This window comes from Acipenser ruthenus, chromosome 21, assembly GCF_902713425.1.
Source record: "Acipenser ruthenus chromosome 21, fAciRut3.2 maternal haplotype, whole genome shotgun sequence".
NCBI lineage: Eukaryota > Metazoa > Chordata > Actinopteri > Acipenseriformes > Acipenseridae > Acipenser > Acipenser ruthenus.
In genome coordinates this window covers 3,383,963-3,456,051 of record NC_081209.1, presented here as the reverse complement: position 1 = coordinate 3,456,051, position 72,089 = coordinate 3,383,963, and the positions used below count along the sequence as shown (strand labels likewise).

The 72,089-nt window shown below is 38.7% G+C and overlaps 1 protein-coding gene across 1 annotated transcript; it reads right to left on the bottom strand.

Moving 5' to 3' along the window:
* Positions 1 to 41,215: 41,215 nt before the first annotated feature.
* LOC117427936 (reticulon-4 receptor-like) lies at positions 41,216 to 66,114 on the bottom strand. The gene is made up of 2 exons (XM_034046333.3): positions 65,394 to 66,114; positions 41,216 to 43,302 (listed from the first exon to the last, which is right to left on the bottom strand). Exons 1-2 carry the CDS (start codon positions 65,413 to 65,415, stop codon positions 41,894 to 41,896), a joined length of 1,431 nt encoding a protein of 476 aa, XP_033902224.3. The 5' UTR covers positions 65,416 to 66,114; the 3' UTR covers positions 41,216 to 41,893.
* Positions 66,115 to 72,089: the final 5,975 nt, after the last annotated feature.

Below are 72,089 nucleotides of genomic sequence, written 5' to 3'. Positions count from 1 at the left end.
TGCTGCTGTGCCGTATCATACCAAAGGGTTATAAACCATGCTTAGTTGGCAGACTAATTACTCAGCCATGTTCATTTGTTTGTTTGTTTTTATGCAGTGAAATGAGCTTATTTTATAATTTACTGTAATTATTGTGGGATGCTGCAAGGCAGGATACTACAAAGCGATAAATCAAGGGTGAATACAGAGTTCCCATGGGAGGCTGATTCTCCTTGCTTTGCAAATAACAAAGTTGCACAATTCATTAAATTATCTCCTTTTTTTGGAAGATTTTTCATTCTTAGCCCTCAAATAAGCAATTTGGACAGTTTTCTAAATAATTATTGCCTTAATTTTAAAACTACACACTTTTTTTACTGTTATTATGAAAAACGGAAATATATTATTTCAATAGAACTTAAATGACAAAATAACAATTTGTTTACAATTGTAGCATTCTAACAATATAAATCACAAAATAACATACTTTTTTCCCAATGGCAGTATTATATGTGTATAAATAACATTTATTTATTATTATTATTATTTTTTACAATTGCAGCATTATAACAACAGCGCAAAAAAAAGTCATATCACTTTTTAGAAATTCTTTTTTGTGCTATAGATTTCAAAGCAGACGCCCTTCAATCTCCCATCAATGCTAACGTCTTTATCTGGTACATATACACATTTTCACTCACGTCATACAGGGTGATGGATGTGGTAAACTTTCTTTCTCTCTTCCACAGTCTCGTGTACGGGTCTGTATCGCTGTTATATGCATTGTTATCTGTGAAGTGTACTTCATCAGCAGAATAAATCGGGAGGGGCAAATTTGGACTTGCTTGCGCTCCACATGGAAATCACAGAATAAGCAGCTGGGTGGTCAATTCAATTGAATGTCACCATAATAGGGAAGTAAAATAGTAAAAGGTATAGTATTTTGTGATTGAATTCACCCACATAGGCCTGGCCATCTACCATAAGTGATAGATAATAAATGAATGCATAAATAAATGAATAAATAAATAAATAACTACTTAAATCATTTGTACAACACGTAGCAGACTCCAGTATTCCAGGCATGAAGTTAATTTGTCATCAGTTATAAACAAACACTAATCAAATGGTTGAGCAGGATTGCATACAGGCATGCTAATAACGTAATCATTCCTTACCGATCTGAGAAGTTAACATGTTGGGACATTGTGTGAGGAAGATTGCGTTCCAGTGCTCTCAAACAGATTAATGAGCTGCACAACAGGGAAACCAAGATTGAATTGTTTGTAGAAAACCCTTTAATTAGTGCAGCTCACCCACAGACTTACTGTAGAGCGTGTGGGGCTTGTGTTAGTATATGAGAAAGCAATCCCTGCTCTCCTTTATAAAGCCGAATGCTGAGATGTTTTGAGACTTGTAATTATTTAAGTTGTATCGTGCTGTTTGCAGAATTGGATTACAAGATGTAAGATATACCTGGTGGAATAGAAACCCAGTAAACATATTTATAGTTTCATTCTGGTTACCCAGCTGGAATGTAAAAGACCAGCACAGGTTTGTATTGCACACTAAACATAATCCTGTAGTGAGTCATTGTTATTACTTATGTAGGGTACAATTCACCTTTGAGACTGTCTAATGAGCTCGTGACCTGGACAAAACATCCCATAATGTACACAAGCAAGATGTATCTCCTGAGGCTAATTCAATTGTTCGGTTTAGGCATATCCTAGTGTATGTAGCATATTAAAATATACACCACTCTGTTTTTATGTGCTCTTTAATATGATACTGACTCAGCTGCAGCTGATCTGTGAGCATGCAAAAGCAACCAGTGGAGTAACAAACCATCTTAATCACAGCCCAGTGGAATCCCAGCTAACCCATTATACATGGCTTTAGAATTCCGGAAACCAGTAATTGATGGGATGGCTAGGTTTTGCAGATTGTGATCCAATGTACTTGGAGCATGGCCAGTATGGAAACAAACATTCTGAAAACCACTGGATTGAGACTTGATTTATAAATGTTATTGTACAAATGTTTATTATTATTATTATTATTATTATTATTATTATTATTATTATTATTATTATTATTATTATTAAACAGTTGCTATGACCATTCATTTAAAAAGCCAGCTTGACTGAAACATGTCTCTGTGATTCGGGTGCCTGCTGCTAAGGTGTGAAATGTATCATGGGCACAATTGAGAAACAAAGCCTGTTTATAAGAGTATGCATGACACCAGTATGTAGTTTCTCTATCTGTGGCATATTTAGGTTTATCCTTTCTGAAATAGTTCTCAATCTAGCACTTTAAAAATAATACTTTTTTTTCTCACTTTGATTTGTATTAATTTTGGGTTCATATTATATCAGTTATTTACAATACGTTTTAAAAAAAAAGTTAACTTTATTGTAAGAGGTTGGGCAAGAGGTGCCGACAATAATCTGTTCTTGAGGCAAAAAGAAGGGTTCCGAGTTAATGGTATTTTATTTAAAATGTACATGGCAGACAGTTCACGGTGCAGCCGGGAGTTCAAGCTGGTGGAGATAGACTCACTTTGGGAGGTTTGACTTTTTAGGGCTCCAGCAGCAGTCATGAGTACTCAGGTGGAAGGCAGGCTTGAGGTGGGAGATTCTGGTATCAGGATCATGGACAGCAGCCAGGAGGAGTGGAGTCAGACCGCTGAATCAGCACTTCAAACAGAGACCTGCGGGATAGCCTTCCAATGTATAAAGACAGGAGCTTGATTGAGGGACTGTTGCTGGTTGGGAACATCAGGCAACAGCAACGATCACCTCAGGGAACCCACTTCAGTCTAGCTGCACAAGTCTAGGTATATCAGAATTAGTAGTTGTTACAACATTTTAACCCTTTGCGGTCCAATGTCGGACCCTGTCCGACATCATCAAAAAGACGCAAAAAACAGGTCTCTAGTCATTTTTTCTCCGGAAAAACCAGAGAAAACCATTCAATGGCCGAGTGAGACCGTTAGGAACCGAGAGAAGCGGACATAAACAAAAAAGGTAGCTGCTTCTACATCCAGCGCTCAAAGAACATCACAGACATTTGCAGAGGTTTGTTTAGATGTTATAGTAATAAGTAATAACGACTTGGATCGCATTATTGAGGAGTTTGGTGATAAAACGAGTGATCAAGAGATGATTTATCAGTATGTACTATTATTAAGAGGAACTACAGGTTGACTCAGCAGGTGGAGATGTAATGGTAGGTGGTACACAAGCATGATTCATTCACTAAATCATGCTTGTGTAAATATAGATTTCGGGCCTCCAGTTCAATACCAGAAAGCTAGTTATTACCCATGAAGAGGTCATCCTGTTGTGAAGATCTGCTGTGCCCTTTACATTATATAGAGGTATTGAGCAAGGGTCGGTGACTGGAGGGTTTGGGGTTTATCTGAGGAACCGATAGCTTTGATTTAATATTACTCAATCATAGGACATTATAAAGTTTAACATGAATATATTTTCTCTACATTAATCGTGACACAGATTAAATCTTCTTACTATGCTTTGTGATTTTGAAGGAGGTTTTCATTTTACCAAGGTGTACAGAATGCCCAAATAACCCACTCTCTTTAGCTTGGGCAGATTTCAGACCTTGCACCAATCAAAGGATTACACCTCGTAATTTATTGTCATGAACCATGTGCATATTTCATTTGTACTGAAATGCATATTTCAGGCTAAATATTGTTAATATATGTTTGCAATAAACTCTAATAACATTTCAGATTAATCATTGTGTTGCTCATACTCCAGGCTATCAATACTAACCTACACTACTTTATTGTACCCTTATTGAATCTCTGCAGACTCTGGGATTGAGGTTATGTTTTACAAAGACTACCCTCACTATTCCTTTCTATTCCAGCCCCCCCTTAAAGTATTTGTGTTATTTGTTTCCAATGCTGCGATCAAATGCATCATAGCAGGGTGTTTGGGAAACACCTGCTTTTAAAACATCAATACATTCGGATGCTTTTCCCCAAAACTGCATTTTTCTTTTCAGATGGTAAGAAAAGTGCAACCTTAAGGAAACTGTTTTCATATACAGTGTTTACAAATGTGCTGTCACTTTTGACACAGCTCAACTCTTACAGTCATGCACAGCACAATTCAGACTCTGTCTCAATGCACATGACAGCGTACCACTGTCAACAACTCCAAGCTGTCTCCGCCAACTGTAACCAGCTGGAGCTGTAGAACACAGTTTGTGGCTGACAAAGCTAATTCTCGCCAAGGCATTTCAAATTATTCTTCCCCTGCGGTGGGTTTGGCTTCTGGAAAAGTAAGCTTAAAAAGAGCCTTCCAGGAAACTTGGCCTGTTCTCAGTCAGGGAAAAGCAAAGATCTTCCCTAATCAGATTGTGTGATTGCACTGTAGCTTGATCGTTTAGGAGGAAGTACACTTGACTGATAATGGACAGTGATTTCTACATGGCGCCTTGTAAAAAAAAAACATGTCTAAGGATTTAGAAAACAACAACGACATACTCTAATTGATGTCCTAATTCAATACTGACCAATCTGAATATGGTGTACCCTGTATTCGTGGACCTCAATGTAGATAAATATGACTCCCGTCACCAAAAGGTGCCCCTTGCCTTCTGGACTCTTCAATCTTCTCTATAATGGAGCACTCACTGCCTAGAAGTTTTTTTTTTTTTCATGAGAGAAAGGTTTTACATAAAGTAAAGGAAACTCTGCAACTCACAAATCCAAAAATACTTTATTGGTTAAAAAAAAAAAAAAAAAAAAACATTTAAAAAACATTTAAGATATTATTTTAACCCAGTTCTTATGTGCTGTGAGAAAGTTTTTACTTGACAGAACTCACAAAATCACCAATGTCACTTTAAGTCACTACAAAGATTACAGACTGACTGTGGTGAGCACGCTGAGAGCTTTTTTCTGCTAAATTTAATGGCCACTCTGCCGGAATGTTATCGGGCATAAAAGCTGTTGAGTTAACAAGCAGTGACACGTTGACTTGGTTTGATCAGTCTGAGTGAGAAAACACCAAAGAGCATCACCAAAGATCAAAAACATCTTTGAAATTCATTGAAGTGAAAAGAAACGTCAGTGCTTAGGGAATGGCAGGTGTGTGTGGGGGGGGGGAGCAGGGCGATGGAATCAGAAAGATAAGGAATCATTGTCTGCATTACAGAGCCTGGGTTAGTAAGTCCATTTAGAAATAATACAAAATTACCCCATGAGTTCTTCAACATACTATATAGTAGATTTTAATTTAAATGAACTAAAATAGTTACCATGCCAGCAGAAATCCAAATGCATACCTCCAATGTTTATTTTCAAATGCATGTTCCCTTGTCAAAGGTATTCTAACCATACCCTTAGGAAGGTAGTTCTTCTGAGCGAAATCATTTCAGGTAACACTTTACATTAAGTGTCTCTAATTACTGTGTATTTTTGTAGTAGTTACATAGTAATTACATGTGTACTTGAACATAATTACAATGTTATTATGCATAGTTAATGTATAAATATTTGTGCACGATCTAACCCTAACCCCTCCTATAATTGTGTACTCATATATATCATGCAAAAAGATGTTCACATTAAGTGCATTGTAACTATGCATAAAAACATAATAGCATAACTACTATGTACATGCACAGTAATCAGAGGCACAATCTAGTGTTACTCAGTTTTCATTGTGAAAGATATATATGGAATAATCAAGTAGAAGCAGCTGGATACCGAGGGGATATTTACACAAGACCAGCGCATCAGACACAACCTGAAGTCACATGGTCCGAGGGTCATGCTCTGGCCAAGTTTAACTGCTCCAGAGGTTACCAGGGGAGGCTGCTCCATTCATCTTTCATTTATGCAACACTTTCGCTATTAACGTTTTCCGTTCCTTCTACAGAAGATTTGAGCTCAGCTGGTATAGCTGCCTACTCAGGTTAAAGATTTGATCTGGACCACGGCATCTCATTGAATTGTGATGCGGTTTCATCCAGGGCTGTAGTATACATGTTTAGCAGTATAGCTGCATGCTTGAGGAGATATTGACATGGATTATGTTGGATTTGTGTTGTTGCTGTGTAATACATGAAAGACTAGCTGTGCTCTGATTGTTTGCAGCATTGTTTGTCTTTTATAAGGTTACACGTGTACAATTCCGACCAATGTCTTCATGTGTTTTCTACTTCTGTGCTTCTGTACAGCTTGGCCAGGTCGCTCTTGTTTATCACTTAGTTTTCACCTGGTTTGAATGGAGTTCCATAGGTTCTAAAAGTAAGCTTAATTGATTGGAATGTTTTATCTTCTTTATAAAAGAACATTCTGCAGAGCACTCTCTAGAGTGTTCCAATGTGGTGGAGTCAGCACCCCTACCAGCTATCATATCTGCTGATAGCTCAGTTCTTTTGCTATTTTATTGATCGTTCTCTTTTTTTTTAAAACCAGACAAGTTAACTGGCCACCTGAAATCTTCATCACTTAATTCCAACAATCCTGAAAACGAAGTAGAGAAGTATAAAAGCAATATTTACAAGGCTGATCTGACAATAAAGCCACATAAAACATCTTTAAAATTTAAATAAAAAAATGCTTGCAATAAATAAAACATAAAGTGAACATCATTCAGATTGGCTTAACCTTTGCCATGGACACAATGGAAAATCAATTATAATTCTATAGAAAAATTCCAATTAAGGAGTTAATTAAAACATGCTCCAAACTGCATACCATACATTATTATGTTCGAAAAGGGCAGCTCACCCTCTCAGACATAAATGAAAAAGAACCATTTTGGTTGTATCTGATTCGATCCTAATGGTCTGAACTATATAGGTACCTTAATTGAAACTGAATGTCATCTAGCTTTGAAAGTACAAATCAAATAGCCGTTTCTTTTCTAGATCAAAGTAACAAAAATCCAGCAGTGTACATTGAAGAGGTAATGTAACCCACACTGTGAGGTGTTCACTTTAGTTCTTTAATAGGCTAAGGCAGGAAGGCAAGCATTACTTTTGCAGTCAGTTCCATTGCATGACTTTGTCCCAATCAGTTTCCTATTTAGTTGAACCATCTGAAGCTGTTGACTGGTTCTAATAAAGTCTTGCAATGCAATGTGCAAAACAGAGCCAGTGTTGGCTACCAATGGGGCATTCTTTGCAAAAAACAGTAGTTTTGTTTTATACAATGGTATCAGATACAATAACTTTAATATTTTATTTTACAGTGTGTGTTCTTATGTTGCTCTGTAAAAGCAGACACATCCATCCAGTAATTTGTTTTTTATTGAAAAATCAAGGCCAGGGTTTTAAAGACAGAAAGGGGAATATTACAGCAGTGTATTACAGGCATCAGATAGCTAGCTACTGTATGTTTGGAGATCCACTTGATAATTGAAACACACTAATCAGGGACTGTTTCTGCATTATCCTACAGTAGTAAAACCAAATCTATTACCAAGCCAGTGGAAAAGATAATGCCTCTGTCTGCAAGACTCAGAAGCAAGTATCATGTGACCTTTAAGCTTGAAATTGAGCTGATTTAAGTCCCAGGGATGTATTCCAAACCGTGGGAACTTTTTAACTGCAACTTGACTTTCTTTGTTATCTTCTTAAAGTGTGGTCAGAGTGTTAAACAGCTGCTTATTCATCGCACTTGGTTCCTATATGGGGATGGGTGAGGGTGTGCACGGATTTGGAACCTTAACCCAGAACCATACCCGGATTTGGGAAGTGAATGGGCCTGATATACACTTTACCATTTGTACATATGTTGTCATTAAATGTATGGGGTTTATTTTTGATGTGGCATACAGAACTTGCCATACAATCACTCTTGTGATTGGCTGAATGCCACTCAGCAATCCATAATGAAATAATTATGTGTGACATTTTAAAGTAAGTCACTGTTCACAAGGTCAGGGTTAGAGATTAATATTTACAAGCGAGGAATGTGGCATATATTGATTTTATGTCATGCAATTCCAATATGTACTCCTCAGGCACTTGATTAAATCGAAGCATAATTCAATGTGAATTATAGATACATGAGTTAAATGTGTTATCTGCTTATCAATACTCCCACACCGTCACCTTTTTAATACAGCTTTCAGGAGGCATTAATGATGAAACGATGATGTATATTTGTATAGGCTGATAATCTATCTGTAAAAAAAAATAAAACAAAAAACATTGTTTTTTTTTAGGTGCATACATTAAAATATTACATGTTTTAATTTTCGGAACATAACCTCTTGATGGAATTACGTTCTTGTAATTCACTGCGTTCCATCGCTGTATATAAACCAATCTTTGGAGCTGCTAAAGTGTTCAGTTATAGCATACAGACTTGAGGAATGCAGGTTGATTCTCAAGATCGATATTTCTCTTTTAAGCTCTGTGAAAGGATTGGTAGGTGGACATGTTAGCTGTTGACAGCCACTCTTATAGTAATGAGTTGAAGGCGCTAGCAGCAAGGGCAATGCGTTTGCTTTGGCTGGATCTAAATGGACATTCGTATTGCGAACATCTTTTCCTCCCGCTATCAGTTAATGAGGAGACAGGTGTGATTTTCACGCTCTACTTCTTCATGCCATTTAACATTGAGGACATGCCCGTATTCATGCCCGAGTTTTATAACGCTCTTAGTGAAATAAAACTTCACAAAAAAAAAAGATTACATTTTATTTACATCAGGGATAGCCATAGGTGGCCCTTCCAGTCCTGGTCTTTGTTTCAACCCTGTTCTAAATTGTTTAATCAGAACAATTAAACCTCCATCCAGACCTTCAAGTAGCTATTTCTCTATTTTTACCTGTTAAACCAGGACTGGAATGGCTCTCCAGGACTGTGATTGGACATCCCTGGTTAAAATGAATTACTTTCAGTCATTAAAAAGTGAAATGCAATGGTTAATACAGGGGATATTTACTACAAATGTAATGGAGTTACAAAATGTTTATTTTCTATGGATGCATTACTAATGAACACAAAAATCTTAGTATGGTTGGTTTTTAACAGCCTTTTTTTTACTGCGTGTGCTTGTTTTCCAGTTAGGAATGTAAATACAGATGTCACTTTTAAATCAAAAAACTTTTTTTTTTTTTTTCTTATTTATATTTTTAGATGTAATGAAATCTTTTATTTTGTATATGTTTAAACTAAGCACTAAAATGTTAAGGAATATGTGTGGTCCAGTGGTTAAAGACAAGGGCTTGCAACCAGGAGGTCCCCGGTTCAAATTCCACCTCAGCCACTGACTCATTGTTTGACCCTGAGCAAGTCACTTGTGCTCCGTCTTTCGGGTGAGACGTAATTGTAAGTGACTCTGCAGCTGATGCATAGTTCACACACCTTAGTCTCTGTAAGTCGCCATGGATAAAGGCGTCTGCTAAATAAACAAATAATAAAACATCATAATATCTAGGCTGGCAGTATCAAGACCCTCCCTGAAAAAACACAAAGGCTAATAACATGTTCAACAACACTGAAATGAACAATGAGCAGAAGTTCCTTATGTCATACCCTGGAGTGTCAGCCAGCCGATAATTAAGAGAAGCCACAGTCCTTCCAATGGGTCATGTGCTTAGAAAAACAGCGAGCAGATGAATCTTTTTGTTTGACTTTGTAATTAAACCTCTGAGTAATCCAGGGATAGCTTGTTCACACTGCTGTGTCAATTGGTATTTAAGGTGTGACAGGTTATTTTGTGTTATCTGAGCTCACACAAGCAGTAGCTGACTTCAACTGATGATCAAATACATTATCAAAGAAGCCAAACTGAGTGTGTGTGTATGTGTGTGTGTGTGTGTGTGTGTGTGTGTGTGTGTGCACATAGGTTGGGGTGTGGGTAATTGTATAAGTGGTTGTGTCAAAGGGTGCCTGTGCAGGTGATGTGTTTGTATTCCGTTATTTATAAATTTTCTCCAGTTAAGGATTTTTTTTTTCTGTGCAACATTTTAAAAATAAAACGTGTAAGAGTACCCCAAATCCCATAATAAATCCCTCACCTGTTATAGGAATTTATTTTTGAGCTGACTCAGGCTCTTCGTTGAACTGTATTAAACTATGCCTGACTAAGTGGGTGGATGCTGAGGACAGGCCAGTTGGATGTCAATCATGTTACACTCCTTATCTGCACAATTCCCAAACAGGGACCTACAGAAGGAGGGATCTAACTTATATCGAACCAATTAATTTCCAAGATGAGCTATTTATTATGAATAGTTCCAGTTGTAATGAAACACATACGACATTTCACTCAAGTTTGAAACTACCGTGCATTCCTCTAGCTTTCCAAGACTTTAGCCCTTTTCCAAAGCGCTTGGCCCAGACATTTACAGCAGACAGTAGATTGTACATCGCTGTACTAAATAACCAAAACACATTTTGTCTACAGTTTATAACACAGTCTTGTGGCTCTACATCCCAGGCCCCGAGCCTATTGATGTGTTTTTGCGGTTGGGTTTGAGAGGTCAAATACCTTCTCCGCTTGTCATGCTGGCATCTAAAACTGCAACACAGTAGTGGTCTGGAGTGTGGCTCTGCCTGCCAGAGATTTCACTTAGAATATTAATGAGGTGACCCTCCTAAAATGACTGCAGACCTTCCCATGCCAGCCTTCCTGCTATGCCCAGTAGGCAATTCCAGCAACTGCTGGTCTGCCAGTGATCTGCAGCCAAAGAGAATTGATATTTACTGGTTTTGTGTGTGGCGGTATTTAGATCTGCCTCTGTTTCGATTAATTGACTAGACCCCCATCAATTTACAGCCTGCCAAAGCTTAAAGCACGAATACCATCCCCAGTGAGCATTACCTCCTAGATAAATGACCCTTACTTTGGGCACAGGACTTTTAACTGTTGATCCAATCAATTACCTGCACCTACTGCCTACAGCGATGAATATTAATACTGTATTCTGCTCCTGAGCGAACTCAGTTATCATTGAAACAGATACAGGTTGAAGCATGTGTCTGCTAGACATTTCTTTAAGTTTTAATGAGAGGTGTCACTAAAATGCCTCCAACTGAATGTAATACAAGGCTCCTTTCTATTAATATGTTTATATTGCTGGCTGTGCCCACTACAGTGCAGAGGCAGGACTGTGTTAGTGGTGAGGATGTAGATGGTGATTTGGTGTCTGTTGACCTATACCACTCTATGCTAGAAACCCTGTCAGCTCAAAGATATTCTTCTCGTAGCTTGCAGTCTTGGTCACATCTGCACTCACTGTTGATACATTAACGCTGTCTTTCTGCAGCGGTGCAAGCGGTGGTCAGTAAGTACAGGAACAGGAAAACAAGACCATTAAGGTCTTCAAAACTGTCTCTCTCTCTCCCACTGTGGCGGAAAACTATACTCTCAAAGCACTCCTTTCAAATAATCATATATCATAACTAAAAAAAAAATTTAAAAAAAGATCTATCAGTGCTGAGACGTTAGATTGCCTAAACACTTTAGTAGGGCTTGTACCTAATAATGGGTTGGACCACCGTTTGACCTGATCACAGCTTAGAAGCGATGTGACACAGATTCCACCGGTAGCTGTAAGGTGCCCATTCAGTCATGTATAATCTTTCAGACTTGACAAGCCTCTCTGACCCTCATTTCCCTCTGTCCTTCACTGTTTGCAGCCACTGCTGTCTCACTTGGTGACCATTTCCCCTTTATTTTGTCATTGCTGATACTGTGGCACCTGCTCGATGTTCACTCACTATCATGCCTGTTAGATCGTTGCCTGTGCTATTCTCTAGTAGACTATGTTCAAACTGTGCTGCTCCCACAGCTTTATAATGCAACAGAGATCACATGTCATATCACATATCAACCTAATTTGCATCTCTAATTCAGGGTGATGCCAAATCTAATTGGACAGAAAGGTCCTAATAAAGTGGCCAGGCTGCATGTAATAAAAATTGCAAATAAAGTAAATCAGAGAATGACCTACAATAACTTTAAATGAGGTCAACATGGAAAAATCATAGTCGCACACCTCACAGGATGGTCAGCTTTAAGAGTTGACCTACCTGATTCTCATTCAGGCTTGCATCTGCTAGAACTGGGGCTCATATGTTCAGTCCCCATTCTCTTAATCTCTAATCGCAAGCACATCCTGCCAAGCCAGAGAGAAACCATAAACAACACATGGGCACATTTATTTAAGTGTTTTAATCCTCATGCAAACCTATTTTTATAATATACCCTACAGGATTTGTGACGACATTACCCAAATTAAAATGAGTACGAGTTCCGGAAAGGGATTTGAACTCCTGATTAGAATCTAGTAAGACATTAAACAGATCTCCATTCCATGTGTTGGCATACAGACTGTCTGCAGACAACAGTGTAATTGTATAGACTTGGAAGTCCATGACGAGCAAACAAGATGACAAAAATCATTAACAGAGGTATTCCACAAGTTATACTACAGGATATGCAACTGATATTGACGTCTTAATCTTGTAAATACTAGCGGTATCTCTGGAAGCTTCCTGGCTGAGAGAATAGTGTTTTTTTTTTCCCATTTGGGAGCAAACGTAAACACACTTAAATCGATAGGCTTGCGAGAAGCTGGCCACAAACTCAAGACTCCAGAGTTAGGCATTTCACAACCAGCAGCACAGTACTGACAATGTGTATGCGTTTGTAAAGTTCCTGCACTGCCAACCTGCATCGCTGAATCCTTTACTTTGAAAGCTTGCAGTCGTTTAGTGCTTGGATCCAATGTCTCATAAAAGGCATTTTATCATTATTTGGGGGGGGGGGGGGGGGGGGTGAATAGTAAGTGCTTTGTTACTTGTGTGGATGCAAAACAAGGCTGCAATGTAACATTATTATATATAAATATTATTATTAATTCCTTAGCAGACGTCCTTATCTAGGGTGACTTACAATTGTTACAAGATATCACATTATTTTTACATACAATTACATTATTTTTTCACATATTATTTTTACATACAATTACCCATTTGTACAGTTGGGTTTTTACTGGTGCAATCTAGGTAAGGTACCTTTTCTCAAGGGTACAGCAGCAGTGTCCCCCACCTGGGATTAAACCCACGACACTCCGGTCAGGAGTCCAGAGCCCTGACCACTACTCCACACTGCTGCCCTTAGTTACAGAACCTCCTGCAAATCATGCTAGTGCCTTCATTAGTGTACTGATGAATATTTTGTTTCATTGGGTATATGTTGCATCTATTGTTACACACACCCAGATGATGGGTGCCATATTGCCGATGGGACAGAAATTTGTCATCATTATTTAAAGATCCACTGAAGAGCAAACAATAACTGAACACAGTTGGAGACCCAGAAACTAATATGTTTCTTATGCTCTAGGGTTTTGTTTGTATCTATTATTGGCTACACCCCACCCTCCGTTTTCCCAGCAATGCGAGCTGTCAATTCTATTCCTAACAGTTGACAGACGCTTTGGACCAGTAAAGCAATATTGTTTTGGCCCTTTGCTTACAAGAACAATCTGTTCCTATTGCCTGCAAACATCCACTCATAATCACATTAGGCCTGGAAGTTACTCAAAAGATGCAGAATTATTTATGAGAACTCTGAAATTTGGATGTAACGTTTCCATGTAATAGAAGGTGCAGCGCTCAGGCAGAGCTATTAGAAAGGAAGCAGGCTCAAGTGAATCATAAAAGAGCCCATGAAATGTAGCAGTTTGACAGTCTTTGCAGCCCCTTGTAAAGAGTTGTGGCTTTACTGCTGCTGAAGTAATGCAATGTTTTCTTTCAAGTGCAATATCGGAAATCCTCTGAGCCTCTTCAACACCCCCCGCAAAAAAAGAAAACAAATGAAAACTACATATGGCAAACAGTCTAAATTACACAACAGAGGATGGGCACCAGGGACGGTCGGTAAACAGGCATGCAACAGTGAACCTCAAAAATATGAACATCACACTGACAGGTGAACCTTACACACCTGAAACGAGAAACAAGGTGGCTGTACAGGAAGTGAAGATCAGACCCTTGTTATTATACAAGCTGGCTCCTGGGTTATTTTTAGATATTTATTATTATTATTATTATTATTATTATTATTATTATTATTATTATTATTATTATTATTATTATTATTATTATTCCACATTATGAAGATGCATGCATTTTATTTCTACAGCACAGGTGCATTAAATCAATTGAAAATACAATTGAAATTACAGTATTTTAGAGTTATGGACACCCCTTCATTCCTGTTGTGTTTGTATTTTGGTGTTCTGCTCTAATTGCATCCATACCGAGAGGAAGGTATCACTTTGTGTCTTAGGCTGTATTTCACTGGGAAACAAGGCTGTTGTTTTTCTTTATGTTTTTGTCACTCCAGGTGAGCATGATTTTGCATATTTTTCAATGTACTTTAAAAATGTTGACGTTTCTAAGTATGATAAAGAGAAAACATAATTGTTCCTTAGGTATGACATCAAAAATGCACAGCGTTTTGAAATGAGATAAATAGAATAACTCATACCTGCAGACATGCAGAAAACACAACTCGCTCTTTCCGTGAGGAGGACAGGTCAGCAGTGCTTTGGAGAGCAGCTGACAGAATTAAGCACGATTAAAACAGATAAACTGTTAAGCAGAGAAGCCTAATGATCTCATGCGAAGGTATTCTGCCTTCATCTGTGAAAGCAGGATGACAACCATCTGTTCTGGGGAGCCCAGATCCCAGTAAAGATTAGAATGACCTTTACAATGGGAAGTACTAAAACAAGAACATTTCACGAGCAAGAAATGTTTGCTAATTTCGTTTTTATTAAAAAATCTGCAGAATTAATATGCCGTGAAATATATTATTCATACATGTGCCGCACATTAAAAGAAAAAGAAGCACAAACATTTATTGCAGCAAAAAAACGGCCATTAGCAAAATTATATTACTGCAAAAAAATCCTGTTTTACAGTATTTTTGTTCAATGCATTGTACTTTTTAAATAATAATACCTCGCCTACCTAATGCCTGTCCATTGTACAGCTGTAGGGCAGACTATTTGATTATTCTGTAGGTCTGTTGCCCTGGTATACAGTGGTGTAGGAGACATTACATACTCTAGACCCCGATTAGTGCTAATCTTGGACTGCCTTACAATAGGTAACATTAACTATTCCAGAAGTAGTGTTAATTGGGATCTGTGAAGCCAGACAAATGATGTATAATCCCAAGAAAGTAGTCTGAGACTTATACTGTAGAAGACGAAGAAATAACCAGAAACATCAGCCTTTATGAGGATCTGACTTTAAACCCTGTTGAAGTGGAAACATGGCATTCTGCATCCACAGCCAGCATTCCTGTTTATTTTATATATGATTAACTTAGTGAGTCTATTGATTGAAGATCAAATAGATCAAATATATATTATACAATATACAAACATAGGTCATGGGGGATTATGCCACAGTAAGATGTTATTTTGGAAATCAGGACACACTAGTATGGTAGTTATGACAAGCTGATATAGCGACTGGTGATTAAAAAGTTTCAATTGACAATATATTTTTAGACAGTGGATTGTTATCAATTTGATTTCTAGCCAGCATGGTAATGAATCTAACAAATCCCCTGCTCGATATGTGCTCTTCATGGGTTTAATGAATAGCCACTTAACTTCCCTAAAGGTATACTTGGCAACCATTTCAGGTCCTGTCAATGGCCTCTCCTTCCAAACACTGCATCCCGTCATCTTAAACAGTGGCTTAAATCTCCTTTTGGACATCAGATGTTTTTCCTTTCAAGCTCAGAAGCTAGGAAAAAGAATACAAACCAGGAAAGTATTAAAAAGGGAGCAATGGTTCACCTTTTGATCCTGGCTTTAACTCATAAATAAAGCAAATATCACAGTGGAGCAGAACAGGTTCCACAATGCTTCAGTCTTAGTCATTTATGAAGTAATGATGCTTTTCAGAATGAGACCGAGGCAGGTAGCCAATAGGTTTGCAAAGCATTAACAATGGATGCAGAGGGATTATGGAGTTTCTGGTAGTTTTACACTATCTAAGAGGCAGGTGTTTGATTTAGCTGATTGGTTTTGTATTTGCGCAAGGGGTCAAGCTGCAGGCTGGTGCCCCCAGCAAAGTAAACCGAAGAGGGGTAGCTGGGGTTGCACAGGAAAGGTGGAGAAGCGAGAAAACACAGGGGATAGAGCTCAAGGTGGGGATAAACTAAAGGAGCCAATTACTTTTACTATTTATTATTATTTTTTTTTATAAATCAAAGTCAATATTGTGGTAAATCCTGAATTTAAAGGGTGCAAACATGGTCTTGTGTAATTAGATCCGTGGGAAATCCCTGTAGAGAAAAGTGAAAAGGTTACTGTCGTGATTACAAAGGACATTCATTTTTTAAAAAAAAAAGAAAAGAAAAGGCTGCTTTGGAACCATTTTGCTTTGTATGTCTGGAAGTGTTCCTGGTGTTCTTGTATTTTCAGCTGAGCACAAGGGCGAATGTGGAAGAGAGAGTGGGCGATTGCTCATGGCTATTCGTGAGCAGAGGAGCTGCTGAGGAGGATGTGCTCCAAGCTATTTCTGATAGGAATAAGCCAAATTAAAGGGGATTACTTTAAAAGCACTTGAATCTGAATTTACACCCTGCCCCCTTTTCCCCAAGCTGCCAACCCACAGCAGAATCAATGTCAGATGCACTGAATTAAGCAACGTGCTAATGTCATAATGCACTGACACCCTCCATCCCGTCCTCTGTGTCTGGGGCACGCATTCAGTCGAGTCATGCTTGGTTACTAGATTTTTTAGCATGTGTAAGTAAAAGTTAAAGTGCAGTCCATTAGTACAGACAATACAAGCCAATGTTCCTGCTGAGATGGCCCTGTCTGTATGGTATTGGCCTTGGTTGTCACTCAACCTGCTTATGAGTCTACTGTATCTGTATCATAATTCGCTAGGATCAGCTGCAAAAAATGAAAGTTGATTTTAAGCTTTGACCTAAATCATTTACGTTTTTGTTTTTTTTAGTTTTGATCTGTAAAAAAAAAATCACTTTGTCAACTTTTTTTTTTTTTTTTTTTTTAAATATTTGAAATGCCATATTCAGATGTGTACAACACTGCCGCCTACTTAGGATCTGAAGATCCACAAGCAACCTCCATTCCTGCTGTCACATTGATTATTGAAGGGAAGCAATCTTCCAACACGTGTAGCTTGAAAGCAGTAGTTAAAATAAAGTTTGTAGGCAGACTTTGGACTAAAACAAGTTAGGCAAAGAAGACAAAAACATGAACATTTGTTTGAGAAGGAAATACTGAAGCAGTGTCAACTGAACTGATACAAGCCTGTAATCGGCAATCATTCATTTGTTTGCTCAGCGCAAATATTTTGCAAACAAATTAAAGCTGACCTGCAAACATCCAGAAATTGTGATCTTTCAGATCTGGGGCTTATACCACGACTATATTAGTGATACACTGGCATATGGTAGCATTTCAAAGAGCATGACAAAGGGGAAATGTTTAATTGACTAAATAAATAGAAACACTGCAAGAGGACTTGATTTTATAGCTGACAATATTTTTGTAAGTGTTTTTTAAATTGCTTTAATTATTATTATCCCATTTCTTATAGAAATGATAAACACACAGACAATAAAGTTAACAAACCAGAAATAAACAACTCCGCTGTTTTATCTAAGGGCTTGTAGGTAGTTGTTAGCTATTTATTTAAGAATCATTACAGAAAAAAATACTCATGCAAATGACACTTTGGAGTGACTAACTTTGAGAATCTAGACCAGGGGTGGGCAACCCTGGTCCTGGAGAGTCACAGTCCTGCAGGTTTTCTGGGTACCTTTAAATCATCAATGGATAAAGACCTGGAAAAAAAGTTAGTGTTGACCAAGTAAGAAAGTAATTGGTTCAATTAAGTAATTGAGAACTCAGGTGGAATGAAACAAAGAAGACCCTGTGGCTCTCCAGGACCAGGGCTGGGTCCCCCCTGATCTAGCTCGTACTGCTTTATGCTTAAATACCTAATCCAGTAATTTAGTCAAAGCTCTTTATAACAGTTGGCAAGTTAATTTAGAAGACCCCAAGGGGTAGATTCAATAAAGAAATACACAGCCTGTGCTAGTTCCCTGTAGTGAGACAGCATTCAATCAGACTTGCCGGTGGTGTGCTCTTCTTCTGTTTTTAATTAAGGTTTTTCCTATTTTTTGTAATGCAAAGGTGTGTTCAGGGTGTGTCTCTCTGTGTCTGGAATTCCAACTGAATTGTGCCATAAAACAAAATGAAGCAGGTTACAATGTTTTGGTATTGAATTTGGCATCAAACAGATTTAGAAATAATGTAAACCACTTCTGTAGCCAAATATATGTATATATATATATATATATATATATATATATATATATATATATATATATATATATATATATATGGTCGTGTGGCCTTCTCATGCAGTATATTCATTTTTCAATCTTGTCTTTTGAAGTGAGACATACGAATAAAGTCATCTCTACTGAAATCTGCATCGTCCTCCCTGGGGAGCAGGAATAATTAGATTGGTATTGAACTGTGCATGTTTATCACGACCAGAACTTTAAACAGCTTCCTTCCACACGCAACACTCTTTCCTTCATCTTAATAGATTCTAAGACCTTCTGCACAGCTTTAATTCTTTCCACAGGAACTATTCCCATTGTATGGACAACACAGAGGCTTAATGTAAAGAAAGACACGTATAACCGTAGATTACATTACACTTTCATGACTAAAGAGATGGGCAAATGGATTCAGGGTTGTTGTTGTTGTTGTAGTTGGAGTAGTTTTAAACCAAAAAAAATCTGACAATGGCATTATAAAACATACTGCAAGACAGTTTCTGGCGACTGTATGATTTTAACACAGCTGGTACTTATAAGCTTACAAAGGGGACAAGGACCAATGCCAGGTTAAACTCTGCCTCCCGTGAGGTGCTGCACTGCAACCCAGAAAGAGCTGCTAGGATGCAGTGTGGTTGTACAGCTGTTAAAATAGGACTGGTAATGAGATTCCGAATTTTAACAAGAACCAAAATCCTGGCTAATTTCCCATACATGACTACAGCTGTTTACTGGCACTTACTCCCTCAAGTTGGCCATTAGTTGTAAACAATGCAAGGTCCTAGAAATAAACAGAACCCATAACTTCAGTAATTATATATGAGATAATCAGCAATGCTGAGCTGCCCAGGGAATATTTAAATGTGTCCAGCATAGTAAAAACACGAACCAGAGGCGAGGGTCAGCACTGGCAGAAGTTTAAATCCTTCCTAAGGTGCATGGTATTGCTATTGGAAAGACATAGACAGAAACACACACTATTAACCAGACCTGGGCTCAATTACAATTGTAATTGTGCAATTCGTAATTCATTGCAGTTACAATGTAAATGTAATTGTAATTGAAGCGGTTCATTTTAATCTTGTCAGGAAAGGGGGAGGGGGGTCCCCACAATGAACCAATGAACCCTTCTCTTTCACTCGCTGCAGCTGATGCTGTGCACACAATGCCATTTAAAATGCAAGGACGTTATAATTAATTAATCAAGCCATCCACTTTTCATCAAAACTCGTCATCCATCATTGTGTGACGTGAATTCACGAATGCCAAGCTCTTTCAAGCCAGGTGGATGGACAGAGACGGGATTAAGAAGCTCTGTATTGTCTGGTGAAAGGAAATGCTGTGACAGATGTGCCATCCAGAGGATCGGGTAGAAATGCAGTCTTGCAGCTTCAAGCTGATCAAGGAGTATTACATGACATCTCATTTCATTAAGACAAGCAGGAACATTTTCATGCTTTAAGTTGAGCCAACTTCCACAAAGAATCTGCAGCCTTTCATTCTGTAACTTTGTTTTATGTGTAATGTAGTATCTATTGCTCCTGCCTGCACTCAACTTAAACTGAGGGAACACAAAGCCACTTTTTCAGGAACAGTGGCTTGAAACCTGGTTCCGGGAGACTGGGAGACCTAGTTTGAGGAACCTTTGTTGTATCAAACCTCAAGTCTCTCTTGGTGTGCCATGCAGTGGCCTGAAACCTAGTCTCCTGAAACCAAGTTCCAAGCCACAAAGTGGCTTCATGTTACCTCAGATTTAGATTTCAGCAGCATTTGCCTTTAGCTATTTTCAAAGCAACACCAAAGGAAAAAATATTCAGAGAAGAATAAGATCATTTTAACAGTATAAAACATGCATTAAAACTACACAGAGTTGTAATGTTAATTCTTGTACTGTAGCTTCTTCCAGCAAGTATTCTTTCTAGCTTCACTCCAGAACATTTCTGCAATCGTATGGCATACAGAAAATAGCAGTAAACAGTTTCAGCTTTCCTCAGACTGAGAATAAAAACTGGCAGCAGTAGAGGTCTTTCAATTGATGTTGGAGATTCTGCATTTGTTTTTAAATGTAAGTTTGCTGTATAAAGTGCCATGCTATAAAAACAGTTAAACAGGTAAGCAATGAAGGGTGAAGACATTTGCATGTTACAATCTTTTTCCCTTTGCTCCAAGTCCTTGAGTCAGCAGGATCAAAAGAAAAACTTGAACTCTGCTCCCCAAATCCCTCTTCAATAAATGACTTCAGTTCTTAGCACACATCAAAACAAATAGACATCCTGTCAGCACCCTTGCCAACAGACACAATGCAAAACAGGGGTGGCTTTAAAAGAATATTTCTCATTTCAATTACCGTCATGTCTAACTCGATTTATCCTTGTGCCGGATTTACAGGCTGTGAATGAAAGCTGTGGTGGATGTATTGTAAGCTGGGTAAAATATGCAATGTTGCTCTCAGCGTCATATTGATTTTTCAAGAGGATGGCAGCCCTTGAGTCTACCCAGTTTATAAGGATATCAAAGAGGGATTCTATTAAGAAAGCCCAGGAGACCAACTTTAATATATTCATTCATGTGTAATATACAAATATATTACAGTATATTGACTCTACACTACGTAACAGTTTGTTTTAGAATAATGCTAGGAAGTGACATTGAAATATCATCTCAAGGGTTTCACAAAAAAAAAACTAAGCTAAAAACTAAGCTGCACTTTCATTTTTTTTTGTTTGTCCATAAAGTTGTCTTGACAGAATTACATAACACAGTAATGCAGTATACTCCTCCTACAGTAAGTCTTACAGGAGGAGTATACTGCATTTTCCTAAGGGTGAGGGCTGCACAAATCTGTGTGGGAGCTGGTCTTCCTCAGAAGGAATGCAGATCTTTTTCAAAAAAAAATATATAGATGGTTTGTGACCTTTTGTATGTGTATTGTTTGGCTTTCTGTAGTGTGTGTGTGTGTGTGTGTGTGTGTGTGTGTGTGTGTGTGTGTGTGTGTGTGTGTGTGTGTGTGTGTGTGTATTTCACGTTCATGTATAACAGGTTAAAAAAAGGACATTTCCAGATCTTCTCTTTCAGATAAATAATTGATGTGACCTCTATGCTAAATGTTAAGGTTGTTCTAGCCTAGTCACTTGCTTTATCAAATTCATGATTTGGAATTCAAAGTGTAGGCATCTTCCCTTGAAAGAGCGAGGGGAAAAAGAGAGACACCTCAGGGAGGAAGGCTGCTAGCTGAAATGTGAGGGGGAGAATTGGGGAATGGAAAGAAATAAGATGTGAATGACAAAAAACAGAGCTTTATGGCAGGAGGTGATTCCATCATACCCAACAACAAAGGATATGTTTAAATGATATCCTCCTGGTCAGAAAGTGAGAAAATCATACTATTTACTATCCTATGTCTAGTCCTCAAAGGAAGTGGATTTCTGATGCATGCAGTTCTTATTTTCACACAGTATCCGGATGGAACTCAGGAATCACAGGAGCATCTAAATCAATTCATATTTAGAGAAGAAAGGTACTGTGTGGCAAAGTACAGTCAAACAGTGTTTTCTTCCAAAGAATTAATTGTTGTGTCAAACTCCATTGTTTAGGTGACATACTGAAATCGGTTTGTTTTAAGGCTCATATTAAAAGGCATCAACTAATCAAATAAAACAAACTAATTTAATTATTTGTTATGAATGCTTTTAATATATTGCATTCCATATATTTGTTTTGCTCTAAAATGGATTTGTGTTATATTCTGAGCAATAATGGTGTTCAGTTTAGATTGTTGCTTGGTATCTGTTTTATTAAAATTGTATATATTAAAATAACTGGCTGCATTAAAAGCTTGTTTAATTTCTTGGTCAGACAGGATTTACTTTAATTACATGATCACCAAAAGAGGCCACTAATATGGTTTCTTCATTGATTTCCCATGTCTCAGTTAATGCATTCGTCTGCCAGTTGTGTTCACTCCATTTGGACCACCAAAAAGGAAGCTTATGAAGTAAATGATTTGATCCCCATGTGGTGCACTTTACTTAGGGGAAGAAGTCAGTGCAATGGAACCAGATCCATTTCCTTTTGTAAATGTCACTTAGAGTAGTCTGCACCTCTCTGGAATACATGCAAGCTTGTTGATATCCCCAAAACAATATTTATTTACTACTTTATAATAATAATAATACACAATATCTAACCTGTGCCGCTCATTATTAGTGTTAAATAGCAATAATTGGACTGATTTAACAAAGGCTTTGCTTAAACCTTTTCCCACATGACTAGAGGGTGTGATTGAAGGATGGATGCAATAAAAACAGAGAACAGGATTGTGTTATTTCCCTGTTCTATTGCAGAAATAAATACACAGTTATGGATTCAAACATCTCCAGCATCTCAGATGTAGAGAGTATGATTATTTTTAATCTCTAGGAGACCATGGTTATGGTACTTATCCTGGCAATTGTGTAACCCTAGGATCTACGGATCAAGTGAAGTATGTACAGTAGTACTGAAAGACCTGATAGAACCAAACCTACTTCACCTGTGAATTTAGTTGGATCCTAAACACTCTAGAGAAACATATTGTTTCCAAAATTCTACAAGTTTGCAACAAAATAGTAAAAATACAATATAACTCCTGGAGTCAATTTATGTGCATAAAGGGAAAAAAAACAGAGTTATTAACTGAAGTGGAGCAATGAAACATACACCCATACTTCTAGCTGTGCTGTCTCATTTGGAAATTGCTTTGAAATATATTGAATCCTGCAGTTTCTGATTGAAACATTCTTAGCAACTGTCTCGTGTGATTTTTCATTATTGAAAAAAAAAAAAATAGGGAATATAATGCATTCTGCAATCTCCTATAGTTGCGTTTTTTCAATCTGGAATTATGAAAAAGAAATGCAATCTGAAGTTTATCATTGGAAAACTTTTACCACTGAAGTTTCAAGTCCAATAGCATCCAGCAAAACTCAATCTTACATTTGCCAGTATAAAGACAGACCATTGCTAACTTTGTGGGGCCCTATTGTAATTTAAAAACAAGTGTAGGAGTCAACGAAGGTTGAACTAATATTGTGAGCACACTTGAGAACACTGTGCTCAAACACAGCTGTAAAGTGGGAGAATGTTTTCCTACTCACCCAACTCAGGACACAGAGGAACAAGGAATTGATAAAGTGGGGTACCTTTGACCTTGTGTAGAAGAGATGTATGTTCTTTGTCTGGAACAACATTGTAACACACGCCAATAAATTGATAGTGTTTAGATAGTGTTAGGAAAACTGAGTGTATGCAGAGTTCACAAAGTTCAACTTCGCACACTCACAGTTAGGCAAGATATATAAGACAGGCACTCATTAGTGCAAGTGAGAAAAGCTACCTGAATCCTCTTCTGACACCAGATCATCGCCGTACCGGAGCTTTCTCCCAGAACATTAGGTAACTGATTTTTATCTGATTTCTGTTCATAACTAGGTGCCTCATCCTGTGTCTAATGATAAATGTTTAAGCTATATGAGTGTAACTTTTTAATATTAGAATCTATAAATGGAAAATGTACTAACATAGCAATTGATATTGTGCACACTCATTTGCAGACATCAGATTAGTTTTCTTACACCCTTATGTATACAAGAGATGTGTGCTGGACTAAAGATAATTATATATGTGGGTTTTAACCTGAGGCAACTCAGTCATGCACGCTGTACACAGGGTGCTAGCTACACACAGCGCATGCATTTGCATACATAATATTTCAAACTGACTCAAGAAGTGTGGTTCTTGTATTACCCAGGGCTTAAGACCCTGCATGAGACAAAATAAAATTCAGGGTAAGCTTGTTTTACTTTAATGTATTAACCTGAAGTCCTTTGAATTGGAAAGAAAGACCCTAATTCATAGGGGAGTGGCTTGACAGTTAAATTCAGTAAATAACGAAGGATTAATAGATTGTGTTTTGCACTGCGGGTTGAAGAGGGCTCATCACCTGTATGCAAATGACTGAAGTGAAGTGGCTCAGATTCAATACTGTTTTCAAAAGCTTAATAGTTCGAATGTGAAGCAGTTTGTTTTTCTCCCCTTATAAATTATTCCTCTTCTGGGCTGATGATTTTAAAATGCACTTAGTTGAAATGGCTAGTTCCAGTAAGAGACACTTATGCCTTTAGAAAATGGTCAGTTGCATATTTTGTTGATATGTGTTTTTTTTTTTAAATATAGAGGGAAAGAAGAAATCTTATGTATTATTTAAACATTGTACCTTTGTTGAATATTTAAACAAAATATCTGCAATATAAAGTATATATGGGCAAATATATGCTTTAGGCTGTATCTCCTGCACTAACTATTGTCCTAGACACCAGTAACAGGACACCTATTCAGAGCTGTGGCTCAAAGCACCTTGGCGGGCAGTTCACCCAAATCACATTGTTGATTAAACATGAAATTCTAATGCATTTAAATGAGACTCTGAGGTTTGGCAGTCAACAATTATCAGGTCGACACACATATAGAGAAACATATTGTTTCCAAAATTCTCTAAAGAATACAAGTTTGCAACAAAATAACAAAATACAATAGAACTCCGGGAGTCCATTTATGTGCATAAAGGAGAAAAAATAGTTATTAACTGAAGTGGAGCAATGAAACATACACCCATACAGCATACACACTGGCTTTATTTTGCTTTGTGTGGAATTGAATTCCCTGCTTACATCGTCAAAGAGACAAATCAGAGAAGAGAAGAGGTAGCAGCAATCCCCCGAAAAGGACCTGAACACATGTTATGCACTGTAGGAAGGTTGATGCATTGCATCTGTGATCGTACGACTCCATGCATTGCCGTATTTATTCATGATTTTGGAAACAGTTCTTGTTGTATTGTGCTATCAGTTTCTCTTGCCAAATTATTCATTCATTGTAAAATGCATTGGCTTTTCAACTCACATTGCAATGCATTGTGGTACATTTTACCTGTCTCAGGTACCTTTCACAGCAGGACTACACTTACCAGAATGCATTGGGGTGTGAAAAGCCTGAACATTGTGAAACAAGGCAGAGGACAGATAAGGTCATTCACAGTAAGTACATGGTGTAAAACATTCATAACTAGAAGTGTTTTTCATTGTACATAAATGGAAAGCATGATACACTGCAGGGTCTGGTACACGGCTATTTGTGGTCCACAAACCAATAGTGATGAAATGTGGGTAGTGGAAATAGCAGTATAAGCACTACATACATTCATTGGGACAGAATGGAGGGTTCACATTCACATTGACAAGACTGGTTCACTGGCAAATGTTTTCCTTATTATTATAAACCTCCAAAACCATAGTGCAAGTCATAAGCAATCACAATGCACCTCATTTAGGATTTACTGCTGCCGATGGTGGGAATGACACAGAAAATGATTAACCGAGGTAATAAACCAGCAGTGTTAGATCAAAACTGTTTCCTAAAACACAGAGGGAAAAGCAGCAGCCAGATTACTGCTTTGAGGTACAAACTTATCAAGAATATGCAAATACTGCTGTCTGCAAACTTCCTTAACACAACCACCATACCCACTAACTCCCTAGAATGCGCCCAAACCAGCCGAATACAGGCTGATGAGAGGAGCGTTCAGTTAAGTGACAAGTAAGCTGCAAAACTGATGGGAAAAAATGCACATTAGTTTAAGAGAGGCAGTTAACCTGGGATGACCCATGTTATCATGCCTAGAGAAGGCTGTTTGTTGGTTATAGAACTGTAGTTATTTGAGTTGGAATACTAAATTAAATTACAGGGATTACAGAGCACCAGTGGCTAAACTGGGATTGTAACCTAGTCTTCCAGTCCATTGGGCTAAAATGCACTTAGCACTTTCTGTCTATGGTACAAGATTTCATTGTTGTGGATTGTTAAACAGGGACTGACGGCGAGCCTTAAGGTGCAAGGCTAATATGAAAAGCTCTCAATCATCTGCATATAACTCAAACCATCCAGGTATTTGCTTGTGTGTCACATCTCCAGTTGGATTGGCACTATACTGTCACAGTCTCACATTGTTATGTCAAGTTAGAGATTTGAAATTCTGCCAGCGGGGATTTCAATTGGACTTTGTATTGGTTGAGTTTGAGAATTAAACATTTCAAAAGTTACTAGATAGGAATCATTGCCTTTACAGATACATGAAGTGAATGGATAAGGAACACGAGGAACAGACACCTACCGTTACATTAGATTAACATGCTATGAAAAATGAACAGTGACCGACGGCAATTCATTTGTGCATGAAGGCCACCCTGACACTTTATTAAAACCACAAAAAGCTTCATCCATTAAAGCAAAAGCACTCCTGTTGAATTACTGGGGTAGCAGAGTGCATGCCTGTAGAGTGTATTGACATTGTAGAAATACAGTTCTCTGTCAACTCTGGCCAGTTATTGTACAGGGTGGAGCAATTAGGAGCCAAGGAGCGAGGAAAGGAATCGAGAAATTACTTTCATTCCTTCCGGGAAATATGTGTATCCCTGCACCAAACAGTGAGTCTTAAATGTCAATTAGGAAGGCGAGCCACTGGGATTAATTTTTAATTACTCACTTACTGTGCATGAGTAGGCAGGACCTGCTCGTGTGGGCTGGAATCTATCCTCAATCATTCCTCTCGCAGGGCAATCAATGCTGTGTTCTGCAGTGCTTTAGTTCTGCAGAGGAACTTAATGCTTGCTACCCTACTGGACACATTTCTTTGTATGAACAGCAGGGACGTGGGTTTTCTGTGGAATCACTGTGCAGACCTTGAACTGTTACTGAGCACAGAGTGCTGCTGAGAACATTGCAGTGTCTCTTGTGTTGTACATAGTGCACATTGCAGTGTCTCTTGTTGTTGCTATTTTGTAATGATTATTTTTTTAGTCCTGGAAATCATAATAAAATACAAACTGGCCATTATTTTAAAGTGTAACCAAATAGGGTCGGTATTAAAACATAGAGATGTGTGGCAGATCATAGTTACAACGTATGGTAAACCATGTTAAACGCAGATAGAAGTATGATGGTTAAAGCATGTGGGAAACCATGTTAAATACACAGTAAGCATTTTAACCAAGATTTAACCCCCCCCCCCCCCCCCCCAAAAAAAAAGTCCTGATTTAGCTAAGTACCTAAATGCTAACAAACACATTCTTAAAAGTTTTGAAATGTGTAAAGATGTTGGCATTGCATGCAGAATAGACGGGGAATTGGAGGGATTGGCTCTCAGAATGTAATGGCAGCTCTGCAGCATACAAAATTATACATTATGTACATTACAGTACAGCATACGAAACACTGACACTTATTAGGAAGACATTAACATTTTTAGTCTGAACATGTCATGTATCTTGCAATATAATGACAGCACTGACGAATGGATTGGAAAAAAGTTATTACAAGAAAGCATGATGAAACGTTGTGTTATTATTATTATTATTATTATTATTATTATTATTATTATTATTATTATTATTATTATTTTGATAAAGTACAAATCATAAGGGGCACAAATTCCATTCATCCATTAACTTTCAATTTTAAAAAGACAAAAAAAAAAAAATGTTATTGTTGTTCCTTCACCAGCCATTAGCGATATCTGAGTGATGGTCATTCTACAGGGGGCTTTGTCTCTGCACCACTTAGCATTGCTTTAGCATTGTCAATAGGCCAGTCATAACTGACAGTAATTACACTCTCGCTAGTCAAGTAGGGATTTTGTGTAGCTGGTAAGTTGTTCCGCTTAATGGTTCTTTGTTGTATGCAAAAGTAAAATAGGGTGCATTGAGTGTGGAGTTTCTAAAGGGTGAAGCTTATCACCTGGAAGCCTTTGTTTGTTGTGAAACCTGCAGAAATGATATCCGTACCCATTCAACTGAATTTAGAGTAGATGTTAAGGCTTGTGAAACTGATCTCTCTTGAATAAGCACTGAAACACATAAGGATCCACAGCTGCTATGACAATGTGTTTATGTACACTGGTGTCGGATTTGAACCATCAGTCCTTACTGTATGTTTTCCTAAGCATGTTGCCCCAGAGCAGTTTGACAAGAGACCTAGACGTCTCTTATATCACACTGCCCTATATATATATATATATATATATATATATATATATATATATATATATATATATATATATATATATATATAGGTGCTCTCCACTTATAACGGATCCTGTTAGAACGGAGTTCTGTTTACAGTGTATTGAGGAGGCATGTCCCTGCCAAACAACATGGGTTTTAATGGGGAATTACTCTGGTTAAAACAGACTTGAATGCTGTTAGATCTTTGCCTGCCCCCATTTCTGGTAGTCATGCTGCTCCCACAGCTTAGAGTGATGCAGGGATCACATTTCACATCACATGATCAACCTAATCTGTACTCCGGGAGATACCAAATACAATTGGGCAGACAGGTCAAGCATTGTACTGTATGCATGTGTTACAAATTAAACAGCAACAACAACAGCATGAACAAGTAAATATTTAATCTAACAAAAAGATTAGCATCATAGTGTTCAGAGCCCTACAGTGAGCTGTATCCAGAGCGTTGGAGAAGATTTAAAGCAGCACACTAATGCATACCATTTTACACTCATTAACCTTTCTGAATTGAACAATCAGTCACTAAAATGAGTCAAACACCAATGTGTCGAAAATATTGATCAAGACATGCCTCTCCAATGCAGCACTAAGACCCTAAATGAATACCCAGGCTCTTGGGAGAAGTAGACTGGAGACAACTCTTAGACACTTAGGATACAGGATATGGTAGTTAGAAACCCACTTGCACATATTTGTGTTTGGGAAAATATTGATCCTTCCTGATTCCTCATTTTAAAGTGGTTGGCAATTTTGTTAAAGCCCACCTTATTACCCCAAGCCGCTCCCTTGAGGGGTCCAGATCAGGCTTTTAAAAAGATGAATAGACATGCATTTAAATGGGTATAGTGGTCCATATAAATGAAATCTACAAATTACCTCCTATTTTTAAAGCATTTATGAGTCCTTTAAAACATTATTTGTACAAGCTTGATTTACAATAGGAAATGGGGAGGGGGGTTGTCCCCCAGCACTAAGGCTTATAGTTATTTTAATGGTTTCAAAACATTTAATCTATCCATTTATGAGCTCTGTTACCATGGTTGAGCTACTGGCATAAATGGGACTAATGCCAGTCAGTGCCTTCTGTAGTGCCAGTAACACTGTCAATGGACACAGTGGAGAGGTGTCACATGGAGTGATGAATCATGATTCACACTGTTTAAATCAGATGGCCGGTATGAATCTGGCATCCATTAACCAAAGGACATATAACTACAGAATGTTACTACTACCACACCTTTTTAACACACTTATATAATGTATTATTAATTACTCATAACAGAAGTACAGTACCTGTATTTGACAGTATTTGTAATTACTGTCACAGCTTTAACCCCACTGCTGTGTAGTGTTAGGTGTGTGTCTAAGAGTTGGATCTGCCTTGCATTATTTTAAACATTTTATTTTATCTTCAAGGCAAGTACATATTTTATCTGGCTTATTTCTGTTGTGACCTAAAAATAATAATTCAAAAAAGATTCCTAGGAGAATACAGGGAACCAAAATGACATCATTATTATTTATTTATTTCTTAGCAGATGCCCTTATCCAGGGCGACTTACAATTGTTACAAGACCACATTATTTTTTTCATACAATTACCCAGTTATACAGTTGGGTTTGTACGAGTGTAATCTAGGTAAAGTACCTTGCTCAAGGGTACAGCAGCAGCGTCCCCCACCTGGGATTGAACCCACAACCCTCCGGTCAAGAGTCCAGAGCACTAATCACTACTCCACACTGCTGCCCTACTACTCCACACTGCTGCCCTAATAAATCAACAGACGGCTTATGAGCAGATGTAGGTGCACGATATGTCCTAGATTCAGCAAGCGCGCCTGTTCTCCATTTGCCCAGTTAAGAATCCAGCTGTGGTCTTCTTCATACTTGAACATCAAAGAGATATTCTATATATGTACATTGAAGCTGCTTTGGGGTAACATGCTTAGGAAAACATCTGTAAAAGGGGATTATAACATTTTAATGACATGCTTTTCGTAGAAAGCATATAAAGAAATGATAGCATTCCTTGTAATGCCATTGTTAAAAGTCCTTCGCTATAGCATGATCCTTCAACTAAAGTGGAACAGAGAAAGTTATCTCAAATGTGACTGGTTAAAAGATGCAGTATTACAGCTTTTGGCAACTGGTGCTGGCAAATGAGATATTTGCTGCAGGCAAGAATATTGATTTTGACCTTTGTGTCCTCGCTATTGCACAAAGCTACCTGCTGTGGAATACATCAACTTGGTGGTTTATTTGAAGAGGGGTGTTGTCTGTTGGTGCAGGTTCTGGATGGAAAGCCAAGTGAAATGGTTCAGTGGGCTGTGATGAACACCAGTACGGACAGATGGAGGGGATGAATCACTTCCGATTGAGTCAGTAAAGACAGCGATGCTCTGAGCGCATGAAAGAACTGTCAGAGGCAGTCGAAGGTGTAAATGTGAATGTAATTGAGTCAGGGGGGAAAAAATTATAGATTTGGCCTTCAGATCTTACTGGATGCAGACATATGCACATTGTTTCTGAGATACTTCTTGAAGTAACCACACCTCCAGTCCAAACATCTTGCTGTGGCTAAATCTGATCTTCAAACATGTAATATTGTCAAAATCCCATTTAACTCTCAACCCAGTTCCATAAAATATCTACTGTAGCATGTTTCCAACATATCATCCCCAAGTGCTTCTTTACTACACTCATGATTAAAACAGGTGTCTAACACTGATACATGGTTACAGTCTTACCAATAATGAAACTATGACAACACTGTCAGATTCTGATGACTGAAAGAACCCATTCATGAACAACTAGATTAGGTGAAATTGTGTTGTTCTAGTGCTTTTACTTGTAACATGGTAACAATAGTTCTGTCAATAAGGGCGCCCTGTGTTTCTTGTAAGCCTCTTGGTGTTCTATCATTAAAGCCTATCAACTTGCCTGAAATTGACTTCTAAAGAATACTTTTTTAAGTAACAATACAACCCCTTAGAGGAAACTGAGTGACTCCTTGTTCAACTTATGTCAAATTAGTAAAGTAATGCCTGGAACTGTAATCCTTGATGATTTATAACTATGTAACCTCATAGTGTTGCTTCAAAATAAAATAGAAAGTTCCTCAAAGCAGTACAAGCTACATGGAGTGACTTTCCTTTTTTCATGATTAATTCACTTTCGTTCCGCATATTTTGGAGGAAAGGAAGATGAAGTGGGTACTCATGTTGCCTCTTTACTGAGAGGCTACTGGAGCAGTAGACTGGTTTAAAAATAGTGTACCTGCCATGATAGATTAATGATGGTGTGACCCTGTTCCTTTTATCAAATCAAGTCAGCTCCAGTCGAGAGGAAAAGAAAATCCCTTGGTTATGGTTGATGCACTAAGGATACATCTTGCTTAGATATCAAGTAGGAAGAGATAAGTAAAGTAATCATGGGGACCTAGAGAAATGTTGCTCTCTGTGAACCATGAACACCAATCTTCTGGCTGACTGTATAATCCAAACCAACCTGCCCACTTCTAAAAATCGAAAATGATTGACAAAAAGAGCCAAGTATAGTCTTAGTAATGCCTACCATGTTAAGGACAATCAAGAGTTCTACACTTAGGAGAAAATGTATATATTTATATGTAAATAGACAGATATTGTGAAATTGTGAGCTGAAAATGGACAGAACTGCAATATGAAAAGGCAAGCAGAAATATATAATTTTATAAAATGACAAGAAGTATAATAAAAGAAAATTGAACAGCGAAACACTAATATTCTTTTCCACCTCACTTTGGAAAGAAATACAGCCCAAGGAGTCTTTTCAGAAGGTGCTTTGTGTATGTTAATTAAACTGAAAAATACTCTGATAGTGAGTATTGCTTTTCAGTATCGATGGTGTGTGTAGGCTGGCCTATTGGAATTAAACTGGTATGTATGCAACGTCTTTTTCCTCTATTAAAGATCCTTTTAATATATCGGTAGTCTTGACTGCTTTTGTGAGGGCCAGATTGCAGCAGCAGCCTGTTGTAGCTCTTTCTAAAATCTACATCAAGTTACTTCTTGTTGGCACATGTAGCTGGATTGTTATGTCTTTATACATTAGTAATCATTCAACATGTTTACATACACAGACTATTCAAAATACTGCAGCATTGCAGTATACAGTACTGTATACATGGCCAGAATATATTACCGGACACCACATTCTTTGCATGTAGCAGAGTGTTGGAGATGAGGTAAGCCATTTCATTGCATATTGTAGGTCCATCCATTTTCCGCACATCATTTCCCCCAGGGCAGTATCTAATTGCTTCTTGAATGACCCCAGTGTTGGAGCCGTTACAGTACACTCATACATACATTTATTATTCTCCTGGTGAGAAACGGCTTCCTGACTTGTGTTCTGAATTTATCTTCCATCAATGCCCCCTGGTCCTATCATTTTGTACAGGGTTTGAAGTGGTAACACATCTTCTGGGGCTTGATACTATCTGCATCATTAAATATCCCCTTATGTTTTAATTAAACCCCCCCTGAACCCTCCAACTTTTTTTTCTAGACTGCACAGCATCAGTTATATGATGCAATGCTATAAAACTGCCTGCTCTAATTTACTTCTACCACCTGAATCCTGACACTGACGGTCTGTCAATTAAATCCACATCAATATTAAATCCACAATTTTATACCAGCTACAAACTCCGAAAGTATGAATGTATTTATACGGTCAAAATCAATCCATTTACAGTTACATAGAGCCACCATCTGCATTCTTCAATGATTACTGGCTTTCAGTGAAGTTACAGGTGCAAAGCCTATTCTCTTGAATGAAACATGCTCACTTTATTAGTGAAAAACATATATGCCATCTTGGAAACAGAAACAGAGGAATGCCAACATCAGCTCTTTGAGTACACTGTATAAGAAGCTATAGAATTGATTCCTGTCAGTTTAAATTGACAGTGGGTTGCTTGGCAATAAAATGTCCAGGTAGTGATGTCTTCAAAATGGAGAGAGTGGGTTGCTATGTTAGATCTGGATGATAACAGAGCTTGAGTTTGGGAGAAAGAGAAGCTCTGGAGACACACGATTGTTGTTATATATCTGAATGATAACCAAGGTTTTATTAGCATGGGCATTACCACTGGCCAAATTAGGCCTTTTGGCCAGCCTTCAATGGGGTGCTTGAACAGTCTGCATTGCCCCCATAGCAATGATTTCACTTTAACAAGATGCTGTTTGCTATTGAATTCAACTGAGGAGTTCAAGCAATTTTCTTTCAAATACCAGCATGCATAAAACTGTAATGGTACTCCAAATGCCAGGTTTACACGGGAACGATTTCCAGTCTGCTTGCTGAGCTTTTCAATGCAAACTGCGACACTTTGCTAACTGAGAAGCAATTTGCTAGGGTTTGGGTGTAATTGGGGTGACTTGCATCTCATGCTGTTTATTTTACAGTGTAAAGGTCCCTTTGTATGTGGCACAGCATGTTTTGAATGTGTAGTGTCCCCTGCATTGTTATTTATTATCAGTATTACTGCATAACTAGTATTTATTTGATAACAAATTGTAAATTAGGCACTCCTGTGTAATAAATCATTCTTCTTGGTTTGCATCGCCATGAATATTTTACATTCAACGCCTATATCATGAGGCATACATTTATTATGATGGCCTCATTTAATTCAATATTCCCTCCGCAATACTTGCTTTGTACATAAACTCAGTTGTAAATGCCGAATCTCTAGTCTGAGGACTCACTGCTACAGCTATTCCCAAAAGTTTTACATCACCCTGTAGAATTAACAACTGTTGCTTCATAAAGTCGACTGAAACCTGTTGAATAGTGTTACGTTCAAATATTGAATTACATACAGCTTTGTAGTTTTCCATATACTTAACTAAAAACTGACAGAAATTGAAAAAATGAGACATTTTGAAATCTAAATACTGTACTACTATAATGGCTTCCAGTAGACTTTTGCAACATCATTTTGTAGTTTCTTTGATTACACGATGTAACATAAAATATATAAATTATGTTCATACAGTTTTTTTTTTGTTTTTTTTTTTAAATTAATGACATCTCAGTCCTAAAATTCTAGGTGATGCAAAACTTTTGGCCATAGCTGTACACAACCATGTGTGTAATTACTGTGTTATTACAGTGCAATTACACTATAGTTTAAGAAACCTAATATGAAGTGTTCCTGCTATGTCAATTAGCCATTTTCCAATGGAGGTTGTGTGTGGTCAACCATGGTTAGACAGGTGGCCATTGCTTTAATGACTGTCGTCACACACTTCCGTTTCTCTGTGGCAATAGCAGCATTGTAAGCCTGCAGCTTGTAGCCTTGCCCTGAAACTAACATCACTAAGTGGATTGACCATGCTGGAGGTACAGCCAGAGCAGACACCCACAGCTTTCCTCAGATGAGATCAGATACAGCTAATTAGACTTCAGAACCTTCTAATGAACAAGACCAGCCCGACACACTGGGGTGCTCAGCATCTACCCGTCTGCCATTAATCTTAATCACAGAGACTAAAATTGTTACTGTGTTTGATCAGTGATACATCTCTAAGGAGAAGAAGAGGGTTTCATTTACTTAAAATGTTACTTTTTAAATGTTCCTTTCACTGGGGGTAAATTGGTCAAATGTTGCCTGTCAAAAAAAGCACTTCGGGAGAGATTCTTAAAGCTCTTTATACCAAATCATCATTAGCGAAAAAATACAATTCAGAAAGGAAAAAACAGCAGCTGCAATTGTAAAACTAATATGATTAGATGTAATATTATTTACAAGTCCCCAAGTGAGATGTCTGAGTTATTTCAGGTTTGGTAAACTTACTGGGCATGTTTATGTGTCTTTGAGAATCTAGCCCTAGACATCCCCAGTTTTCTTTTTTACAGGTATTCACTTACAGGTATATCTACTCCTGTAGTAACACATGGCAATTGTTTTCCTTGTGCAGTGGGTAAATAATGCGATGTAATGAAATGTATTCTATGAGTTATCGAAGAGCAAAAGGATGTTATTGAAACTATATATCACACTGGATGTAAAAGACAGCAGTTGACAGATCATCTGTAGTTTAGCACAGGAAGAATAGATTTGAATACTCGAATGTCGTTATGCTAAATCATTCAAAATACAGAAAACTATAGTTACTGATTCAAATAAAAACTCAAAAAGGAGCTGAAGATGGATATGTAAGGTGAGATGCTGATTTTTTTTGTTTTTGTAATCGTTCAGGACGCAGGGGGGTTAATGTTCTGCTACTGTGTCCAGGACTTACAGGTAAAATACATGAATCTAAATCATTTCTATAAGGGTCATTCTTTACTGTAACACATCTTCTGGGTAATGCCACTGCCAGGTGGATTATCTGTGATCCATTCCTAGCTCTTCATTCCCTGAAGATGAGAAAGTAACCACTCCTATTGAAGGGTGACCTCCCCCCTGCACAGTGTCACCAAGCTCCCATCCTAGTCGGCTTAGATGGGATTTGAGATTATAACCTTACCTTGCTGGAGGGTCAGCCAACCGACAGTCACATTCTATGCCATGGACCCTTCCCCTGTGCATATGTATCTACCTGAGACTGAAATCATCTGTTAGATCTCTTCTCAAATCCCCAAACTTTAGCTAATGATAGATTATTATCAGTCGAAACTATTGCATCAGAAAATATTATTCGCTTTTTTAAAGCTGCATTGCAGGATAACCTTTTCAGAATGTGTTACAGTTATTTGTAATTGTTTCTTTTGCCCATTGAATGTTGTTAGATGTGATAAAAGACCGTACCAATGTTTAACCATCCCTGCTCATACAGCGCTAAGCCCATTTCACTGCTATACACAACTCCTGTGTAATTCTCTACCTAGCAAAGATCATGTTGTTACATATTCAGTGTGGAGGTGTTGAAAGTTTGCTGTGTGTGCTACATCTCTGACAGCTAACATACGTGTGACAACATGAAAATCTGCTTTAATGACATGTGGTCAGAGCAACCACCAGAGTCACATCCTGCAAACTGTATAACACTAGAAACAGTTCAAGCTGCTAAAGCCCCACAACAGATTAGCTTTCTGTTTGACTCTGCTAGCTTTGTTGACTGTACAGTTTGTTTTCATTCCCCGAAGGTAGTTTTAGCAACTTGCCACCATTTCACACTGTGAATCAAATAGGCATTTTCCTGCTACTACTTTGAGCTGAAAGGTAATAAATAACACCATCAAGTGTTATTATAGGTCACTGGTGCATCATTTACATGTATTTTTCCCTTCAAAGAATATGTGATCTGGAGCATTAATCAAAGAGGCAGGCAATCTAAATGTGCCTCTCCCCCTCACACACACACACACACACACACACACACACACACACACACACACGCACACATGCACACACACACACGCACACACATCCCCCTTAGTTTAGTATTCCTTATATATATGTATGGGGGGAAAAAAAAGTGCAATAGCATTCATCATTTACAGAAAGGTGCAGAGAAATTGTCAGTACTGATAGCATGCAGAAAGATGTTAGTTGTGACATCGACTGTCATCCAGTCAGTTTGGTTGCTGCACAAGCATTGATGAGGGAACAAGCTAACCACCCAATGGAGGCAAAGCATATTTAAGTGCCTTTCAAAAAGAATGAATCCTCTCTATAAAAAGTAACATGATTAAAAATGCAACAAAACAGCCAGTGACCTAAAGTCTTTTTTCTTAAAGGTGCACTTTCTAGATATAAAATAAACAAACGCATGTCATGTATGTGTGTATCTATCATTAGACTGTACCTCTCGCCCCCTGTGACAGGGTACACTCTGCCCCTGTGTGTATTATATTATTTGTTGTATTATTATTTCAAATATCTTTATGTGTGTAAAAACACGTTATTTTATTGTTAATTGTTTTGCAGCATGGATGGGGTTAAACTTCCCCATCCATGCTAAACTCACGCAGAATGAGACCGTCTCCAGATTGATTAATTTATTACTAATCTAGGCGGTCTCATGTATATAAACCCGCAGCTTTGGCTGATTGATGTTAGTGTGTTCAGAGGTTAGTGTGTTTTTAGATATTAGAAAATAATATCTAAAAATAATTGCTATCCATGGTGGTTTTACACCAGCACGATACTTGTTTGGTTTTATATACATGAGACCGCCTCCAAATTAGTAATAAATGAATCAATCTGGAGATGGTCACATTCTGCACAAGTTTAGCATGGATGGGGACTGAAGAGAAAAAAAAAACATGAAATACATTGATGGTGCTTTCAAGATATTGATGCAATTAATCTTTTCCCTTGAATCCTGATTTCATATCACCATGTATCAACATAAGCCAGAATTCACGCTTCTTAACCAACATTTATCTCAATCAAAAACATTTTCTTAAAAAAAAAAGAAGGAAATTGCCTACATTTATCAGTGTTATGTCACTGGCACATAATGAGCAATTTTGTGTTTTTAGGAATGTCAATGTGCTACAGACACCTGCGATTCATCTTGCTTTTCCTGATGTTTAGACCTATTGATTTGTTTTGGGATGTTTACTAATTCCCTTTTTTTATTTATAAAAAAATAAACCCATACATGTTTTCAGTATGTACACTATAATCCTTTCTTTCTCTCTCTCTTTCCTTTCTTTTTTCTTTCTTTCCTTCTTTCTACAGTGGCATGGGGTGATGGTCAGTACCCTAATTCTCCAGGAAACCCAAAGTGCCTTGGGCACTTTCTGAGCATGTGCAGATGTTGAGAGGCTACAGGATGTGTTCTGTCTTTCTGAGCGTGTGCAGATGTTGAGCAGCTACAGAGTGTGTTCTATCTTTCTGAGCGTGTGCAGATGTTGAGAGGCTACAGGGTGTGTTCTGTCTTTCTGAGCGTGTGCAGATGTTGAGAGGCTACAGGGTGTGTTCTATCTTTCTGAGCGTGTGCAGATGTTGAGAGGCTACAGGGTGTGTTCTGTCTTTCTGAGCGTGTGCAGATGTTGAGAGGCTACAGGGTGTGTTCTCTCTTTCTGAGCGTGTGCAGATGTTGAGAGGCTACAGGGTGTGTTCTATCTTTCTGAGCGTGTGCAGATGTTGAGAGGCTACAGGGTGTGTTCTATCTTTCTGAGCATGTGCAGAGCTTGAGCAGCTACAGGGTGTGTTCTGTCTCTGAGCGTGTGCAGAGCTTGAGCAGCTACAGGGTGTGTTCTGTCTTTCTGAGCGTGTGCAGAGCTTGAGCAGCTACAGGGTGTGTTCTATCTTTCTGAGCGTGTGCAGAGCTTGAGCAGCTACAGGGTGTGTTCTGTCTTTCTGAGCGTATGCAGAGCTTGAAAAGCTACAAGGTGTGTTTTATCTTGCTGCTGGTAGTACATTCTCTTTACAGCTCAGAATAATTGGTACCCAGAGGAAGACAGACAGAGGCTTACAGTGAAACCCTGGAGAGCAATGTTGCAAAATACAAAAGGCTTGAAAACCTAATACCAGAAAGCATCTGAGGGGAGGGTAAGACCTGGACTGGATTTGGATTTGATGGATGTTTAACGGAAAAACACAGAGTTTCAGTTCAGTTTAATTTTGAGCCAATATGAGCTGTTTTCTCAGACACAAAGCACCTATGTATGTATTATTGTGCCCAACCCTACTGGAAGAACTAAGAAGCAATGGCATTACAAACAGCAAACTGTTTGTAATGCCCTGTTATGTAATGCCTTGTAATAATGGGAAACACTCTACATTAAATTTCTCTAATTAGTGTGTAGTTACATAGTAGTTACTACATGTGTACTTATACTTTTTCATTGTTAACATCCTGACAACTCTTTACACTTATAACATTGAAGTCTATTTCAAAGCTATTTTCAAAATGGCTGCTGTAGTGCACTGATAGTATAAGGATTATTGCCCACACTGTCAAATAGGTAACACAGCAATAATGATCCATGATGTGGTACAGAACAGAAAAGCCAGAGCACTTGTTGTTTAGTTTTGGTTTTTTAGCTGTTTGCATTCATTAATAATGAACAGAGGTCACTCAGAGATTGTGTTGGTTGGGTGGATAATGCTCAGGTTCAATAGCATACCCACTACAGGTGTAAGGGCTGGTGGCTTTACTCGGGGTGTATATGGGTTAGTCAGAGAAAGCAGTGATGACTTGAACCCATTCAGGTACCTTGTTTAGGTGTTTAAGTTATGTTGAGCTATTGGTCTACAGTTGTTTTTCGTCTACAAATAATGGGGTCTTGCATTAAGACAGCACAGCATTTGAAGTGAATTGTTTTTATTTTGATTTCTCTGTTTCCTCTTTTAGGTGGCAGTGTCCAGGTATTTCACATGAAAGGTTATTAGTAATCCGTGAACAAGTGAGCTTTTATTGTTAAATAATCCATTATCAGGAAAACCTTGACTATGCCAGAACGTATCGCCCCGTTTTCTTAAATATCCAGCTATATAAAATAGAGCATACAATTTGTGTTATCAATTTAAACTACGTGGTTGGGATCATGGAAAAGCTTTATTTGTCCTCTTTTGCCTTTGTTTGTATCGTACATGTCTGTCCATTCCACGTCTTTCAGGACCCTCATGAAATGAGATATACCACTGATCTTATCATTATCCTCACAATGACATTTTTAAATAACGTTTAAAAAACAATTCTGCATGAAATCTTGTGATGTTTTGGTCTATTCCAGTTGTTTTTTTCTCCAGATATTACCTTTGTGCTTTTTACCTGTATTCAATGTGACAGTCGCACTCCACACTTAAAATGACATTGTAGCGTGCAGCCCTCTAGTGCTAAGCTTGGAGAAAGCAACTGGAAAACTCTTCCATGCTCTCCTGGAATGCGCTGCTGGAATGCGTTACTGGGAAGCTGGCTGGGGGGGGGGGGGAAGCAGAGGTCACAGCCATGCTGCACCTGGTTAACACAACGCAGGGCTGCATACAGGGCTGTTGGGTTGCTACCAGGGAAGGGGTTCAGCGAGACTAGTGCTCGTCAAGTACAGGGATGGAACTAAGACTCCTATTGCAGAGCATTTCACCCATTCCACGTTTTATGGATTATGTGATTCGACACAGTGTATAGGTAACAAGCTCAGGCTGATTAAACTCCTGATAAAACCAGGAATGGATCAAACTGCTATGCAATGGGAGTCTTATTTCCAACCCTGAAGTAATGGCTGCCATTGACTTACATGTAAGACTCTGTGTGGCTGCATTTTTTTATATAAAGTTGTATTAGAAATGTATTCAGAAACATGATCTTGTTCAGATAACTGTTCTGCTGTACAGAAGTGTTTCTCTCCTTTGTTTTAATTTGATGGTATACCAGGTTTCTTTTACTCCTGGGAGATTTGTTTATTCTAATAGGCTTCTAATGATAGTTTTTTTGGGATCGAATTAAAAGAGAATGTATTAGAATTTTGAAAGAACATTCAAACATGTAAACCCATGTTCTTCCCAGCACTAATATTTAACACTGTCTGGAAAATGCAGAGTGGCTGCAGTACACAGCTGACAAGAGGACATTGTTGACATATCAAGCACTACAGAATTATAGGTTTCAAATGATATTCACCCTCAGCGTCACTTTACAGGCAGTACAGAAAGCATAGGATGATACTCTGACATCTACCATGCAAGGAAGCACATATTGTACTCTATTTCGTGACTCTTCTACCTCCCAGCATGCATTAGTAAGAAAGCATTGCATAGTCGAATCTATGAAAAAGAAGACTTTATTTATAATATATTTGTACTTGTACACAAGTAAAATAAAATGCATATCTATATATACTGCAATCTTAGTGAACAAAGAGACAGCATTCTTTAGCAAATGCTACCTGTAACCATGGTGTGACAAAAAAATAAATAATAATAATAATAATAATAATAATAATAATAATAATAATAATAATAATAAAAATAATAATATAAAGAAAATAAAGGAGAATCCACTTTTTTTATTTCATTTATATTTATAAACATAAGAACCAAAACAGCATTACTTTTTTTTTTTTTTTTTGCAAATAAAAAAAATCTGCCACATCTTCAGGTTCAAGTAGTTATTAGAAAACGTCATAACATTCTCGGTTTTAGAAGCATCTATGAGAGTTCCTTTTATTTTTCTCTTCCCTGTTCATTTTGATATTCATCGTCTATTATGTGAAATGTTGATTGCTTTACAGCAAAAGCCTTGGGGGGTGGGGGAGGGGGGGCTGCAGAGTGCGGTCCAGACACAGCACATAGAACAGAAACTATTTGGGCACCAGTTAATATATACATTAGATTTGATGTATTCTATAAAGGCATCCATTTAATTGATTTTTTGTCTTCATGATTTAACACAGCTTCTTGTTCTTGGACCTACAGTTTGTGGAGGTCACTGCACTTTCTATGAAACTGTCATCAGCATCAAAGGATGAGTTCAGCCTGTCCTATCCTAACAGATGGCTAAGGAGAGCCACAGCATGGGCAAGACCAGTAGGTTCAGTCCCAGGGCTTGGCATCCTTTTCCTTTAGGACACTGGGAATCCAACTTGGCCTTTTTGGAGCACTTCTTCTTTGAGGGGGCCGTCGAAGGCTCCAAGTTGTCTATGAACTCTGGCTTTAACTTGCCCAGGGAATGATCCGGAGTACTGGAAAAGGTCCCGACTGGGGCGTCATTCAGCCTCTGTTTTTTGTGAGTCACATTCTTGGTTGGATCTGATTCCAGGAATTTGGTCTTGGCGATGTTCTCTTTCTCCTTGAGTGGATTGTTGGTTATTTGCCGGCTGTTGTAAGAGGAAGGGTCAGGAATGCCTTTGTTGTAGATGGAGGACTTATCGCTCTCAGACTCGCAGCACCCGGGAGACCCTTCCCTTTGTGGAGTGTCAGTGCTGGGCAGCTTCCCTGATCGGGTCTTGGTGCTGAAGATGCTAGTTCTGATCTGGTGGGAGGTATCTAGACATCCCTCCAAGTCACTGCTCCTTAGCTTTTTGAGGTCCTTTCCAGCCAGACTTGCAGGAACATGGCACTCCAGCTCAGAACTGGATCCCTTAAAGCGTTTGAACCATTCCCATAGCGACCTGGCTCTGCAGTCACAGATCCACTGGTTATCATTGAGACGGAGGTACTGCAGGGATACCAGCGGGTTCATGATCTCTCCTGACAGCACCGTCAGGTTGTTTTTGAACAGGTACAATGTGGTCAGCTTTCCCAGGTCATGGAAAGCCCTACGGTGCACAAAGGCCACCCGGTTCTCATGCAAAAGCAGCCGATCCAAGCTGATCAGGCCGCGTAAGGTGTTTTCAGACAGGGTCTGGATTTTGTTGCTGTGCAGGAAAAGGTAGGTCAGGTTAGCCAAGTCAAGGAATATGTCATCGTGCAGGGCTAGCAAATTGTTGTCCTGCAGGAAAAGGTATTGCAAAGAAAACAATCCTCGGAAAACCCCCACCGACAACTCGGACAGCCCGCACCTGTGCAGGTGCAATGTGTGCAGCCTGGACAGTCCTCGGAAGGCTGTGGGGCTGATGGTCCTCAGGTTGCCGTTGTCTCCAATGTCCAGCTCCTCAAGCCTCTCCAGTCCATAAAAGGCCCCCGCCTCAATGTGAGTGATGTTGTTGGAATAAAGCCAGAGCACTGTCAGGTTGTGGCAGGAGCTGAAGCTGGTTGACTTCACCACCGTCAGCTTGTTGCTCTGGAGGAAAATCCGCTGGCTTCGAATGGGGATATCCGTAGGGATGGAGACCAGTCCTTGCTGCTGACATGCCACTGAGGTCTTGGGTTCACTGTAACACACACAGACCCCTGGGCAGGACTTGACTTGGGTTATGGAATTTAGCCACAGCGCCAAGAAAAGGAGTCTGCTCCCTAAAGAGTATGAGAGAGAGAGGAAGATCAGTAATATATATTGCATTTCGATAACAATCTCTTTGTGTTTCGTAGGATACACAGCAGAGTCTCACTGAGCTTTTAAATTTGAATCATGAATTACATTAGTTTTCTCACTACACTGTAAATGCATAGATTAACATAAAATAAAACAGTAAGCCAATCAAACAAGAGCAACTGTCTAACATTATACGCCATCGCAACCTTTCCAGTCCATCGGATTGCTTAGCGGGCCTTGTCATTTATTACATTTCTGAATGTTTGACTCCTCATTAGCGATCAAGCAATCCCGGCAAAAAAAAATATTTTTGCTTAAAAAACAGGCATAAAACAGAAAACTCAGGGCATCCCTTTCAGATTAGCATTGAAAACGTACAGTCTTTTGAGAAGTAAAGCCAGTTTTTTTCCTTTGGTAGGGCAGCAGTGGTGTAGTGGAGTATTATTAAGGTGTTTAGTGGTAGAGGGGTAGCACCTCAAGTGCACCTTCTCTGCTAATTCCACACTTGAGGAGCACAAGAGCTGGCGGTAGGAATGAATGTATTCTCAGTATCATTGAAAGAGAATACATTAAGCCTGGAGCGAGATATCAAATGACTGTCTGCAACATATTCAAGGAATGGGGATGGCATGTGTTGAAAAAGTAAAAAAAACAAGATTCGGTCTACTATCACCTAATTTGATTACCAGAAACATAGGATTGGATTTTCACTAAGTGCAAACTCAAACTCCATATTGTAAAGAGCAGAGTATCACAAATAATGAACTTTGATGTAATTGCTAAAAAAATAAATAATAATAACTGCACTAAATAACCTATATTTTATGTTACTATGCAAAAGAGCCCGGCTGGTCTGCATTCATTATAGAGCTCTTTACCTCATCTCACTGACAGGGGTCAGGTCTGTAATGGCAGGGCATCACACAACACTGCTCACGACACGTGAAGAAATGCCAGGCAGCCTCTCTCACTCTGCTGCAAGAGCCACATAATCAATTCAAATTCAGAATACACCAGCATAACCTTGGACAGGTTATCCTCCACCTTGTTTACCGTAGAGGACACCCCAATGCCAATGCTGTACCAAAATATAGGACCAGATTTTCAGCAAAACAGATGAACTTTTTATTTTCTACAACAACCATTTAATCGGGCAAAGCTGTACATTAAAAATTCTGAGCTGCTTTTAAATGTATTTTGAAAAAGTTTACTGCTTTTGAAAGACGTGTTAAGTGCTATTTAGCTTCAATGTTAAAGATAAGTAGATCAAAAAGTCTGCTGTACATTCATGTAAATACCAGAGAGAAGGTTGATGCAGGCAGTCTATTGATGGAGTACATAAAATAAAAAGGTCGGAAATACCAGACTCTGCATGTAAAAGGGTGACATGAACGTCCACCTGCCCAGCACCAGCCTTCCTTCAGCAATATGAATATGCTGTTCAATCCTAATGATTATTTCTTTACATGGTTCAATGCCATTTCATTTTCCCGTATCCGTTTGCTTTCTCCCTGGTATCTGGTTTATTTGATGCAGACATTTCTAGACACACACGCAATTATCTGGATGATTCAACACGTTTTCCAACCATATCGTAATACAAAATGAAAGCATGCAAAATAGAACAATTCCAATTTACATGCTCCCGGGCAGAGTCAGTATTTACAGGATTTGCAACCCTGGTCAGATTTAAAATAAATATTGATGACCAATAGTGTCACATCTACTCTACATTTATTACATAGTTATTATACAGATAGTCATCACAGAGTAATTGTTTGGACTCTACATGGTACTTTCAGCATCGTTATGCTTTAACCATTAGTTAACAATCCGATGAGTACGTGGTTGTTGCTTATACATTTCTGACTTTGTGTTATTTAGAATGGCAATTCAAATGCACACTTTTTGAATAAGTAAGCAATACATCCTCTTCAGTCACTACCTGCATAATTAGTTTCCTATCGATGTATCTATTTTATAATGCATATTTATATGCATTTGTCTGCTGGTGTGTGTGTTTTTTTTTTTTTTAATCCACTGTGGATCGGATCAGATGGGCAGAGATATGGATTTATCTTTCATGGGAGATGGCTGTTTAACTGAATCAGGGTTAGCAGTATTATTCACCTCCATTTTGCCTGTCGATTCTTGTAAGATAGAGGCTCTGTTCAATTTGCCTCTGTCTGTCTACCTGCAAGTAAAATGTACTCCACTGAATAAAAACAAAAGCCCTTAAACACTGAAATGTTTAGCATTCCTGTACTTTCCCATGCTGTTTTTTTATGAAACTATTGATTGTATTGTAAGGAACCACAATGAGCCCTAACCATATCAATTCTACTACAGTTTCCAGCACCAAGTGTTTCTAAGGTCGTTGCTTAATGGTGCTGGGAGTTAAATCCCCCCACCCCCACCCCACCCTGTCTGATCACAGTGCTAATCAATACCACCCCCACCCCCACCCCCACCCCACCCTGCCTGATCACAATGCTAATCAATACCCTCCTCCCCACCCCACCCTGCCTGATCACAGTGCTAATCAATACCACCCCCCCACCCCACCCTGCCTGATCACAGTGCTAATCAATACCACCCCCCCCACCCCACCACACCCTGCCTGATCACAGTGCTAATCAATACCACCCCCCCACCCCACCCTGCCTGATCACAGTGCTAATCAATACCACCCCCCCCACCCCACCACACCCTGCCTGATCACAGTGCTAATCAATACCCTCCTCCCCACCCTACCCTGCCTGATCACAGTGCTAATCAATACCCCCCCCACCCCACCCCACCCTGCCTGATCACAGTGCTAATCAATACCCTCCTCCCCCCCACACCCTGCCTGATCACAGTGCTAATCAATACCCTCCTCCCCACCACACCCTGCCTGATCACAGTGCTAATCAATACCCCCCCACCCCACCACACCCTGCCTGATCACAGTGCTGATCAATACCCTCCTCCCCACCACACCACACCCTGCCTGATCACAGTGCTAATCAATACCCCCCCCCACCCCCACCCCACCCTGCCTGATCACAGTGCTAATCAATACCCTCCTCCCCACCACACCACACCCTGCCTGATCACAGTGCTAATCAATACCCCCCACCCCCACCCCACCCTGCCTGATCACAGTGCTAATCAATACCCTCCTCCCCACCCCACCCTGCCTGATCACAGTGCTGATCAATACCCCCCCACCCCACCACACCCTGCCTGATCACAGTGCTAATCAATACCCTCCTCCCCACCACACCCTGCCTGATCACAGTGCTAATCAATACCCCCCCCACCCCACCCCACCCTGCCTGATCACAGTGCTAATCAATACCCCCCTCCCCACCACACCCTGCCTGATCACAGTACTAATCATGAACCCCACCATCCCACCTTGCCTGATCACAGTGCTAACCAGTTTAAAGGTTCTGTTCGAACTGGCCCTAGAGCTAGCAATATCAAAAGAGCTTCTGGAGGTCATTCACTATGGAGCTTATCTGTGGGTGAAATGCAAAATAAAGCTGGAATAAAATGATTGCTGGCTGCATTACAATCCTGCTTAAAGCCAGCATCTGTGATAGAAATGCATGCACACATCTTCCCCCATTAAGCTGTCAACTTAGATGTTAGACAGACTGGCTGGCATAAAAACGAACGTACAGCCGGTTGACAGAGGAGAATGGCTAACGTCTTGAATGCCGACTAGGACACAATTAGTAAATAAGCTAACGAGGGCTCAGCTTCCGCGCCTGCTTCAGATCTGACACTGTACTCCTCAGAACAGATGGCTCATAAATAATTGGGAAAGTGAGGGAGGGAGAAGAAGGGTGCAAATTAAAAAACTACAAGAGAAAAGTCTTCAGATCAGCTCTATTTTTATCACAGCGAGGACCATGCACTAATCCACATCAAGGAAGACACGAGAGATCACGTGTTGTTTTTGAATGGAAAACTTGTACAAGGACAATTGTAAATGGACAGTACTTTTGCTGCTTTACCACCAGTCTTACAATACGCATAAAACACTTAGCTCTGACATACTAATTACATTCTGCTGGTAGGAGAGCTTGTTTCTGAGATGCTTTACAGCTGTGGAACTTGCTACTGGGTGACATCAAGGATGCAAATTCAATAGACTTCTTTGGGGTTTATTGTTAATCATGCATTTGAACGAGATGCTGGGTTCCTTGACATGCACTGAAAGGTGCTGCTATATATGCATGCACTGTTTTGAATTGTACTGTGTTATATCTATGAATATTTTAAGTTTGCTGTGTATTTGAAGCTCAAGCTCAAATGGACTAAAAAAGAGGAATAACCAATAGAAACAATTTTTTTTTTTTCTGTTTTTTTCTTTCTTTTTTTTTTTTCAATTGGAATATCCTGATATTTCAAATGCAACACTATAGCTAAAAAGTCAATAATGCTTCCTGGTACCTAATCACCCGTGATCTAACTGCATTGAGGACATGTGACAATGAAAAAAGGCTTGTGATAATAATGGAAACATTAAAAAAGGAAAAATAATAAAATCAAATCTTTAAGGAAAAAAAAGCAAGTGTGACCCAGGATGCATTGGAAACCTTTTCAAATTCACAATGATTTGGAGAGGAGTGGAAACGATGAGCAGGAATCGTTTCTCAATGGCTCCACCTTCAAGTCATTTAATAAAGTGTCTAATGCACTGTTTACTGCCTTCGTTCCTAATCATTTCTAGTAGATTGTTCACAGTAGCTACTCTACATGCAAATGTCCAATTTGCACATTCGTTCCTTATTCTTGGACCTGTGGACACATGAAACAGATCTTAGGCTTTTTTTGTTGTGTTTTAATACCATCTAATTATTTCAGCTAAATCAAACGTTCCTTTGATGGGTTTATATTTTACTTTTGCATGAGTCATTTCCACTGAAAAATAACCCTTTTATATTATTTTTAAATCTGTGTACAGTTTGAAAAGACTAAATGATTCCCCTAACGACCACCGACTCAGTGGCAACTTCGAAGCAGTGATGGCTGACAAGGGCAAGGGTTTCAATAGCAATCTTTTCTACCGTACCGTAAGAAGTGAAACAGGTTAGGAAATGAACTACTAGCCTACATTACTTTTTATTGCACAGTGTAATACTTACTAAAGAGCACCTATGGAGAAGTATATTTATAATAGCATACCATGATGTGCTATGGTACAGTATTTGAAGCACAACCCTACCTTTTCTTTCTATACTGAAAGGATAAGTTGTATATTTACCAAAAGAAGATAACTTCTTGAAAGAATGCATGTAGTCCCCAGCTGGCTGAGTGGCTGGTAAGAACTGGTTATTCTTTTTTTTAAAAGCCTGCAATGCAGAGGGCTCACAACAGATGTGTCAGAAATTATCTTTTTTAATGTTCTCTCATATTCTGCAGTAAAATACAGGGATGATAAACATGCATTAAACCCATTAGGATACATTTCAGCATTATTAGTGAGTTGAGGCAGTATGAGTATATTAATTAGATATTAATTATCTGGTATAGATTTTAAAGGCAAGAAGACCTTTCCCAAAATGGGGACAGTATACAGTAGGAATATGAGCATAGGAACCGATAGAGGCTACATGCAGATGTACTGTATGTGCTCCCATGACTATAATATACTGCTGAACTGTAACACAAAGGGGTTCATTTGTAAACAAAAAGGGACCCAATCTTATAGTGAGGAAGTGGGACAGCATTTTTGTTTCTAGACCTACTCAACCAATTTTAATTGAGTAGGTCTAGTAGCTTTCATATATGCTTGAAGTTCTCATCTGCTTGTGGATTTTGTGCCTGTTGTTGGTGTTGGTAGCTGCATGCTGACTTGCATAGCCATGTTTTAACATAACAATACGTGGGCTGACCAATATGAAGAGCAGGAGATGACACCACTGTTGATGAAAAACAATTGTTTTTTTATTAATGTTTTTGTCGGTTGTAAAAAAAATAGTACATTTTTGTATTCATAATCTCAGTTTTGAATTGAGGAAACTAGATTATAGTTCATACACACCATTCAATATTACATCATTTAGACTCAAAGGACAGTTTAAGTCAAATTCCTAACGTTGATAAGCAGGATAGAATGCATGAACTCTGTCTGACAAAATGATAAACTATTTTCATCCAGTCTGAGATTACAAAAGAAAGCATCATCTACTGAATACCGCCAGGCATTGTAATCCAACAAACAGGGCAGCAGTTTAAGCCTGTACCACACATATGCACGCTGTGATAGGTTGTATAACTGATGTATTGAAATGATATGTGCTTATAATAAACCTTTTCCAGTAATGCAGAGCAGCTGTCCACAGCTCAATAGATTGATGCAGCCTGAGATCACAATACCCTAGAATCCAACAAACTGAAACTAATACATTTATTACAAAGTGAATACGAATTTTCAGTAGATCACTGGCAATTTCGGCTACATTTACTGGAGTCAAAAAACAGACCCCCCCCCCCTGGAAAACACAGTCAGATGAGAAGCCCCCTAAAATATAAGCACAGTGCTCCCTTTTTATTTTATCTGATCTACACATCAAATAAACGTGAAATATTGAACATAGTGAATTAGTCAGGGGTCCTGATACAGGAAAACACAGGACAGCATGATCTAGTAGCTTATGTAGTTTAAGCTTTATTAATAGATAATCTATGACTTTTTTTTTTTTTTTTAAGTGATAATAAAGTATTTGAAAGTCACATCTTGTGGGGTGTGGCGGTGGTTTTGTGACACCGCAGGACAGATCTCTGGGAACTCAACCTCTGTATTCAAAGAGCTCTGCTCTAGCTGAGTGAAAAGGCACTCAATTATTTTATATTTCTGGAAAAGCATTACATTCTAGCCTTGCCTAGGGGCACAGAACTCCCTAGCACGAGACCCACTGGAGAAAGTCGATTTGCAGCAGAGGGATGAGATAACACTGGGTCAATGAACTCTGATACCTCCACTCAGTGTTAAAGTTACCCTTCAGCCTCATTGGTGTGCTGATAAGCAGACTCTTTACATCAGCCGGTCGCTGATCTAATGCCTTTTCATTTAAAGGGCATGTCCATGCTTCCCTATCTCTTGCGCTGAAACGGTTCACTATTATCGGTGTCTTTCAACCGACCCATGTGGAATTTGCATTTATTTGCTGTTGCGGAAGAGCTGTAATCAAACAGATAGCAGGCAGAATGCAGGAAACGTAAATGTATTGTATGTATGACAAGTATAAAAAGCAGTTATAGGGTAGCATTGAATCCCCATTGAATCATGACAAGGAGAATCGAATTCAGAAGGAGTGCGCGCTCTCAAACGCCGGTGTACCCATATACTCTACACACCTGCCAGCTCTATTTAACAAGAGAGCATCACAAGCAGAGCTTGAGGAGTTCAAGCTGGAAACCAGGTACGAGGGGAATAAATCATGAATACAAAGGTTCCTAAATACTCCGATTTTATTCCGGTGTAAAGTTTGTAAAACAAATTCTGAAAGGACAAAACGACCGTAATATCGTATAATCATGCAAAAAGGCACATGAGCTTATATGCTAGATAAACCATGGTTTTAATGTGCACAGTTATACAGTACTGGTAATATTATATATAGAACTAGGATTGAAACAATTGACGTGGACATAGGAGTCCTTAAATTAAAGGTTGGCTTCCTACCCAAAAAGCCATTAGTGCTGTGCTAAAGTCTTGACCAGGCCAAAATTGTGTTAACCAATCAAATTGCACTGGTATTTCTTTCCAGTAATTTCCTATTCAAGGGAGTTCCCAGAATATCAAATGGTGTTCCTTGGGGGTCATAAGCATGTGGTAGTGGAGTAAAAAGAAAAACTACAGTAATGTTTAAACTCGCAATAAATTAGATCAAATCTATAAAGCATTTACATTTGCTGTCTGCATATCATAATGCAAGGTTATGATATGCAGACAGCAAATGTAAATCCCAAAAGTGTGGTGAATGCGCAGTTCAAGATGTACACAGTAAACTTTCATGAGGGTAGCATTACAAAGTGCATTGACAGCGTACCACCCCAATGCTGCTCCACAAAGCCTCTGTATTACATCTCCTATAGGGCTCACATTCTGGCACCAGTAGACATGTTTATTTGATGTATTTATTTATTTATTTTACTCACGTGACCCACCCACACTCACCCACAAAACACTAAAAACGAATTGAAGAGCGGGGGAGGGGAGCTTGAAAATGTAGCCCCTGTAGGCAATTTTCAAAATGATTTGCAGCCCTGATACTGCCAACTCCAAGAAGAAACATACATGCACAGTGTAAAAGTTAATTTGGCACCACCTAATCTAAGGGTTTTTGACCAGTTTATTTACTATACATACCCAAAGGGAGCAGGACCCAGACCTAATGGATATCAATCATTGAGCCAAACAGGCTTGCTTAAAAATCCTAAAATCTTCAAATCCATTCCTTTATTAATTGTGATTAATGATGATGCCAAAATCCCTGCTTCAGATGTTGACATCGTTTTTAAAAATAGCCTCATCTGTGCCTTCCCAGTGTGAAATCTAAGAAGTGTTATTAGCACAATGAAACTCAGTTAGGAAATGGAAACTGCATTAAGAAGAGGAACCTCAGGAAACATGGAGCTAGTATGAAATTTAGCTCCATGTGAAATTTAGCTTCATTCTCTAAAGGTGGGGGTAGGTTGCTTTTATGATTAGCCATGTAACAGCAATTAAAAAGTGTGTGGTACAGCAATGGCTTACCGCTGTGTAGTTGGTTTATACAATGATGGTACCATTCATATGCTAGAAAATGAAAATACCATGCTTTCTAACTATTCATGTAAAATCAGTTTCTCAGCGGTTAGGGTTAGGGTTAGGGTTAGGGTTAGGGTTAGGGTTAGGGTTAGGGTTAGTCAAACTTGTGCAACACTGATATGCTTCCCCACAAACAACTTTAAGGTTCCTTTCATAAGTAAAACGTGGCTGGAATAGTAATTTGTATAATGATATAAACAGAAAAAACAACATACAGAACAGACATAATAGGACATTAAACTGGTAAGAAATGAAATATAGGAACATGGCAATGATATCACTTTAAATTGTGTTCACGGTAACAGTGTGTTGTCATGAGGCAAACAACAACAACAGCCTTGGCAGGTCTGGATCTGCTACCCAGAATCACAAGGATAGCAGGCAAACTAAAAATAGCTCAACACAACCCAGATTAAGCAGGCTGGGAGGATCACAGCATATTAACTCTACAGCTCCGTTTCTCTTTGTTTTCAGCTGTAACATCAGCATCAGTGTTTTTATACCAAGGCTTAGAAAATGTGATGCTAATTCTCTAACACTTTATGTTTTTTTTTATTAGGGAAAGTAAGGCCTGAACCAGAGTGTAGACGATGTCAGTCGATGTCAGACGAGTTATCTGTTTCCACAGTGAAGTCTAAATCAGAATGTGCGTGTGTATTTTATTTAAAATGGTACCAACCACCAACCTGCTAAACTCCTGCATCTCAAAACAGACAGCAGCCTCTTGGCAGAAACGAAACATGGATCTAATCCCAGCAGTGATAACCTGATCCCATGCAGGCTGAACAAAAATATGAATCCAATAAGATGTAATGCAATACACAAGAGGACGCATGCTATTAGCAAAGAGGAAGAGGGTTTTTTACCCTCGCTGTTAAAACTGAAGAACTGTGTTACAGCTTTACAAGCTTTGGTTTGGTTGTGTCAGGGAATACAAAATGATCTCCTAATATTAATATTTAACCTTTTTTTAAAAATGTAGACAAATCCCACTTCTTGCAGGTTTGCATAAGTCATACCTCTCATCTCCATTTCATTATTTGGTGTGGTATATAACATGACACAATCTTGCCCCCTAGTGTTCAGACTGATCCCCTGGGTACCACCAGCATGCATTGAAGGACTGCACCTCTGCCAGGAATCAAGATATGTCCCCACAAGCACACAGACACAGGGAAGCTGATATTAGATCCCATATTCACAAGATTCCTTGGAAGGATTCCATGTTTTTTTTTTCTTTCATGGTAATTATTTGAGCTCAGATGTACAACAGCTCAGAGGAAAAGGGATTATAGAACTACCCGGAAAAGGGAAGATCTTACAGATCTGGATTTTTTTTCTGTATTTCTGTATTTGTTTGTTTATTTGCAAGCTCCCTTTGTCCAGACTCTCTGCACACGTATCCCATGAGACTTTGGAGCATCAATCTTAGGCAAATGGTTTTGGTTTTGGTTTTTGGATAACATTTTAGTTTAGGGATGTGTTATAAGTGGTTATATAATCATGTTATAAAATAGCTTTGCTATGTTACAGAAAAAAAATCTTAAGTATATTGTAATTCAGTGTTATTATTTCTCATCACAATCTATTACTGTTAATAACATATTTAATAACATGTTCACCGATGGTATTTTGTTAGAAGGGCATCTGGCTTAAAGGAATGAAAACCAATGCTTTACAATGCCTTCTTTACCTTCTATTAACTTTATTATGTAATCACTGGTCCCCCTTTTATTGTGCGAAGAATATTTGGGGGGGGGGGGGGGGCGGTTGTTTAATTTTTTTGAATGCAACTTTATTGACGAACTGCTGCATCCTGGTAACTTAACTGTTGAGTGCATGGTCTGATTGCAACAAGACCACAAGAAGCTACAGCAGCTTTTCATCTCTAGGGTTGTCTTTGAAATATCTTTAAGGTAAGAAAGTGGATCTCAAAACCTTGCTTTGCACTCCATCAGGGCAGCTACAAACGTGCAGCTGACTGCTGGTTAATTCAAGCTTCACTGTAACATGTAATACACTGCAATATAGTAACACTGTAGCAAGAATTCATCAAATTCAGCATTGTGGGCGCCAGTCATCAAAAACACAAAAACAGAAACAAATACTCAGAGCTCCTGTAGTTACAGAGCCTTTCACAATTGCTAGCTAGATCGATCCCCCATTCCCTAGCAGTGTATTGCACTGTCAAGATGTCAGGCGTGTTTTCAAAAACATGGCAAGCAGAAGCTCCAATTACAGTCACGTCTGACTTCAGAGGTTATTGTCTTGCGTTATCCGGTTGTGCATGTGTATGTAAGCTGTGCTGGAGGAGCCTGCAGGCACTGAGAGGAAAGGCATAGGGGATGTCTGTGGCTAATTGAGAAGAGAATCAGCATAGCTCTGCTGTCTCAGGTGAATTGAGACTTAGTATTCCGAGGTCTCCCTAATTGAGATGCGGTCACCTTAAGTGTTCACCCGGCAACGAGAGCGTGATTTATAAACAGGTATTGCCCTGTTTTTCAACGCGTCTCCTATAGTATCCTTGCAGCTAATCAACACGGATTATCTTCCTTCAGATCCATCATTTCCAAAACAGTATCCGACCTTTAAATAGCAAATATGTGTTCTAGACACGCCCCCGGATCAGCGCGGTGCTGCAGGACTCTCATGTATTATATCTTTTTTTATTTTTCTGCTCATTACTACACCTTAAAGTTCCTTCAGGTTCTGAAGGCTACTGACAGATGCTGTTGAAACTTGAAAGCCCAAGCTTAGCGCATGATTCATTTTACCCATATGCTCGTTATTTATTTCTATAACTCAATTTTACCATTTGAGATTAAGACTTTAGCAGAGTGGTATTATCCAGAGTATGGCAATAAACAGATACAACAGTCAAGAAAGCCAATGTTTTGCAGGTACATTTAGTCGTGTGCTGCAGTACAAGATGTCAAATTCATGCAACAGACTCCTTGACTACCTAACAACATCCATGTGGACAGAGGATATTCATTTATGTTCGTGCGTGCTTTAATTTATACTTTGATATATTTTTTTTCAGAATCTCCCCACGATGAATAAATTGTGATGAGTTCTTTCAGACTGCATTACGAAAGCTCTCGTTACTGAGTGTATTTTTATTCTTTCATATCAATTTGAGATCTCTTCAACAAACTCAGATTACAGTAAAGGTCAGACACGCACATAACACTCCTTATTGGGTTTTTAAGACCTTCTCATTGACCTCCATGGAGTGTTGATTTGCAGGACTTGGGTTATAGCATGCAGCTATCTAGCTGACGCATAGTGCTGAATTTGGGATTTCAACAGCGCCCCCTGTGGGATTCTTTTATGGAATCACTGTGTTTCTCGTAGCTTGTTCAGTCATACAGCATATTACTTTATGCTATTCCTGTGCTATTCTAAACTACAGGGAGATATCAATGACTATAATAAAGAAAGATGGGGCTAAAATAAATACTCGTGCATTGAAACATGTTCAAATACATCCCAACGTACACATTCACACACAGATTTACAGCAGCAGACGTCCATGGCTATTGTGCATATGTATGATTACTCCACCCAGTCAGCAGGGTTCAAGCCCAATGACCTGATGGCACATTGTTATACATTTGGATATAGATCAAATCATACAGTGGGATAAGGGAGGCCCATCTGCTCTTCACAGAGAAAGTGGGCTGGGTGTAACTGTAAAGTTTGACAGGATGCAGAGATCTTGGCATTGCAAAATAAAAAAGGATTAAAGCAGTAATTTCAACTGAGTTGCATAAAGGAAAGCCAGGGATAACCGGCTGCAGGACATCCTCTTTTAAACGGTATAGTAATAAGTAACGCTGGATTATATCTTTGCGTTGTAACAGATTTGATCACTTTTTTTTTTGTTTTGCTCTTTGAGACACTGCAATCTGCAGCGATAGGTAAGCAAGAATGTTGTGGCTGCACAACCTTTGGGATGCTTTTCACACTGCACTTAGCAATCCTGGAACACGACAGGTTCTTTCAAATGTATGGCTATCTATAGTTTATTTAGTGAGGGTATGGACACTGATCACACAGCCAATGTTTGTCAAGCATAAACAAGGTGCTGTGCTAGTGGACCCGGGGGAAGCTTAATACCAGGAGATAGTGGGGGAGACTGTTTTTTTTTTTTAGAGAAGTTTGGAAATATATATATTTTTCCCATGATGAGGTTTCCCTTTGAATAATCAAATGTGCTTGCGCTTATGTTGAGGAGATGCACTTATAAGCGACGTAAGCGCATGAGTTTGCACGCAGGACTATATTAGAAATTCACCTACAGGATGTTAATATGGTATTATATCAGCGTTACTAACACAACTTACTATGCAATCCAGCATTTGTTGTTAAATTGTTTGAACTGCTAAATCACAATGGAGTCAGTTTATTGCTCACCTTACTGCATTTACCATTATCAGTTTCCTTTACTCATAAACTGATGTTTTTCATTGCTGTTTAAATAATAATAATAATAATAATAATAATAATAATAATAATAATAATAATAATAATAATAATAATAATAATAATTTTAAATTCTCTTTTATTAATAACTTGAAATTGCCTAAATAAAACCAAACATTCACTGAGTAATGGTTATACTGTATACCCTCCATAATTGTAAATAATATTGTTTAAAAATAAATGTGGTTATTGAAATAAATCAAAGCTTGAGTGTATTGAAACGATGTCGCAGGAAATTACGGTATGCAAAGAGGGACGAGATAGAGGAGTGTGATTAGCAAACCCGTTCATCGCAGAAATGAACTGCGATTACTTGACAGCCCTAGCTATTATGCATAGTTACAATGTACTTAATGTGGACATCTTTTTGCATGATATATGTAACTACCCAATTGAATCAGAAACGGGTTTGGGTTATTAGCATGAAAAAAAGATTTACACATTAAGTACATTGTAACTATGCATAATAACATTGTAATTATGTGTAAAGTACACCTGTATTTACTAAGTAACTACGATGTAAATACACAGTAATTAGAAACACTTAATGTAGCGTTACCAAATTTGATTGCACTGTACCTGTAATTGTCTGGTTTTTGCCAACATCTGCTAAGACTAATGTGTCTTTCCTATAACAATACAAATCTGGCATCAATGTTCTCATGAAGATACAGTACAATACAACACAGATGTTTGATGAAGGGGGCGACACCGATTCCCTCTGCAGGGAGAAACATCCTGCTTTTGAAAGAGTACAGACCATGTGTGACAGTCTCTGAAAGGGTCTGCCGACCCCTCCACTCCACACACCTTCTTAAACTTGAAACAAAACCAAGCCTTTTAAGTGCTGACATAACATGTTTGCTTTTTTTTGTCTTTTTACAAGTAAAAGCAAAAAGCGCTTCACATTCAATGCTTCACTCTTCTGTGTGACTGAGTTTGAATGGTGTCTTAGTATTCTTTTCTTTTGGTCCTTTTGACCTTCCATCCTAAAAGGGAAATGCATGCAACAGCATGTGAGATTAATTGTGGCTGACACATCAGAGATGCAATTCATATCATACGTATATATGACACTTGAGCAACAAAACAGAAACTGCACTTAGCAGGATCATTTTGTAAGAGAAACTGTACACACTGACTGTTAGTGTATGTGGACAGACTATCTATCGCAGCCGAAATATTGATACCTAATTTGCAGTGTGAAATAAATCCATTAAGTTTTGTTCCAGTTACAGCAAATCCTAGTCCTACAGTATTTATGCAGATTTAAACACAAATGTTTCCCTGCCTATTCAATGCACATGGAAACCCTGCACAACACAGTAGTAGTCTCTGGAGGACTATATAGCTGACAGCAGGGTTTTTCCTTATACACAGCAACCTAGTTTAAAGGCAAAATTACTTAGAAAAATGCAACGGCTGCAACATATCAGACTTTAAAACGAGACTAGCACAGCAGGTCAGAAAAATATATATAAATAGTGCAATACAAAACTAAAAGCAGCATCTGTCTGAATTATAAACCTGAAAGGCTGACATGAATGGGGCTGGATAGGTATTTTTTGTTATGATGGTGAACTGACTCCATTAGAGACTATTGGTTACATCTTGGCGCCATGCAGTGGATGGTAAGGAGATCAAGTTCTGTTTATTTTCTTTCAATATACTGTATTTCGATGATAAATGTGCTTCTCCTGAAAGACGATCACTGCAGATTAGTCCCGTGTCATGCCACACAGGCCAGTAACAGAAAAGCTACACATACAGTACAACCCTACCCAGCCACTACAGATGGTGACCACCAAGAGATAAGAATTAAAGCACATGTTTCCGGGTTTCTTACTAGATACACAGCTAGTTGAAAAAAAATAAAATACCGGGAGATTAGTTTCAGAGTATCACTGGCAGTAATTTACTTTAAATTGATTTATTTTTTCCTTGTGCTCTTTGACCTACAGCTTCCTGCACCGGCATGGCATGTTGTGCCAAGAACACTCAATGGATCCTTCAGCTATTATGTGAAGAATGCAGTGGACTTTTCTTTTTTGAGGACCTGGGTTTTAAGATAAAGTGAGTCATGGGCTGCTTCTAATCTGAGTCTGACCGTGCTGTGAATGGAAGCATTTCTGACGTTTGTCTATTGAAACTGCACCGTAGAGCCAATTAAATTGAATTGCACTATGCGTTAATTCATTAACAAAAAAAGCCATGTAGTAACACTATGGTTTGTAACAGGGAAGTAGGTTGTCCATATTCTGTTTCTATATTATTCATAATATTCATATTAATAATGCTTGATTTGCAATTCCTAATATATTGTGCACATCATTTAATGCTAGTGCTTCCAGGCTCTGTTAAGGATGCTTTTAAAGTTCTTGTATTTTTCCAGTCTGCTGACTCTCTCTATATCACAGCAGGCCTCATATGTTAAAGTGTGCATAGAAAGTGTTAGGAGGGTTTTTGCTCATGCAAAGCAAAAGAAGATTGAATAGGACATGGGTGCAGATCAATTGCGCTCTGCAAGAAGGGACCAATAATTATCACTGTAAGAAACAAAGAGTACAGTAGTTATAGCAAGCCAATTGAAAAAGATCCATATTCAATTCAATTCAACATACTCATTCAAAATATGAATGCTTCAGAACACACGCAGGTAGAATAAATGGAGATGCTGACCTACAGGACACAAGAGGCCAATGCTCAGGACTCAAAGATTAGTTGTAGTCGTAGTATATTGTATGCAGACCCCTGATTGTTAATTAAATGTTACTATTCTGAAATGCAGACACAGTTTATCTAAGACATGTTTATTATTTTATAATTCCCATTGTAACTGCATGTTGTGTTTTAACTATCATGTTCTGGTGAAATGCTTAATTCACAAATCACTTTCATTGGGATTGCAATGTTTCCTCACAAAGCCTGTTAGCTTGTCTTCTTGGCATATATCATACATAACCTGGAATAATTCAATCGGATCAACACATTTCTGAGGAGGGACACAGAAAAATAAAGTCAATGCAGAGCTTCAGTCGACTGTAAATAGGTTAAATAAGCTTTGCACTTTACCCTTAGAGGACCCATAATTCCTCCTGGCTTTGTATAAGGTGATTGTGTTTAAGTTGCTGCCTGTATCTATTTGATGTTCCACTTGTTTCTGATATGGATCGATGTGAAAGGATTAAACAAACTGCAGCACAACTGGTGATCCACTGACAGAGTCACAACCATCTATTAAGCCACCAGTGCTGATCGAACATAAAAAACAAACCGAGCCAGCCGGTTATTAAACACTAGTTTGATACAGACAGACATACTGGGAAAGGGATAGTGGGCATCATTTTGATGTCAGTGGGCATATAATATTATCATACAAGGACAGAGAGTACTGTTTACATCCTTTACAACCCTTTGTTTCCCGTCTGGAATAGGGCACATCTATGTGTAGTAGAAGCTTGTTTGGTTCTTCCGGTGAGGTAATACACATTTTCAGATCCTACCATTCATTATGTCCATAATAATTGGTGTCTAAGGATAATGCACCATGACTGATGGATAAAGTCACCAACCAACCCAAGGAGCAGATGCTAAGCAGGGTTGGGTTTGACAACACAGCACTGTATGTCATAGGTCAAAAATAATAATAATATCTTTTATATATATATATATATATATATATATATATATATATATATATATATATATATAGCACCTTTCATAGAGGACCACCATCATAAAGTGCTTTTACAAACGTAGGCTGTGAACTGTGCATTATATGCAGAGTCACTTACCACCTTCAACACCCCTCATGACTATAAACTGTACCACCTTCAACACCCCCCATGACTATAAACTGTACCACCTTCAACACCCCCCATGACTATAAACTGTACCACCTTCAACACCCCCCATGACTATAAACTGTACCACCTTCAACACCACCCATGACTATAAACTGTACCACCTTCAACACCCCCCAATACCTATAAACTGTACCACCTTCAACACCCCCCATGACTATAAACTGTACCACCTTCAACACCCCCCCATGACTATAAACTGTACCACCTTCAACACCCCCCAATACCTATAAACTGTACCACCTTCAACACCCCCCATGACTATAAACTGTACCACCTTCAACACCCCCCCATGACTATCAACCGTACCACCTTCAACACCCCCCATGACTATAAACTGTACCACCTTACCACCTTCAACACCCCCATGACTATAAACCTCAACATGCCCTCTTATCAGCTCCAACACTTAGCAGCAGAAAGAGAATAAAAGTGAAAGTTTATTAGAGTCATATGGCATTAGCTGTACTTCCTTAATGAACTACAGGAACACTAATGATTATGCTTAAATCCCCCCCCCCCCCCCCATGTTTCACAAGAGATCCCTCAAATTACAACAAGCCGAGGTCGTAAGGTGAAAAGAGCTTTATTTGTGATGCGAACATAGACTTCAGTCATTATTAAACACTGTATCCTCTCAACTTATCCCAAACCATTACATACTCTAATTTCCTGAATTATGGCGTGACTGGAGGATTTCCACTTTTTCCAGAGTCGCCCGCTGAAGTGCAGCACTTAACGCTCTCGATAGACACAGAGGCTCTGCTTGCCAATGAGTGTAAGATGAAAATCAATCGAGGCTCCCATTGACTTTTAGTTTGCTGTAGTTTGAAAATGACCCCAGAGTCCCCTTCCTTAAAAAAGAAAAACAATAGGTTATCAACTCTCCTGAAGCTTTAGTCAACTAGTTAATTAAAGGCCCTGCTTTTTATCCCACCTGATTAACAATTTATAACCCATTCAGTCTGCTTCTCCACCACATCATAATCAGTAAAACGAAGATAACCCCGCTCTCTCCCAACCCACTGTCCATCGCCAGCAGATTAAATGATTAAAATTTCATGTAGGACATACAGAGGTGCTGACAGGGGCTGTACTGCACAACCATTCAAGAACACAGGAGGCATTTAGTCCTTTGACAGTTAGCCTTAATCCAATTGAGTGTGTGCAGCTAACGGACATCTAAATGAGTGAGAGATGGGCCGGCTCAACAATTAGTTAAAAGATTTATGCGTGCTGCGTTTGGAAGGGGGTCTAAATCCTGATAATCCATTTTATCAGCCCAGCAAACCATTATCAAGCCACCACAACTTCAGCATAATCCCTGTCTATAATCGTTTGTTTGTTTGTTTCTTTCTTTTTTAAATGCTATATTGCACCACCACCTATTAAATTAGGCCACCGAGAATGCATGCTCCAATCTATCTTTTCCTCCTTGTCATTTTTATTACAGCACAAAAACCAATGCGTTTTCTTCCCAGGCAATAAAGCACTTTTCCAAATCCTCCTTATTCATCCACTTAGCGTCTGCAGCCTCCCTCAGGAGCTCATTCTTATTTATAAAATCCCAGGACTTCCTGAACTGATCAGTCAGATACAATCTGAAAAGCTCTGGACTATCGCAGACACAGAGAAATGTATACATATACTGTATATATACATTTTTTTTTTAAATACAGCATTGCCGTTTCTCCAAAGGTGTGTACAAGCAGAAAATTAGATCCATCACATCTGAACAGCTTCAATTAGAGCTTCAGAATATGCAGCCCCTTATCAGCAAGATTCTTATCCTTTAGGGACTGGTGTGTGAGCATCAGAGGTTTGTTTAGCTATAAATCTTTTGATGTATTTTAGGCAGCCTGATTTTGATAGAAATGCCTTTATTTCAGTTAACAGAAACTGGACTGATACTTGCACATTGAAAGCAAGTTATAGCATTTGAATTGGTACACACAGTTCTAGCAATGTACAATTTTTTTCTAGAAACAGTTCAAATGCTGTCATCACATGTACAGTACAATACTATAAAACCAATTGGAATATAGGGTGGTCCCTTATTATTTTTAGCTCTAAATCCACAGACATTTAATTGGAGCTGCAGCAGATCAGCGTCCATTTGTGGTTGGTAAAAGCTATATCACTAAATCATGTAATAATAAGAGTATGTAACTACTTGCACAGTACCAGTGTAATAACAACATAATAACACATGAGGTTGAGCAGTTACAATTCAATGCCATGCATGCATTACAAAATAACAAATGTTGCCAGTTGCTAGCGTCTGTACACACTGGGTATTCATTTGCAATGTAGCTGCCATGTAACCACACATGCAATGACAGTTATTGCAGTGCAGTTTGAGACCTTGAATGTCAGCATTGACACACACTGATTAATACAGTGTATGGATGACTCTGTAACCTTCATTTAAACATGTCATCTCCAACCCCTTGAAAACCCTTCCCTTATTATGTATGTTTGCTCATACTCGTATGCTCCTCCTTTCCAGTCTGGCTGGTTGGTGGTGGTGACTGGTACCAGTATTGTGTGCCCAAAATATGGCTTTGGTGCAGCATCTAGTCATGGCTCTACAGCACACACGCAACAGACTCCCTGGCGTTTTCAAGACAGATGTTTTGGAATATATTGAGTGAATGGCAGATTCTCGTACAATGCAACTACTGTGTTGACAGGTTAAGTGCATAATGTAATGCAAATCAATGCATCACAGCCCTAGCATGATTTAAGAGCCAGACCAGGTCTTGTTTTTTGTTTTGCTTTTTTAACAATATATTTTGGTTTTAATAACCCCTGTTATTATTATTATTATTATTATTATTATTATTATTATTATTATTATTATTATTATTATTATTGTTATTATTATCTCACATAAAGGATACATGTTTCTCATTAGTGCATCATACAGGTCTAATATTGTGCATGCAGGTTTTGGTATGTGGTGTTATATAAAAAGTGAGTCTCAGCAGCACAATGGACACAGTACAGAACAAATAACATGCAGTAGCCTACTTATTTCACATTGGCATTGCAACAAGCACAGCAGGCCTGCAGTGTCTCCTGTCCCTGAGCCTGACAAGAGAACAGGCTATACTGTAAGAAGATTGTGGATTGCCATCACTATTATTTCAAAAAGTCTCTGGTGTGACAGTACTGCACTGCCCCGTTCTACTGTAGATTGCATCATAATGGTTCTATTCAGAAGCCTTTAGTTTCATATTGAAACACTGAGGTTCTAGAACACACACGGAACTTTTCTGAGAGTATGGTTTAAAACTCGTATAGTTTCCATTGGAGACTGGAGCCCCATACATCAGGCAGGGCGTGGGGTGCATTGTTAATGCCAAGCCGTTTCCTATCTATTCTCGTGTTTATAATAGAAAGAGAAGGAAGCTCCTTTGAAGTCGGGGCATGTTATTTCCAAGTCTTAAAATTCTGTAGCAGGCGCCTCGGATTTTAATAAGTCATTAGGGATGTAGTGGCACTTTTTAATAAGGGAGCTGGTCTGGGGGCTTGATTCCCACCGAATTCATTCTTTGCCACGCTTCTGTTATTCTAATTCTATAGACCACTTGTCCGTTTTAATATCTATTTGTAATCCTACAAAATGGGAAAATAAAAATGAAATAGTGCCAATTGAAAGCTAATCTGCATAACAATTATAGAAATATAAATACATCATTTTATATACAAATCATTTTAAATAAGCGATCCTCCCACAAAAGGGCTCAAAATCGTAGTTTGACAGGTAAGAACAGCTTCCTCCTCTGTAGTTTTCATTAAAGGGGTATCTAAAGGCTGCATGCTGAGTAAAGGTTATGCTTGTGTGAACACACTGCATTGAGCAGAATTGATATCAAGAATGCCTCCTTCAATATTAATTTCCTAGCAGAAGTACAGTGAAAGTGTGCAAGTCATGCACGTACCCAATGCGTATTGTATTGCGCTACTCTTGTGTAATTGAGTGATACAGTATTATCGCTCTGCATTGGAAACTTGTTTCAGCTGAGGTATAGTTCTAAGATTGCTGTCCTGCTTTTAAAAACGTGGATATACATCTACATAGTTGTATAGTTGTGTTTTTTTTTTGTTTTTTTTTTGTTTTTTTTTACAGCACAGCGTTAAAATAGATAATTAGCAAGGCATCCACAATCTCCCTTTGCGGTAACTACAGGTATCCAAGTCAGACTTCTGTACATAATGCTGCAAAGGGATGTGATGTACAATAGATGTACATAGGGACATGATTAAATCACTAAAGTGTGATAAATAAACAACACTAAATGACATCTGAGTGAAAATCAAACCCACGGATATGCAGACCTTTTATTTAGCCTTTCGGAGATGTGCATTAAATGATTGACACTGCCTCGTTATTACCTATGCATGCAGGTATTAAAAAAAACAGAATCAAACACAAATACTACATATAAACTGTACTTGTATGTAGAAGCAGTATAATGTGATTCATCAGAACCCTTATTCTCCGTGTTAGATGCAAAACCGTGAACTTCTGCTCAGATTACAAGCAAAAGCGGACGCCTGATTTGGACTGTAAAGATAAAGGAAGCCTCTTCGTCTTCTGCAATATATTGTCACTTGGGATACTACTGTGCCCTTTAAAAGATTAAATGCAATAATTCTGGAGACAGCTCCCTAGCTACACAACTCAGTTTAAATATACATTTGTTATGATTAGATTGAGTTAATCTATGTGCCGAAGAAGTAACAATTATTATAAAACTTAGGTTTAGATCAGCAAACCTCGTCTTAATTTTATATATTCCCCTCGTCGTCATACAAAGATCATATATAGTACATGCACTTTAAACGAAAGTTTTTTTTTATTGTTATTATTTTAAGAAATCTTGAACTAAATGTTACCTACCGTCAACAACCGCGATCTTCATGTTTTTAATGCAACGCAATCCCACCGAAGACAGGCACCCTGTTAACGCGAGCAGGAGACTTGATCGGTGCCGCGTAAACAAAGCAGGAATTCAAAGATAAATACAACAAACAATAATCACAAATCCAAGAAAATCACTGGCAATCGGTCCATGAAAACTTTAGCCAGAGGTTTTATTAAAGATCCGGATTGGAGAACCAAGTCTCCCCATTAAAGCGCGCTCAGTCATTTGGGGAGGCAGGCACTGCAAAAGGCTGCAAGAAACATCCAGAGTATCCCTTTTTGAAAATGAATAGAGCCCCCACCAAAAAAAAAAAAAAAAAAACAATCCTGGGAGTAACGAAACCTCGAACGAGTGGCAACAACAGGGTAGCAATCCACTGAGTTAAACAAGCCCGATCCAATCGCCTCGGTGTGTCTCTGAAGTAGAGATATCCCACAGCATGTGTATCCTGCGCTTGTTGCGGGACATTGACGATGGTGTTACTCAGAATAAGCCTTTGCTCAGGATTGCAAGGGAGGAGAAGGCGGGGGCTCGTGAGTGGGAAAGCACAGATGAATGTTTTATGGGGCTGGATCACGGATTGAGAGCTTATGAATGTTTTATGGGATCATGTGGTTTGACGTGAGGGGAATCAGACTGGATCAGATTTGCACACACACACAAAAAAAACTGAAATCGTGAGTGAGATAGGGAGCGAGAGGAGAAGAAACTAGACAGAACTAAATAAGCGAGGAGGCGCCACGCGTTAAAGAGCAGCAGTGTCACAGGGTCTCAGGTGAATCGGTCGTGAGGTGGTGGCTGCGTTTTGTGTAGGCGCAGAAAGTTAGCAAATATTGAATAAATGTTGAGGTGCACGGCGAAAAATATTTTTAGGAGACAATAGCATTTTAATAATGTTAATAATTTCAAAGAGAAAAACAGAATACGGCATAATAAAATAAATATTAGACCCACAAAGGGTTTGTATTTATAACAAGAAAAACGTCTGTATTGTAAGGACTAATTTTCTACGATTAAGCATCGTTATTTATTTATTTTTAAAAGCCACGATTAAAAGACGACTTCTTACACGAAACAAGTGTGCAAGCAGACTATAACAAATGCAGACGAAAACAGACGAGATAAAAGCAGATGTAGTTTCAGTTTTAGGAAGAGACGGACACAAATGAAAGCTTGACGCGCACCAGCAAGTTGCTGTGGCAGCCGGAGAGACTAGTCTGGATTGTCACTACTGTCTGTATTTGCGTCAAGGTAGACCCAAGGGGTGGGGCGGGGTGTTGGGTTATTAGTAAGGGTGATATGCCACCTAGTGGTTAATGGTTAAACAGCATGCACGTGTAGTGGCGCACATTTACAAGTTATGGTTTTGAATTACAAACACCTGTGCTTTAAAAGCGCCTTTCCCCTTAGGCCCTTGAGGTGTATATAGCACATATATCCCCAACCTGTAAAATATAGTGCGTTAGTTCTTTATAACTGATGGTAAAGGAAACTCATTTTATTTCCGTGCCCAAACCAAATATTTACAAGTCACCTGAACTCGGTGCGTCCTTAGAGTATGGATAAGAAGTATTGCCTCAGATACTAAGAATAGGAATCAATTAGTCGGATTAGTATAAGATATATTAACACTTGACTCCTGCGTACATTCGATCCAAACCCAACTGCACAGTGTGAGCTAGCAGACGGTTCATTTAGACGAGGGAGCGTTAGGTTTGTGCAACATGCCTCTTACGTATTTCCAGATATCTTCTTACTCGCCTTTCTTCACCACGACTGCCATGCCTGCTGTCCAGCTGCTGTTTGCTGTTACACAGGTGTCGTTCTGAAGATCTGGACAGACAGCGATCTATTACAGATTGCCAGATTGCTTTGCATTGATTTTGGACCACAGTAAATGAATGTAGTGCTAAAGGAGGTGCAAACAATGAGAAGGATATTGTGCCTCCAAATGCTTCAGGACTTAAATATTTACTTTAAAATGAGAGCCTGCAAGAGTTACCACCTTAAATGACTGCTGCATGCCCTGCATCTTTATCACTTACCCCCTATCATAGACTTTTACTAACTTTCTCATTCACAATCATCTATTATACATACAGCAGCACATTCATTCAGACATGTATTGATCCTAAATTGCATTGTACAGTATATTTATCCTTTCCACAAGCAAATGTTATATAGGATGATTTAAAATAGCGCGTTGCATAAAACCACTCTCTCTTGCATGCACAAAATAAATCACTTCATATCTTCACTTTGCTCCACCTTTCCCTCTTCCTATTAAATTATGAAGCACATGTCAACCTCAGTAAATCCCCAGCATTACCAATTACAAACATGTGCCAGTAGCTTCCTCTCGCCAATTTAAGAACTGTAATATACATCACGGAATAAGATGCAGGAGCACACTTGCGAATCAGTCATCTGAAGTAATGATTGCTGCTTACCATACAAAGCTGCACTGTGTACCCCTTTCTTTGAGAATCTTGCACATGTTAAAATATGTACCTTCATTCAACAGAACAGGTTGACATTAAGTTGGTGGAACTGAAATAATAAAAACACAACATTTGCCTTTTTTTTTTCTTTTCGAAGTTTCATAAGATATGGGCCCACGTTTTCCCCTATTGGGAAATCACCATCAAATCTCCTCTGTGGTAAATGAATTACATGGGCAATTTGCCCTCAGTGGAAAATCAAGCCTTTGGAATTGGGACAAGGGGTATACAGTGTTCTCATTGCCTGCATTTACAGTGCTTCACTGTGGTTTGCATGCACTATACATGACCATATTTCAATGTGAATGGAAAGAAGGCTGGTTTGTCTAAGTTTGAAAATGAAACTTCGGATTAAAACGGTTCTGGTCCACATTTGGAATTCAGCTCAAACACACAACATCCTAGGGTCTCTTAATCCCATCATCAAATGATCGAAAGGAATGGTCTATAAATCTCGAGCACATGATTTCTTTTTGAAAGAAGGACTCTTACTGTCACGCCTTACAGTGGATGATGGATGACAAAGAGCAGCAGTGTTGGCAATGTGATGTGTTTTGAAGATATTGCAAAAAGCACCTGAACTGCACTGTCAGATTCAGAAATAGCAGGCGGGATGATAAGACCGTGACATGCCTTTTTGAACTTACTTGCACAATGGCTTGATTTTTTCTTTTTTTTTTTTTGGGGGGGGGGGGGGGTGGAATCAATGGTGAAAACGTTTAATATTTTAGTAGAGTGTCCGTGTCCACATGTAGTTCACTGTCATGAGTGAAAAAGGAAATCCACTGACGATCCAGATTATGGATCACGTATGAGAAATCAACCAATCACATTTGTCAGAATGCCAGTACATTCTATTCTGTGTATGTAATCCCTGTGCATAGAGTTTAACCCCTTAAGGTCCACAAGCAATTGAGCGCTTGTTCAAACGGTTTCTTCTTCAAGGACATTTGAGAGCGACTCAAGTATCACAAGGAAATTGACAATTTAGATAACCAGATCCAACCTGTCAGTACATTTTAAACCCTGCTTTGTGCACCTCGAATAAGAAAGTTAGCATCCTTTTATTTGTGGGACACATGTGTCCCTTGTACCCTAAAGGGTTAAAGGCTCCATTCGGAAGTTAAGCACGAAAGGTCTACCCAGGTCACTAGAACATGGTGACTTTCAGATATATGTTGTAACTACTGTAGCTAAATGTAGTATGTGCTTGTCTGTTTTGGCATCTGAAATAAAATCCATAATGACAGTAGCTTTAGCAAAGCATTCTCATAGTAAACAGATTGTCACTAATGTTACAGCAGTAGGTCAGAGGAAGGATTATAACTGAGGCTCATTCAAATGAAAATTGTTCATTGGAGGGATCTGCAACCAGCGTTACTTGCAGAGCAACCATTATGGTGTATTTCAGTATGCATTCATAAGGAACACTCTTTAGTAGGATTAATAGTAGGATAGTAGTAAGATTGAATAGGTAAAAGTCAAATAGGTTGACCAGTCACCACTTTACAACCTGTATTTATAAATCATGTATTTTGTAATGTCTGGTGCTTTGTTTGTGAACTCAGTGGAACACTTTGCTGTTTGTGAACTACATTTTTCAAAAGGATTTATTAATGTTCTGAAATGTCATTTATATGTTAATGGATTTCAACCGCAACAGCACTTCAGTCTGTCTGAAGCCTGCACGCCTTACATTTACTTTACAACATGTGACGTGTGATTAGTCGACCACCAGCTTTCTTTCTTTCTTTCTTTCTTTCTTTCTTTCTTTCTTTCTTTCTTTGATAAAATGTTTTTACAGGATATATGTGAGTACACAATTGTATCAGAAAAGGGTTAAGGTTAGGTTTAGGGTTAGGGTTAGTGTTTAACATAATGTAAGAGTTAAGCGTTATTCTTTAAGTGACTTAAAACTTTGTGAATAGGGCTCACAGTGGCTCCAGGGGAGCCTGATTCAAACTCGGCTTTTTCGATACGATCATGTCAAATTATTCCGGCAGTCTACCGGAAATTAATTTGCTTCTTTCATTAAAAAAAAGTGATGCTTTGAAAGTCTGAATAATTAAGGTTCTTAATCCCTCTGACAGCGTTTAAACCTATTGTGTTGTTTTTTAAGCAATATGGAAATCGCTCCCAAAATAGCAGTATTGTGCATTTTAAATGCCAGGCTTTGGGCTGAAATAAGGCATTCTCATACACTGTATGTATATTCATACTGTTAGATTAATATAGTATGGTTCAATTTGTCATGCCTGATACAGCTTTTCTTTTTCTCATTGAATGTAGAAAGCTGGGATTTTCCGAGCGTTTCAATAACAGTCTTACTGTGTCATGTGATCAGATGCATACAGTAGTGTCAACACAAGCCAATGGGACTATAACACTGTTATAAACCTCAGAACCTGTGTCATCCTATTCATAACCATCCGAATGTCTCCTATAAATAAAAGCATATTCTCCTAACTTTTTTACTTAGTGTCCCTATCATGTTCAGATGTGAATGAAATGCTTTTATATGCACGTGCGAGCAGTATTAAAGCGTCACAATTAAAGGTACTTTGATTTTCATCTGGTTTGAAAAGTGACACCGAATAGAATTGTTGGTCCTAAATCAAAGCCTTGGTTGAACTGTAAAGCTGCCCCCCATTCACTTCATTGTCATTAATTAGGACTCCTCTCTTTGCAGTAGCATGAGCAGGAACACTGCGCTCTTTTCAATTGAGTTCAGCAAGTCGCATCATGTGCCTTAATTAAAACGCGTCTGTGTTGCAGAACAAAAATATCACAAGTTTAATTTCAAGCTCAAAAAGGACTCGTGCAGGTCTGAGAGAACTACACAATTCCGAGTTGGGAGAAGATGGTTATCAGTAGCGTTTAATCCACTCTGCAAAACTGGCAATCTGATAGAGTCACTCAGCTCTCCTGTCACTGTCTGGTGCCATTTACAAGCCCTGGCAAGGCATGCACTACAGTAGCTAATCTGCTAATCTACGTTCTAAAGCTAATAAAGCACAACATAGCAACACTGGTCAAAACGGTTCACCTTCGAGGATACTGTAACATAGAGTTGTCGCTTTTTTATGTGCTAAAAACCTGCACTGAGTGACAGAAGGACAGTGCCATGTGATGGTGGTAGTGCAGGAAGGGAGTGGGAGCCAAGACTACCCAAACGCAACTTTCTGCTCTGGGTTTTCTCCACAGTATTGATGATAACTTGAAGTCTTTCTGATCCACTTGTGCACCTCACAGTCTCTGTGGCAGGTCTTGCTGGTTCAGGAGATTTAATGATGGTTTAAATGTTGGTTTGTCGCCTCTTTTGCTTAGAATTCCCTAATCAGATGACTCTTGAAGTACAGTATTTATTCAATGCCAATGGATTTCAACACAAGATAATGGTGTGCATCTTAACACCACTGCCCTTACGTTTATAAAGCTACTTTTGGAAACGTTCCCATGGACAGTGTTTTTAGTGTACGTCCTGATGTTAAACAGAGGGTGTATTACCTCCAGGTACTGGTCACCACCGGCAGCATGGTTGAACCCTCTGGGATTTAGATTTTTTTTACTTTGAAAGATTAGACTTGGGGACATGAATCGGCTTAAGCAATGCAGGTCAACAGGATATGTTTCGAACACCGTGAAGAACAGCACACCTTGATCCTCCAACACTCAAGTTTCTTAAATCCTTATCTTTACAGATTATTTAGGGTTTTAATACCTTTCCGTGAAAGGTAAATCTGATTATACACAGGATAAAACTGGAATTATTTCATTTGCTCCACAATGTATATTTAAAAATACGTATATACCCATACTCTCTATTCTTTATCATTGTGCTTGGTATGCATTACTACAATAGGTGGTATATGGATAAACCTCATGCTACACACTTTCAAGCTGTAGAACATATGCCAGATTTAAATCCCTGAGTACTCTGGTATATTTATAAAACACATTGCCCACCAGTGTGGATACATTTTAGAGCAGAGAAACTTTTTTTTTTTTACACTTAACTATACATATGAAGAAAAAAAAAAAAAAAGATTGGCCGTGTTGTTTCTTATTGGCAGATTATATTCTGACAGTGTCTCTGTTTTGTGATTTGTGATATAGAGGTGAATCTGGGCATGCTGTCCCGGTGGAATGTGTTTTTTTTTTTCTGTCACT

Coding starts and splice junctions, on each gene's coding strand:
- LOC117427936 (XM_034046333.3), bottom strand. CDS start 65,415: ATGAAGATCGCGGTTGTTGACG. Junction 43,303..65,393: donor GAAGATCGCGGTTGTTGACG/GTAGGTAACATT, acceptor CATACTCTTTAG/GGAGCAGACTCCTTTTCTTG.